Source organism: Bufo bufo, chromosome 4 (assembly GCF_905171765.1).
Source record: "Bufo bufo chromosome 4, aBufBuf1.1, whole genome shotgun sequence".
Taxonomy (NCBI): Eukaryota; Metazoa; Chordata; class Amphibia; order Anura; family Bufonidae; genus Bufo; species Bufo bufo.
Genome location: NC_053392.1, coordinates 419,529,939 through 419,602,027, shown reverse-complemented (window position 1 = coordinate 419,602,027; position 72,089 = coordinate 419,529,939). Strand labels below are relative to the sequence as shown.

Sequence of the window (72,089 nt, the reverse complement as noted above, 5' to 3'; positions counted from 1 at the left end):
ATACAAATTTCAACATTATTCTCTTGAATACTTTGAAAAATTCTTGTGGGATATCAATAGGAAGGGTTTGGAATAAGTCTAAAATCTTTGGGGGTATCATAATTTTGATTAGATTTATTCTTCTAAACCAATAAAGAGCAAGTGAGTCCCAATCTTTCATGTTTTCTTCTATACTTTTTAGTAAAGGGGTATAGTTTAGTTTAGAAGTCTGTTAATTCTAAGCATACGTTAATACCAATGTATTTAAATGCCTTTGGGGCCGGTTTTAATACACTTAGTTGCTTCACTTCCCCCATTCCAATGTACATAGGGAGACGTTAAAAATTTCTGATTTGTTCAGATTGATTTTAAAAACCAAGGCTTTATTGAAGGCATTAAATTCTCTTAACAATTCTGGCATTGAATTTAAAGGGTCTGAGATTGCAAATAATGTGTCGTCCGCATATGCAGCTATTTTGTGATTTTGTTTGGTGGGTTGTCAATCCCTTAATATTTTTATTGTTTCTAATTCTAGACAGAAATAGTTCCAGACACAGGACAAAGAGAAGGGGAGATAAGGGACAGCCCTTTCTCGTGCCATTATATGTGTTGAATGTATCTGATAAGAGGCCATTCACCTTAATCTGTGCTGCAGGCGAGGAGTATAAAGCCATCACTTTGTCAATGAACCATGCTGGAAAGGAAAAAAAATTCAAAACCGCTTTCAACTACAGGGTGGGCCATTTATATGGATACACCTTAATAAAATGGGAATGGTTGGTGATATTAACTTCCTGTTTGTGGCACATTAGCATATGTGAGGGGGGAAACTTTTCAAGATGGGTGGTGACCATGGCGGCCATTTTGAAGTCGGCCATTTTGAATCCAACTTTAGTTTTTTCAATAGGAAGAGGGTCATGTGACACATCAAACTTATTGGGAATTTCACAAGAAAACCAATGGTGTGCTTGGTTTTAACGTAACTTTATTCTTTCATGAGTTATTTACAAGTTTCTGACCACTTATAAAATGTGTTCAATGTGCTGCCCATTGTGTTGGATTGTCAATGCAACCCTCTTCTCCCACTCTTCACACACTGATAGCAACCCCGCAGGAGAAATGCTAGCACAGGCTTCCAGGATCCATAGTTTCAGGTGCTGCACATCTCGTATCTTCACAGCATAGACGATTGCCTTCCATGCCATCGGGTCCCCCCTACAGCCGCATGGGGACCCGATGGCACCGCCGCTCGCCGCATAAGGTAAAACTGCAAACCGCAGGTCTGAATTGACCTGCGGTTTGCGGCGATCGCCGATACGGGGGGTCACATAACCCCCCCCCCGGCGTTGTGACAGGATGCCCGCTGAATGATTTCAGCGGACATCCTGTTCCTATTAACCACCGCCGCAAGCTAGTTTTAAAGTTATGACGTACCGGTACGTCATGGGTCCTTAAGGACTCGGGAAACATGCCGTACGGGTACGTCATAAGTCCTTAAGGGGTTCAGGTGAAAAATGGCCCGGTACTTAAGGAGTTAAAAGCCCCTAGAACAAAGTGATGGGAGGAAAATACCTGTTTTCCCAGACCAAACCTGGTCCTAAAGGTGAAAAATGGCAGTGTCCTGAAGGGGTTAACAGACTTATGGGGGACACTGACATTTATTTATTTTGCTTTTTGCACTATTTCCACCTTAATCAGGACATCCAAAAGAGCCCCAATTGCAGGGAAAACAGCCGCCATGTGGGGGTATGGTACACAGGCAATAATGCTCAGGGTCTGTTAGCCTGTAGATCTCATATGATCCAGAGACGCCCAGCAATTACATGATTGTTGTGTCCTATAGAGGAAGTCCTGTCACAACGCCAGGGGGGGTCATGTGACCCCCCGTATCGGCGATCGCCGCAAACCGCAGGTCAATTCAGACCTGCGGTTTGCAGTTTTACCTTATGCGGCGAGCGGCGGTGCCATCGGGTCCCCATGCGGCTGTAGGGGGGACCCGATGGCATGGAAGGCAGCGCGATGCCTTCCGGTGATGAGCCTGTGAGATCCAGCCCCCTGGATCTCACAGGCCGGAATCTGTATGAGTAATACACACAGTATTACTCATACAGCCAATGCATTCCAATACAGAAGTATTGGAATGCATTGTAAAGGGGATTAGACCCCCAAAAGTTCAAAAGAAAGTTAAAAAAAAGTTGAAAAAATTAAGTTTTCACCCCAAAAAATTAAAAGTTTCAAGTAAAAATAATCAAAAACTTTATTTTCACCAAATAAAGTTAAAAAAATAGGTAAAAAATAGGGGGGGGGGGGGGGAGTATACATATTAGGTATCGCCGTGTCCGTATCGACCAGCTCTATAAACATATCACATGACCTAACCCCTCAGATGAACACCGTAAAAAACTGTGCTAAATAAACCATTTTTTGTCACCTTACATCACAAAAAGTACAACAGCAAGAGATCAAAAAGGCATTTGCCCACCAAAATAGTACCAATCTAACCGTCTAACCATCCCGCAAAAAATGAGCCCCTACCGGAGACAATCGCCCAAAAAAAAAAAAAAAAATATGGCTCAGAATATGGAGACACTAAAACATGATTTATTTATTTTTGTTTCAAAAATGATATTATTGTGTAAAACTTACATAAATAAAAAAAAGTATACATATTAGGTATCGCCGCGTCTATATCGACCGGCTCTATAAAAATATCACATGATCTAACCTGTCAGATGAATGTTGTAAAAAACAAAAAATAAAAACGGTGCCAAAACAGCTATTTCTTGTTACCTTGCCTCACAAAAAGTGTAATATAGAGCAACCAAAAATCATATGTACCCTAAACTAGTACCAACAATACTGCCACCCTATCCCATAGTTTCTAAAATGGGGTCACTTTTTTGGAGTTTCTGCATCAGGGGGGCTTCAAATGGGACATGGTGTCAAAAAACATCAGTCCAGCAAAACCTGCTTTCCAAAAACCGTATGGCATTCCTTTCCTTCTGCGCCCTGCCATGTGCCCGTACAGAGGCTTACGACCACATATGGGGTGTTTCTGTAAACTACAGAATCAGGGCCATAAATATTGCATTTGGTTTGGCTATTAACCCTTGCTTTGTAACTGGAAAAAAATTATTAAAATGGAAAATCTGCCAAAAAAGTGAAATTTTGAAATTGAATCTCTATTTTCCATTAATTCTTGTGGAACACCTAAAGGGTTAACGACGTTTTTAAAATCAGTTTTGAATACCTTGAGGGGTGTACAGTCGGGGCCAAAAGTTTTGAGAATGACACAAATATTAGTTTTCACAAAGTTTGCTGCTGAACTGCTTTTAGATCTTTGTTTCAGTTGTTTCTGTGATGTAGTGAAATATAATTACACGCACTTCATACGTTTCAAAGGCTTTTATCGACAATTACATGACATTTATGCAGAGAGTCAGTATTTGCAGTGTTGGCCCTTCTTTTTCAGGACCTCTGCAATTCGACTGGGCATGCTCTCAATCAACTTCTGGGCCAATTCCTGACTGATAGCAACCCATTCTTTCATAATCACTTCTTGGAGTTTGTCAGAATTAGTGGGTTTTTGTTTGTCCACCTGCCTCTTGAGGATTGACCACAAGTTCTCAATGGGATTAAGATCTGGGGAGTTTCCAGGCTATGGACCCAAAATGTCAACGTTTTGGTCCCCGAGCCACTTAGTTATCACTTTTGCCTTATGGCACGGTGCTCCATCGTGCTGGAAAATGCATTGTTCTTCACCAAACTGTTGTTGGAAGAAGTTGCTGTTGGAGGGTGTTTTGGTACCATTCTTTATTCATGGCTGTGTTTTTGGGCAAAATTGTGAGTGAGCCCACTCCCTTGGATGAGAATCAACCCCACACATGAATGGTCTCAGGATGCTTTACTGTTGGCATGACACAGGACTGATGGTAGCGCTCACCTTTTCTTCTCTGGACAAGCCTTTTTCCAGATGCCCCAAACAATCGGAAAGAGGCTTCATCGGAGAATATGACTTTGCCCCAGTCCTCAGTCTATTCACCAAACTTTCTGCAGAAGATCAATCTGTCCCTGATGTTTTTTTTTTGGAGAGAAGTGGCTTCTTTGCTGCCCTTCTTGACACCAGGCCATCTTCCAAAAGTCTTCGCCTCACTGTGCGTGCAGATGCGCTCACACTTGCCTGCTGCCATTCCTGAGCAAGCTCTGCACTGGTGGCACTCCGATCCGGCAGCTGAATCCTCTTTAGGAGACGATCCTGGCGCTTGCTGGACTTTCTTAAGCCTTCTTAACAAGAATTGAACCTCTTTCCTTGAAGTTCTTGATGATCCTATAAATTGTTGATTGAGGTGCAATCTTAGTAGCCACAATATCCTTGCCTGTGAAGCCATTTTTATGCAACGCAATGATGGCTGCACGCGTTTCTTTGCAGGTCACCATGGTTAACAATGGAAGAACAATGATTTCAAGCATCACCCTCCTTTTAACAGGTCAAGTCTGCCATTTTAACCCAATCAGCCTGACATAATGATCTCCAGCCTTGTGCTCATCAACATTCTCACCTGAGTTAACAAGACAATTACTGAAATGATCTCAGCAGGTCCTTTAATGACAGCAATGAAATGCAGTGGAAAGGTTTTTTTGGGATTAAGTAAATTTTTTATGGCAAAGAAGGACTATGCAATTCATCTGATCACTCTTCATAACATTCTGGAGTATGTGCAAATTGCTATTATAAAAACTTAAGCAGCACCTTTTCCAATTTCCAATATTTATGTAATTCTCAAAACTTTTGGCCACGACTGTAGTTTCTTAGATGGGGTCACTTTTATGGAGTTTCTACTCTATGGGTGCATCAGGGGGGCTTCAAATGGGACATGGTGTAAAGAAAAACAGTCCAGCAAAACCTGCCTTCCAAAAACCGTATGGCATTCCTTTCCTTCTGCGCCCTGCCGTGTGCCTGTACAGCAGTTTACGACCACATATGGGGTGTTTCTGTAAACTACAGAATCAGGGCCATAAATATTGAGTTTGGTTTGGCTGTTAATCCTTGCTTTGTAACTGGAAAAAAATTATTAAAATGGAAAATCTGCCAAAAAAGTGAAATTTTGAAATTGTATCTCTATTTTCCATTAAATCTTGTGGAACACCTAAAGGGTTAACAAAGTTTGTAAAATCAGTTTTGAATACCTTGAGGGGTGTAGTTTATAGAATGGGGTCAATTTTGGGTGGTTTCTATTATGCAAGCCTCGCAAAGTGACTTCAGACCTGAACTGGTCCCTAAAAATTGGGTTTTTGAAAACTTCTGAAAAATTTCAAGATTTGCTTCTAAACTTCTAAGCCTTGTAACATCCCCAAAAAATAAAATATCATTCCCAAAATGATCCAGACATGAAATAGACATATGGGGAATGTAAAGTAATAAGTATTTTTGGAGGTAATACATAGTAATATAGAAGTAGAGAAGTTGAAACTTGGAAATTTGCAATTTTTTTACAAATTTTTGGTGAATTTGGTATTTTTTTTATAAATAAAAATTTTGGACTTCATTTTACTAGTATCATGAAGTACAATATGTGACGAAAAGACAAACTCAGAATGGCCTGGATAAGTCAAAGCGTTTTAAAGTTATCAGCACTTAAAGTGACACTGGTCAAATTTGCAAAAAATGGCCAAGTCTTTAAGGTGAAGTAGGGCCTTAAGTCCTTAACCACCTCAGCTCCCCTAGCTTAAACACCCTTAATGACCAGGCCACTTTTTACACTTCTGCACTACACTATTTTCACCGTTTATTGCTCGGTCATGCAACTTACCACCCAAATGAATTTTACCTCCTTTTCTTCTCACTTATAGAGCTTTCATTTGGTGGTATTTCATTGCTGCTGACATTTTTACTTTTTTTGTTATTAATCGAAATGTAACGATTTTTTTGCAAAAAAATGTCATTTTTCACTTTCAGTTTTAAAATTTTGCAAAAAAAAAACGACATCCATATATAAATTTTTCTCGAAATTTATTGTTCTACATTTCTTTGATAAAAAAAAAAATGTTTGGGTAAAAGTTATAGCGATTACAAACTATTGTACAAAAATGTGAATTTCCGCTTTTTGAAGCAGCTCTGACTTTCTGAGCACCTGTCATGTTTCCTGAGGTTCTACAATGCCCAGACAGTAGAAAAACCCCACAAATGACCCCATTTCGGAAAGTAGACACCCTAAGGTATTCGCTGATGGGCATAGTGAGTTCATAGAACTTTTTATTTTTTGTCACAAGTTAGCGGAAAATGATGATTTTTTTTTTCTTACAAAGTCTCATATTCCACTAACTTGTGACAAAAAAGAAAAACTTCCATGAACTCACCATGCCCGTCACGAAATACCTTGGGGTGTCTTCTTTCCAAAATGGGGTCACTTGTGGGGTAGTTATACTGCCCTGGCATTCTAGGAGCCCTAATGTGTGGTAAGTAGTTTGAAATCAAAATGTGTAAAAAATGACCTGTGAAATCCGAAAGGTGCTCTTTGGAATGTGGGCCCCTTTGCCCACCTAGGCTGCAAAAAAGTGTCACACATCTGGTATTGCCGTACTCAGGAGAAGTTGGGCAATGTGTTTTGTGGTGTCATTTTACATATACCCATGCTGGGTGAGATAAATATCTTGGTCAAATGCCAACTTTGTATAAAAAAATGGGAAAAGTTGTCTTTTGCCAAGATATTTATCTCACCCAGCATGGGTATATGTAAAATGACACCCCAAAACACATTGCCCAACTTCTCCTGAGTACGGCAATACCACGTGTGCCACTTTTTTGCAGCCTAGATGCGCAAAGAGGCCCAAATTCCTTTTAGGGGGGTATTTTTAGACATTTGGATCCCAGACTTCTTCTTACGCTTTAGGGCCCCTAAAATGCCAGGGCAGTATAAATACCCCACATGTGACCCCATTTTGGAAAGAAGACACCCCAAGGTATTCAATGAGGGGCATGGCGAGTTCATAGAAATTTATTTTTTTGCCACAAGTTAGCGGAAATTGTTTTTTTTCTCACAAAGTCTCCCTTTCCGCTAACTTGGGACAAAAATTTCTATCTTTCATGAACTCAATATGCCCCTCAGCGAATACCTTGGGGTGTCTTCTTTCCGAAATGGGGTCATTTGTGGGGTGTTTGTACTGCCCTGACATTTGAGGGTCTTCGCAATCATTACATGTATGGCCAGCATTAGGAGTTCCTGCTATTCTCCTTATATTGAGCATACGGGTAATGAGATTTTTTTTTTTCGTTCAGCCTCTGGGCTGAAAGAAAAAAATGAATGGCACAGATTTCTTCATTCGCATCAATCAATGTGGATGAAAAAATCTCTGCCAAAAAAAAAAAAAAGGAGGGGAAAGGCGTCTGCCAGGACATAGGAGCTCCGCCCAACATCCATACCCACTTAGCCCGTATGCCCTGGCAAACCAGATTTCTCCATTCACATCAATCGATGTGAATGAATAAATCCTTGCCGGGATTTTTTATATTTTTTTTTTATATACAAAGTGTTTGCCAAAGTATATGAACACCGCCGCCTCCTCAGCTCATATGCCTCGGCAAACGTATCTTTTACTGCAGAGGAGAAATCTCGTCTTGCAGCGCCGCATACACCGACTTTTGTGTAATCTGACAGCAGCGCAATGCTTCTGTCAGAATGCACATCAGTGCTGCAGCTAGTCGATCGGTTGGTCCACCTGGAAGGTAAAAAAAACAAAACAAAAAAGAAAAAACCAGGCCGCAATGCAATAAATTTATTAATTTTCTAATAAAATTTGAACGGAACATATAAACTTTATTAAACTTTTTCAACTGAACGTTAACTTTTTTGCTTACCGGTGATTTTTTTTTTTTTTTACCTTTATAGGACAAACCTCTCCTTCCCCATGGGACAATGTGCAAAGCGCAAATCACCCAAAGATGTGGTGAAGTACATTATGCACTTTATCCCAGGTGAAAGGAAAGGTTTGCAGCAGCTGTGAGAGAAAGGGCCCTAATAGTCCTGTGTGCATGTCCTGTGAGATGCAATCCCTATGCTAAGTGTACCTGTGTGTGGTACTTCCGGAAACACTCCCCTAAGCATAGGGCAGGGTGGTCAGGGCAGTCAGGACAGAAATAGCGGGTGTCACGCATTATTCCACTCCTGCTACAGACACATCTTTTTCGGGGTGACGGTTGGGTTGAGGTACCAGCAACGACATTGGGGAAATGTCGCTCGTGTAGACGGCTCACTACACTGGTGGATGGGGCCACGGAACCTTCTGGATACAGGAGGTTCTCGATGATCTCTTCCTGAAATTTGAGGAAGGATCCTGTTCTCCCAGCCTTACTGTAGAGAACAAAACTATTATAGGCAGCCAATTGAATCAAATATACAGACACCTTCTGATACCAGCGTCTGGTGCGTCGGGAAACTAAATAAGGAGCCAACATCTTGTCATTGAAGTCCACCCCTCCCATGAGCGCATTATAGTCGTGGACTGAGAGGGGCTTTTCAATGACACGGGTTGCTTGTTCTATTTGTATTGTCGTGTCTGCGTGAATGGAGGAGAGCATGTAAACGTCACGCTTGTTTCTCCATTTCACAGCGAGCAGTTCTTGGTTACACAAGGCAGCCCTCTCCCCCCTTGCAAGACGGGTGGTAACGAGCCGTTGCAGGAAGCCCCGGCGACTAGGTCGCACGGTGCCACAGCAGCCAATCTGTTCTAGGAACAAATGCCTGAAGAGGGGCACACTTGTGTAAAAATTGTCCACATAAAGATGGTACCCCTTGCCAAATAAGGGTGACACCAAGTCCCAGACTGTCTTCCCACTGCTCCCCAGGTAGTCAGGGCAACCGACCGGCTCCAGGGTCTGATCTTTTCTCTCATAGATCCGAAATTTGTGGGTATAGCCTGTGGCCCTTTCACAGAGCTTATACAATTTGACCCCATACTGGGCGCGCTTGCTCTTGGATGTATTGTTTGAAGCCACGGCGCCCGGTAAAATGTATAAGGGACTCGTTTATGCAGATGTTTTGCTCAGGGGTATACAACTCTGCAAATTTCTGGTTGAAGTGGTCTATGAGGGGTCGAATTTTGTGGAGTCGGTCAAAAGCTGGGTGGCCTCTGGCACGGGAGGTGGTGTCGCTAAAGTGCAGGAAACGCAGGATGGTCTCAAAACGTGTCCTGGACATAGCAGCAGCGAACATGGGCATGTGATTAATCGGGTTCGTGGACCAATATGACCGCAATTCATGCTTTTTGGTTAGACCCATGTTCAGGAGAAGGCCCAGAAAAATTTTAATTTCGGAAACTTGGACTTGTTTCCACCGGAAAGGTTGAGCATAAAAGTTTCCCGGGTTGGCGGATATAAATTGAGTGGCATACCAATTTGTTTCTGCCACGACTAAGTCCAAGAGCTCCGCAGTCAAGAACAGCTCAAAAAATCCCAGTGCCGAACCGATCTGAGCTGTCTCAACCCGAACTCCAGACTGGGCGGTGAAAGGGGGAACTACAGGTGCGGCTGAAATTGGGGACTGCCAATCAGGGTTTGCCAGCACCTCAGGGACTCTAGGGGCTCTACGGGCCTGTCTGTGCGGTGGCTGCGACGGGATAACTATTGCACGTGCCACCGTACCAGCTTCAACTGCCCTTCTGGTGCTCGCCACTTCACCATGTTGTACGGCAGTGCTGGTACTAGGTCCAGGATGGGCTGCGCTGCTGGTGTATGCCTCACCACATAATCAGACAGCGCCAGCCCCACTCTGCTGCCCTTGAAACGGATCCTGCACAACCTGTGGTCTAGCGACACGGGGCCGGGTACGCCTGCTGCTATCAGGGACCTCAACCTCCTCGTCCGAACTTTGGTTCAGACTGCCACTGCTTTCTACAGGTTCATATTCTGACTCACTAGATTCGTCAGATGAGGGTTCCCATTCCTCATCCGACTGGGTCAGAATCCTGTAGGCCTCTTCAGAAGAATACCCCCTGTTTGACATTTGGACTACTAAATTTAGGGGTATTCCCTGAGACTACCCAAGAAAAAAAGCAAGCCTGTCTTACAAATGGGAGGCTAGCGAAGTACCGGAGGCCGCTGCGATTGATAAAAAATATCAAAACTGATTTTATTTATCGCCGTAGCGCTTGTAAAGTGATTGTGCAGTGTTAAAAAAAAAATAAATGTTGTCACTGCGGTGGGGCGGACATGGGTGAACGCACGTGTGGGCGACCGATCAGGGCTGATCGGGCAAACACTGCGTTTTGGGTGGAGGGCGAGCTAAGGTGACACTAATACAATTATAGATCTGACTGTGATTAGTTTTGATCACTTACAGATACTATAAAAGTACAAATGCTGATTAGCGATACGCTAATCAGCGAATAAGTGACTGCGGTGCGGTGGGCTGGGCGCTAACCGACGCTAACTACCTAACCAAGGGACCTAAACTATCCTAAAACTATCAGTCAATTCCAGTGAAAAAAAAAAGTGACAGTTTACACTGATCACTTTTTTCCCTTTCACTAGGTGATTGGGGGCGATCAAGGGGTTAATTGGGGTGATGGGGGTGATCTGGGGCCAAGTGTGGTGTTGGTGGGTACTCACAGTGATGTCTGCTCCTCTGCTGGAACCAACCGACGAAAAGGACCAGCAGAGGAGCAGAGAAGCCATTTAACACCTTATATTTATAAATATAAAGGTGTTATATGGCTTGTGATTCGATTTTTTACAAAAAATAAGCAACCTGCCAGCGACGATCAATGGCTGGCAGGTTGCTGACAAAATACTCCTTGAACTTTTGCCGGCCCGCGATGCGCATGCGCGGGCCGGCTCTGACCGAAATCTCACGTCTCGCGAGATGACGCACGGATGCGTCCAGGAGGAATGAATCGACCACCTCCAGGACGCATCCATGCGTTAGGCGGTCGGGAGGTGGTTAAGGCCCCTTGCAGACGAGCGTGTCCGGATAAGGTCCAGATGCGTTGCAGTAGGTACACAATTGCAGTCAGTTTTGACTGCGATTGCGTTCCGTTGTTCAGTTTTATCGCGCAGGTGCAATGTGTTTTGCACGCGCGTAATAAAAAACTGAATGTGGTACCCAGACCCGAACTTCTTCACAGAATTTCAGGTTTGGGTTAGGTGTTGTGTAGATTGTATTATTTCCCCTTATAACATGGTTATAAGGGAAAATAATAGCATTCTGAATATAGAATGCATAGTACAATAGGGCTGGAGGGGTTAAATTTTTTTTTAAAAATAATATAACTCACCTTAATCCACTTGATCGCACAGCCGGCATCTCTTCTGTCTTTTTTGAGGAATAGGACCTTAGATGACATCACTGCGCTCATCACATGATCTTTTACCATGGTGATGGATCATCTGACGGACCATGTGATGAGCGCAGTGATGTCATCAAAGGTCCTTTTCCTGTGCACAGCAAAGAAGCCGGGCTGCGCGATCAAGTGGATTAAGGTGAGTTATATATATTTTTTTAACCCCTCCAGCCCCATGTTATAAGGGAAAATAATAATGATCGGGTCCCCATCCCGATTGTCTTCTAGCAACCGTGCGTGAAAAATCGCACCGCATCCGCACTTGCTCGCGGATACTTGCGATTTTCACGCAGCCCCATTCACTTCTATGGAACCTGCGTTGCGTGGAAATATAGAACATGCTGCGATTTTCACACAACGCACAAGTGATGCGTGAAAATCACCGCTCATGTGCACAGCCCTATAGAAATTAATGGGTCCGGATTCAGTGCGGGTGCAATGCGTTCACCTCAGGCATTGCACCCTCGTGAAAATCTCGCCTGTGTGAAAGAGGCCTAAGGACCAGACTGATTTTTGCAAATCTGACGTGTCATTTTATGTGGTGATAACTTTAAAATGCTTTTACTTATCCAAGTCATTCTGAGAATGTTTTCTCGTCACATATTGTACTTCATGACAGTGGTAAATATGAGTCAAAATTTCAATTTCTTTGCTTTTAAAACAGATAGTGATAGCTCCTAAAATATTTATTACTTTACATTTCCCATATGTTTACTTCATGTTTGGATCATTTTGTAAATGAAATTTTCTTTTTTTTTGGGACGTTAGAAGGCTTAGAAATTTAGAAGCAAATCTTGAAATGTTTCCGAAAATTTCCAAAACACACTTATTTAGGACCAGTACAGGTCTGAAGTCACTTTGGGAGGCATACATAATAGAAACCACCCATAAATTGCCCCATTTTAGAAACTACACCCCTTAAGGTATTCAAAACTGATTTTTACTAACTTTCTTAAAGGAAAATGTAGATGAAAATTCAGAATGACTTTTTTGGCATATTTTCCATTTTAATCATTTTTTTTCTTTAACGCATCGAGGGTTAACAGCCAAATAAAACTCAATATTTATTGCCCCGATTCTGTAGTTTACAGAAACACCCCATATGTGGTCGTAAACCGCTGTACTGGCACACGGCAGGGCACAGAAGGAAAGAAATGCCACATGGTTTTTGGAAGGCAGATTTCACTGAGATGATTTTAATTTGAAGACCCCCTGATGCACCCCTAGAGTAGAAACTCCAAAAAGTGACCCCATTTTGGAAAATATACCCCTCACGGTATTCAAAACAGATTTTACAAACTTTGTTAACCCTTTAGGTGTTCCACAAGAATTAAAGCAAAATGTAGATGAAATTTCAGAATTTTATTTTTTTGGCAGATTTTAAATTTTAATCCATTTTTTCCAGTAACAAAGCAAGGGTTAACAGCCAAACAAAACTCAATATTTATTACCCTTAGGCTACATGCACACGACCGTTGTTTTGGTCCGCATCCGAGACGGAGATTTTACAGCTCGGATGTGGACCCATTCACTTCAATGGGGCCGCAAAAGATGCGGACAGTTGCTCCGTTCTGTGGTCCGCAAAAAAAATATAACCTGTCCTCATCTTGTCCGCTTTGCGGACAAGAATAGGCAGCTATATTAATGGCTGTCTGTGCCGTTCCGCAAATTGCGTAACGCACACTGACGCCATCCGTGTTTTGCGGACCACAAAACACACAGCGGTCGTGTGCATATAGCCTTATTCTGTTGTTTACAGAAACACCCCATATGTGGTCGTTAACTGCTGTACGGGCACACGGCAGGGCGCAGAAGGAAAGGAACGCCATATCGTTTTTGGAGGGCAGATTTCACTGGGACAATTTTAACTTGCCATATCACATTTGAAGACCCCCTGATGCACCCCTAGAGTAGAAACTCCAAAAAAAAAATGACCCCATTTAGGAAACTACGGGATTAGCTGTTTTGGTAGTTTTATTTTTTGTTATTTACAATGTTCATCTGACAGGTTAGATCATGTTGTATTTTTATAGAGCAGGTTGTTACGGACACGACAATACCAAATATGACTACTTTTTTGGGTTGTTTGTTTCAGTTTTACATAATAAAGGGTTTTTGAAAAAATATTTTTTTTGTGTCTCCATATTCTGAAAGATATATATATATATATATATTTTTTTTTTTGGGGGGGACGGTTGTCTTATGTAGGGGCTTATTTTTTTCGGTATGAGATGACGGTTTGATTGGTACTATTTTGGGGTGCGTATCACTTGGTATTCCACTTTGTGCCATAACGGCTACCATATAATTCAGCGAGTGTAGGTTCCACATGCATGCTGGGCCTGCTTTAATTTCTGTCATTTTTGGTGGGGTCGATGCAAAAATAAATAAAGTAAAAATATAATACAAATAAAAACACCTTCTTCCAACCAAAATTTCCACTATTATCGCCCATTCATGCAACACTCTACATATGATACATCAAAATGACAGACACAAAATAGGGAACCCAATTTAATAATTTATTTTGGTGTCAGTTTAATAAAGTTACAAATGATAAACCACTGCATGCGCTAAGTCACGAAAAAGTGCCTGGTCATTAAAAAGGACCTGTCACTAGGGTTGTCACAATACCAAAATTTTGATTCGATTTCGATACCAGAAAAAAGTATTGCAATACTCGATACCATTCAATACCACACAAAAAAATCAAAAAATCTCAAAAAAAGCCGCCAGCATTCCGCATTTTATGGAACGTCCGGCCCATAATCGAACAGTCCAATCCTATTTTTTGGGGGGACAAGGTGACTGAAAAAAGGTGAATCGTTATAAAAAAAAATTCTGTTTCAGCGTTCACTGCATAGGAGATTTTTTAAATACTTTATTTAGTTTGGACTTTTCAGACGTGGTGATATGTAATGAGGGGAGGGGACCCTGCGGCCACTGCCACCAATTATTTGTAACTGGGGTGGGGGGGGGGGGGGCACACAGCGCCACCAATGAAGATAATTAACGTTTAATACAGATACAGGAGGCGGGAGCTGGTGACGAATCACATAGCCGGCCCCCGACTATGACAGAGAGCTTTGATCAGCGGCAGTTAACACCTCAGGTGCTGTATCTGAGGGGTTAACCCCTTAAGCACACAGCCCTATTTCACCTTAAGGACCAGGCCATTTTTTGCTAATCTGACCAGTGTCACTTTAAGTGCTGATAACTTTAAAACGCTTTTACTTACCCAGGCCGTTCTGAGATTGTTTTTTCATCACATATTGTACTTCATGACACTGGTAATATTGGGTCAAAAAAGTTAATTTTTTTGCATTAAAAAAATAACAAATTTACCAAACATTTGGAAAAATTAGCAAATTTTAAAGTTTTAGTTTCTCTACTTCTGTAATACATAGTAATACCCCCAAAAATTGTGATGACTTTACATTCCCCATATGTCTACTTCATGTTTGTATCATTTTGGGAATGATATTTTATTTTTTGGGGATGTTACATAGCTTAGAAGCAAATTTTAAAAATTTTCAGAAATTTTCCAAATCCCACTTTTTATGGACCAGTTCAGGTCTGGTGTCACTTTGTGAGGCTTACATAATAGAAACCATTCAAAAATGACCCCATTCTAGAAACTACACCCCTCAAGGTATTCAAAACTGATTTTACAAACTTTGTTAACCCTTTAGGTCTTCCACAAGACTTCATGGCAAATGGACATAAAATTTAAGAATTTCGATTTTTTTGAAAATTTTCCAATATAATCAATTTTTTCCAGGAAAAAAGCAAGGGTTAACTGCCAAACAAAACTCAATATGGGTTGCCCTGATTCTGTAGTTTGCAGAAACACCCCATATGTGGTCGTAAACTACTGTTTGGCCAAACGGGAGGACATAGAACGAGGGGAACGCCATATGGGTTTTGGAAGGCAGATTTTGCAGGACTGGTTTTGTTTATACCATGTCCCATTTCAAGCCCCCCGTTGCACCCCTAGAATAGAAATTCCAAAAAATTGACTCCATCTAAGAAAGTACACCCCTCAAGGTATTCAAAACTGGGTTTACAAACTTTGTTAACCCTTTAGGTGTTCCACAAGAGTTAATGGCAGATGGAGAAACAATTTTGGAATTTCTATTTTTTGGAAAATTTTCCATTTTAACCCTTACTTTATTACTGGAAAAAATGGGTTAACAGCCAAACAAAACTCAATATGGGTCGCCCTGATTCTGTAGTTTGCAGAAACACCCCATATGTGGTCGTAAACTACTATTTGGCTAAACGGCAGGACATAGAGGAAGGGGAACGCCATATGGTTTTTGGAAGACAGATTTTGCTGGACTGGTTTATTTACACCATGTACCCTTTCAAGCCCCGATGCACCCCTAGAGTAGAAACTCCATAAAAGTGACCCCATCTAGGTTACTACGGGATAAGGTGGTTGTTGTTTTGGGACTATTTTAGGGGTAAATATGATTTTTGGTTGCTCTATATTACACTTTTTTGAGGCAAGGTAACAAAAAATTTAAATTCTAAAATTGTTTCTACATTTGCTATTTAGTTTTGTGGAACATTTAAAGGGTTAACAAAGTTTGTAAAGTAACTTTTGAATACCTTGAGGGGTGTCGTTTCTTAGATGGGGTAACTTTTTTGGAGTTTCTAGTCTAGGCTACATCAGGGGGGGCTTCAAATGGGACATGGTGTAAAAAAAAACAGTCCATCAAAATCTGCCTTCCAGAAACCATATGGCATTCCCTTCGTTCTATGCCCTGCCGTGTGGCTATATAGCCATTTACGACCACATATGGGGTGTTTCTGCAAACTACAGAATCAGGGCAATAAATATTTAGTTTTGTTTGGCTGTTAACCCTTGCTTTATTACCGGAAAAAAAGGATTCAAATGGAAATGTTGCCCAAAAATTTGTGTTTTGGCACAGTTTTTATTTTATATTTTTAACGCTGTTCATCCGAGGGGTTTGGTCAAATGTTATTTTTATAGGGCAGATTCTGACGGACGCGGCGATACCTAATATGTCTACATTTTAAAATTTATTTAGATTTTACACTATATTATCATTTTAGGAACCAAAAAAAATTATTTTAGTATCTCCATAGCCTGGCAGCTACAGTTTTTTTTTTTTAGTTGGGCGACTATCTAATGTAGGGGCTCATTTTTTGCGGGATGAGATGCCGGTTTTATTGGCACTAATTGGGGGTGCATATAACATTTTGATCGCTCGCTATTACACTTTTTGTGATGTTAGGTGACCAAAAATTGCTTCTTTTTTTTTAACACTGTTCATCTGGGGGAGGGGGCGTTGGGTTAAATGTTATTTTTATAGAGAAGATTTTTTACGGACGCGGCGATGCCCAATATGTATGGCTCTCAGACTTTGGAGACACTAAGCAGGCATCCTCAAACTGCGGGCGTCCAGATGTTGGAAAACTACAATTCCCACAATGCCCTGCTGATGGCTGTAGGTTGTCTGGGCATGCTGGGAGTTATAGTTTTACAACACCTGTAGGGCTGCAGTTTGAGGTTGCCTGCACTAAAACTAATATTTTTGGTAAAAAAAAAAAATTTCCGTGACTCCAAAGTCTGAGAGCCATAGTTTTTTATGTTCTCTAGGGGACTATTGGGGATTATAAAAATTTTGTACTCCATGGAAGTGTGATACTCCCTGAAGCAATTGATAACGCAGAGGCCCGGATGATCGGGTCACGTGTCACATTGAGAGGTGGTGTCCTTCCGTATCCCCCTCTTGTGACACACTCTGCATCTTTTTTAGGTTCGTCCCTTCTTTCCTATATGCAGGACCACACCTGGAAAATGTTGGCCAGGGATGATCCGGGCACCTCCAATTCCCAAGTGGCGGGGGGTGGGGGTCTAGGGTCTCAAAGCAAAAAAACAATAAGTTTAGATAAAAGGTTTTTTTTTTTTTTCCTAACTAACTTTTCCCTTCTATCCCTGCCTAACGGTGCCTCTCCCTCACTGACCCTAACCTACCTGGAGGGTGATGGGTGCCGATGGAGGGGGATCTCAGGAGCCTGGTGAGGACGGTGCTGCAGGGTACAGGTGCTGAACAGGAAAAGAAGGGGAGAGAGGAGCGCTGGAAGTTTGAATCTCGCGCCTCTCTCCCTGCACCAATCAGCACCCTGGACAGCAGGCATCAGCACCACCTCTCCAAATGTTCGTACTGTGATTGGTGGTGTGTAATCACACCACCGATCACAGTCTTTTTCCGGTTCATCGGGTCACCGGAGACCCGAATGGACCGGAAACACAGCAAACCGCAGGTCTGAATTGACCTGCGGTTTTCTGCGATCACCAATAAGGGGGGAGGGGGGTGCGGGATCACATGACCCCCCCCCCCCCGGCGTTGACAGTATGCCCGCTGAATGATTTCAGCGGTCATCCTGTTCAGATTAACCCCCGCGGCGCCGCATTCGCGTTTTAAAGCCATGACGTACCGGTACGTCATGTGTTCTTAAGGACTCGGGAAACATGCCGTACCGGTACGTCATGTGTCCGTAAGGGGTTAACTGACGCCGATCACAGCTCCGTCATAGGCCAGGTGCCGGCTATGTGATTCTGCACCGGCACCCGCCTCCTGTATCTGTATTAAACGTTAATTATCTTCATTGGTGGCGCAGTGGCCACAGTCCTTCCCCTCTCATTGGTGGCAGCAGCGGCACAGGGGGGAGCCTAGTATCATTAAAAGGCAAATCCCAGTATCGAAACGATACCGGTACAAAAGGATCGATTATTCAATACCCGGTGCAACCCTACCTGTCACCTCTCCTGACATGCCTGTTTTATTAGCTAAATGCATTCCCCATGTAATAACATTTCTGGAGCATCTATTCTTATAGCTATATGGTGTGCCATTCCATTATTATTTCAACTAGAAGTTATGAATAAATTGCTAGCAGTCTGCAGTAAGGGTACAGAGGGGTGGTAACCAGTTAAGGGGGTGTCCCTGCACAGCCTGACAATGGCAGCACTGATTGGATAGAATGAGTCTGTGCAGGTACACCCCCCAAAACTTGTTACCACCCCTCTGCAGACTGCTAGCAATTCATTCATAACTTCTATAAGAAGTGATAAAGGTTTGCACACCATATAGCCATAAGAATAGATGCTCCAGAATTGTCCTTACATGGGGAATGCATGAGAGGTAAAAGGTCCTCTTTAAAGGGATTGTAACAAAAAAAGCCACAAATAAGCTGGTGAAAAACTGTTGTTTTTTTTTGTTATAATGGAAAATAATTACATTCTGTGTTAAAGAATGCTAAGTGAAAATGGTTAAAAAAACAAACAAAAAAACTTACCTCATCCACTTGATCACACAGCCGGGATCCTCTTCTTTGTTCTTCTTGAAGGACCTGCAAAATGACCTTTTGCAGGTCCTTCAAAAAGAAGAAGAAAGAAGAGGATCCCGGCTGTGTGATCAAGTGGATGAGGTGAGTAATGTTTTTATTATTTTTTAACCCTTAAAGAGGACCTTTCACTATTTTAAAAAATCTAAACTAAGTATACAGACATGTAGAGCGGCGCCCAGGGATCCCCCTGCACTTACTGTTATCCCCGGGCGCCGCTCCGTTCGCCCGGTATAGCCTCCGGTATCTTCACATGTTAGGCTCCACCCAGGGGAACCTGCCGGCGTCTCCTTCTCCCAGACTGTAGCGCTGGCCATTTGCAGCGCTCAGCTCACAGCCTGAGAGAAAAAAAAACCCTCTCAGGCTATGAGCTGAGCGCTGCGATTGGCCAGCGCTACAGCATGGGAGAAAGATGCCGACAGGTTCCCCTGGGTGGAGCCTAACATGTGAAGATACCGGAGGCTATACCGGGCGAACGGAGCGGCGCCGGGGGATAACAGTAAGTGCAGGGGGATCCCTGGGCGCCACTCTCCATGTCTGTACACTTAGCTTAGATTTTTTAATCTAGTGAAAAGTCCTCTTTAAGTGACATTTCACTTTGCATTCTGTATTAAAAGAATGTTACTATTTTCCATTATAACCATGTTATAATGGAAAATAATAAAATCTACAGAATACCTAACCCAAACTTCAGTGAAGAAGTCAGGGTTCAGGTCTGGGTACCACATTCAGTTTTTTCTTACGCGCGTGCAAAACGCATTGCATCAGAACGCAATCGCAGACAAAACTGACTGCATCCAGCCCCCGCCCATGTGAAAGAGGTCTAAGGGATAGATACATCAATGTCACTGCATCTGGAAAGTATTGATATTTGTGCCAGAATTTACGGCACACTTGCTGCTCCAAATACACAATTTTGTTTCATTCATGATGTGCTAAACATAAGTATTTTTTATTTTTTTTTAGACAAGATCAAGATTTGCTGGTGGCAGATCGTGCTGTCTAATAGAGATCTGCCTCCGGGAAACCACTGCCCATCACGGGGACGAGCGATGGCATAGCAACAAGCAAATGCTTCCCTCCCAAGAATCACCTGTGTGATCAGGGTGTCTAATAAACCCTTTAGATTGTGAGCCCCACTGGGGACGGCATTTGTTTCTCATGTTTTGCTGCAAACATGACACCGATTCAACAAACGGTTAAAATAAAAACACAAAATAAAAGCCACCAAATTGGAATTGCCAGTAGGAGAAGAACGCATTTGTGCATTCTGCATGTCACATTTCCTACACACGCTCAGCTAGAATCTGGACAAAAAAAAAAAAAATGCAAAAGTGCTGAAAAAATGCCACTAAAAAACTATGCTTTTATGCAGCCTCATTGCACGTGTGGTTTACTGGGATTTGTAATGTTGTTCTGTGTATATACAGACACATAATATGGTGTATAGGCCCAGAAATAAGTGAACAGAAGGGTAACTGGAAGAAACTCCAGCCCACAGCGCTGGCTTTGATCTGTTGAGCCTCGTGTCCCAATGGCTGTAACATGATCCACGCGGAGAGCAGGATACTTAGTTAGCTTTTCTGGAAATTCCCAAGGACATATCCAAATGCAGAGCAAGTCAGCGATATGTCTGCAGCACAAGGGTAAAGAGGGAGCGTTTCCTCCTTCCGCCGAAGCTACCAATCCGGTTGTTCCACATCTCAGATAATGTCCTCTTTGTTCCTCATTACTACGCTGCATGCCTCTCGCTATATTTATACACAGGGGCACATGGTGAAAAATACCCGGATGTCGGCTGTGAACAGAAGCACCCCCTCACACCCGCCAGCCATTAGCACACATGCACAGCTGTCTTAGCCTGTTACACACGTCATATACAGTACTCAGGAAAGCCGCAGACACACATGGGCTTTAATAGACGGCGAACAGTCTTAGCGCCATGATAGCCGCGCCCTGCAACGTCTGAAGAAACGTACTAGGCCCGTACAATAACTTAGTCAGCTGAAAGTAAATGCCCTTGCAACAGCAGACACGATTTACGACCAGACTGACTTATTGGCGCACGATCCGAAACAGGCTAGGTTACAGAAAGTTCTTAGTAGAGGGAGCTATATTAGGACGGCGCAATGACGCAGCACTGATATTCTCTTTCTCCTTGGAATGTCAGGCTAAGCTGCCCAGCACTACAGACACGCCGCGCACGCGCACTAGAAGGCCCTCCAGCGCTGGCGCAGAGCCAGCCCCTCCCTCTTCCCTTCCTGCTGCTCTGTCCTCCCGCTCACGTAAACAGTCGCTGCCTTATCATTCTGTACATGGAAGGCCTTTCAAGGGGAAAAACTGGGAGAGCTGAGGTTCAGTGAGAAGTTTAACCCTTAACAGGCGCTCAGCTGCGAAATGGTAGTGAATTGAAGGAGCCTGCACTCTTCAGGTGTACAGTACTAACTGATTGATTTAAAGAGCCCCTGTAAGGCTGGGTTCACATCACGTTTTTTCCCATCCATTTAAAGCTACTTTCACACTCGTGTTTGTTGCGGATCCGTCATGGATCTGCACAAACGCTTCCGTTCAGATAATACAACCGCATGCACCTGTTCAGAACGGATCCGTTTGTATTATCTGTAACACCATCAGTCAATGGGGGACGGATCCATGTTTTATTGTGTCAGTGAAGACGGATCTGTCCCCATTGACTTACATTGTAAGTCAGGACGGATCCGTTTGCCTCCGCATCGTCATATCGTACCTGCATGTACAGATATCATTATTATTATTATTTTATGCACTTATATAGCGCTACTATAGTCTGCAGTGCTTTACAGACATTATACAACTGTCCCCAATGGGCTCACAATCTAAGGTCCCTATCAGTATGTCTTTGGAGATATTTATCTCCCTTACTACAAACCAATGAAAGGTCCTCTTTAACCACCCCAGGACCGCCGTACGCAGGATTGCGTCATGGCGGCGGCCCTGTTATTCCTCCTGGACGCGCTGGCGCGTCATCTCGCGAGAGGCGAGATTTCCTGTGAGCACACAGGAGCGCGCGTTCACAGGAACCAGAGGTAAACGAGTGGATCTGCAGCCTGCCAGCGGCGATCATTCGCTGGCAAGCTGTAGATTCGATTTTTTTAACCCTAAAAAGGTATATTAGACATTGTTTTGATAACAGCGTCTAATATACCTGCTACCTGGTCCTCTGGTGGTCCCCTTTGCTTGGATCGACCACCAGAGGACACAGGCAGCTCTGTAAAGTAGCACCAAACACCACTACACTACACCCCCCCCGTCACTTATTAACCCCTGATCACCCCATATAGACTCCCTGATCACCCCCCTGTCATTGATCACCCCCTGTAAGGCTCCATTCAGACGTCCATATGTGTTTTGCGGATCCGCAAAACACATACGGACGTCTGAATGGAGCCTTACAGGGGGGTGATCAGGGAGTCTATATGGGGTGATCACCCCCCTGTCATTGATCACCCCCCTGTAAGGCTCCATTCAGACGTTCGTATGTGTTTTGCGGATCCACGGATCCGCAAAACACGGACACTGCGGATCCGCAAAACACGGACACCGGCAATGTGCTTTCTGCATTTTGCGGATCCGCACATTGCCAGAACTATATAGAAAATGCCTTTTCTTGTCCGCGATTGCGGACAAGAAAAGGACATGTTCTATAGGCTCTGCAAAAAACGCAGTGTCCGACCGATCAGGCCTGATCTTGTGCGCACACGTGCGTTCAGTCCGCCCCACCGCAGTGACAGAAATAATATTTTTCTGATCACTGCAAAAACACTGTAAAATCGCTGCGGAGCTATAAAAAGATCACTTTTGAGGGGCATGGCGAGTTCATAGAAGATTTTTTATTTTTTTTGGCACAAGTTAGCAGAAATAGATTTTTGTTTTTTCTTACAAAGTCTCATATTCCACTAATTTGTGACAAAAAATAAAATCTCACATGAACTCACCATACCCCTCACGGAATCCAAATGCGTAAAATTTTTTAGACATTTATATTCCAGACTTCTTCTCACGCTTTAGGGCCCCTAAAATGCCAGGGCAGTACAAAACTGTAACCCCATTTCGGAAAGAAGACACCCCAAGGTATTCGCTGAGGGGCATATTGAGTCCATGAAAGATTGAACTTTTTGTCACAAGTTAGCGGAAAGGGAGACTTTGTGAGAAAAAATAAATAAAATCAATTTCCGCTAACTTGTGCCAAAAAAAGAAAAACTTCTATGAACTCGCCATGCCCCTCACGGAATACCTTGGTGTGTCTTCTTTGCAAAATGGGGTCACTTGTGGGGTATTTATACTGCCCTGGCATTTTAGGGGCGCTAAAGCGTGAGAAGAAGTCTGGAATCCAAATTTCTAAAAATGTGCCCTCCTAAAAGGAATTTGGGCCCCTTTGCGCACCCAGGCTGCAAAAAAGTGTAACACATGTGGTATCGCCGTACTCCGGAGAAGTTGGGCAATGTGTTTTGGGGTGTCTTTTTACATATACCCATGCTGGGTGAGAGAAATATCTCTCTAAAATGACAACTTTGTATAAAAAAATGGGAAAAGTTGACTTTTAGAGAGATATTTCTCTCATCCAGCATGGGTATATGTAAAAATACACCCCAAAACACATTGCCCTACTTCTTCTGAGTACGGCGATACCACATGTGTGACACTTTTTTGCAGCCTAGGTGCTCAAAGGAGCCCAAATTCTAAAGAGCACCTTTAGGATTTCACAGGGCATTTTTTAGGCATTTTGATTCCAGACTTCTTCTCACGCTTTAGGTCCTCTAAAATGCCAGGGCAGTACAAACACCCCACATGTGACCCCATTTCGGAAAGAAGACACCCCAAGGTATTCGCTGAGGGGCATATTGAGTCCATGAAAGATTGAACTTTTTGTCACAAGTTAGCGGAAAGGGAGACTTTGTGAGAAAAAATAAATAAAATCTATTTCCGCTAACTTGTGCCAAAAAAAGAAAAACTTCTATGAACTCGCCATGCCCCTCACGGAATACCTTGGTGTGTCTTCTTTCCAAAATGGGGTCACTTGTGGGGTATTTATACTGCCCTGGCATTTTAGGGGCGCTAAAGCGTGAGAAGAAGTCTGGAATCCAAATGTCTAAAAATGCCCTCCTAAAAGGAATTTCGGCCCCTTTGCGCAACCAGGCTGCAAAAAAGTGTAACACATGTGGTATCGCCGTACTCAGGAGAAGTTGGGCAATGTGTTTTGGGGTGTCTTTTTACATATACCCATGCTGGGTGAGAGAAATATCTCTCTAAAATGACAACTTTGTATAAAAAAATGGGAAAAGTTGACTTTTAGAGAGATATTTCTCTCACCCAGCATGGGTATATGTAAAAATACACCCCAAAACACATTGCCCTACTTCTTCTGAGTACGGCGATACCACATGTGTGACACTTTTTTGCAGCCTAGGTGCCCAAAGGAGCCCAAATTCTAAAGAGCACCTTTAGGATTTCACAGGGAATTTTTTAGGCATTTGGATTCCAGACTTCTTCTCACGCTTTAGGTCCTCTAAAATGCCAGGGCAGTACAAACACCCCACATGTGACCCCATTTCGGAAAGAAGACACCCCAAGGTATTCGCTGAGGGGCATATTGAGTCCATGAAAGATTGAACTTTTTGTCACAAGTTAGCGGAAAGGGAGACTTTGTGAGAAAAAATAAATAAAATCTATTTCCGCTAACTTGTGCCAAAAAAAGAAAAACTTCTAGGAACTCGCCATGCCCCTCACGGAATACCTTGGTGTGTCTTCTTTCCAAAATGGGGTCACATGTGGGGTATTTATACTGCCCTGGCATTTTAGGGGCGCTAAAGCGTGAGAAGAAGTCTGGAATCCAAATGTCTAAAAATGCCCTCCTAAAAGGAATTTCGGCCCCTTTGCGCACCCAGGCTGCAAAAAAGTGTAACACATGTGGTATCGCCGTACTCAGGAGAAGTTGGGCAATGTGTTTTGGGGTGTCTTTTTACATATACCCATGCTGGGTGAGAGAAATATCTCTCTAAAATGACAACTTTGTATAAAAAAATGGGAAAAGTTGACTTTTAGAGAGATATTTCTCTCACCCAGCATGGGTATATGTAAAAATACACCCCAAAACACATTGCCCTATTTCTTCTGAGTACGGCGATACCACATGTGTGACACTTTTTTGCAGCCTAGGTGCCCAAAGGAGCCAAAATTCTAAAGAGCACCTTTTGGATTTCACAGGGAATTTTTTAGGCATTTGGATTCCAGACTTCTTCTCACGCTTTAGGTCCTCTAAAATGCCAGGGCAGTATAAATACCCGACAAGTGACCCCATTTTAGAAAGAAGACACCCCAAGGTATTTTGTGATGGGCATAGTGAGTTCATGGAAGTTTTTATTTTTTGTCACAAGTTAGTGGAATATGAGACTTTGTAAGAAAAAAAAAAAAATCATAATTTTCCGCTAAGGCCTCTTTCACACTTGCGTTGTTGGGATCCGGCATGCACTTCCGTTGCCGGAGGTGCCTGCCGGATCCGTAACAACGCAAGTGTACTGAAAGCATTTGAAGACGGAACCGTCTTCCAAATGCTTTCAGTGTTACTATGGCACCCAGGACGCTATTAAAGTCCTGGTTGCCATAGTAGTAGTGGGGAGCGGGGGAGCGGTATACTTACAGTCCGTGCGGCTCCCCGGGCGCTCCAGAATGACGTCAGAGCGCCCCATGCGCATGGATGACGTGATCCATGTGATCACGTGATCCATGCGCTTGGGGCGCCCTGACGTCACTCTGGAGTGCCCGGGGAGCCGCACGGACGGTAAGTATGCTGCTCCCCTGCTCCCCGCTACACTTACCATGGCTGTCAGGACTTTAGCGTCCCGGCAGCCATGGTAACTATTCAGAAAAAGTTAAATGTCGGATGCGGCAATGCGCCGAAACGACGTTTAGCTTAAGGCCGGATCCGGATCAATGCCTTTCAATGGGCATTAATTCCGGATCCGGCCATGCGGCAAGTCTTCAGGATTTTTGGCCGGAGCAAAAAGCGCAGCATGCTGCGGTATTTTCTCCGGCCAAAAAACGTTCCGTACCGGAACTGAAGACATCCTGATGCATCCTGAACGGATTACTCTCCATTCAGAATGCATTAGGATAATCCTGATCAGTATTCTTCCGGCATAGAGTCCCGACGACGGAACTCTATGCCGGAAGACAATAACGCAAGTGTGAAAGAGCCCTTACTTGTGACAAAAAATAAAAACTTCTATGAACTCACTATACCCATCAGCGAATACCGGGTGTCTACTTTCCGAAATGGGGTCATTTGTGGGGTGTTTTTACTGTCTGGGCATTGTAGAACCTCAGGAAACATGACAGGTGCTCAGAAAGTCAGAGCTGCTTCAAAATGTGGAAATTCACATTTTTGTACCATAGTTTGTAAATGCTATAACTTTTACCCAAACCAATAAATATACACTTATTGCATTTTTTTTTATCAAAGACATGTAGAACAATAAATTTAGATATTTTTTTTATATAGAAATGTAGTTTTATTTGAAAAATTTTATAACCGAAAGTGAAAAATGTAATTTTTTTGCAAAAATTTCGGTAAATTTCGATTAATATCAAAAAAAGTAAAAATGTCAGCAGCAATGAAATACCACCAAATCAAAGCTCTATTAGTGAGAAGAAAAGGAGGTAAAATTCATTTAGGTGGTACGTTGTATGACCGAGCAATAAACTGTGAAAGTAGTGTAGTGCAGAATTGTAAAAAGTGGTCTGGTCATTAAGGGGGTTTAAGCTAGGGGAGCTGAGGTGGTTAAGGATGGGGTTCTTTTTTTAACGTATACAAAAAAACATATACAGGTGAAATTTCAAAAAATTAGAATATCGTACAAAGTTCATTTATTTCAGTAATGCAACTTAAAAGGTGAAACTAACATATGAGATAGACTCATTACATGCAAAGCGAGATATTACAAGCTTTTATTTGTTATAATTTGGATGAATATGGCTGACAGCTTATGAAAACCCCAAAATCACAATCACAGGTACCCTTTGCTCAGGGGGTATGGATTAATTAGCTGACTAGAGTGAGAGTGTGACACTTTGAGTCTAGAATATTGAACCTTTTCCCAAAATTCAAATTTTAAGCTGCCTTAAAGCGAACCTTTCACCTCATTTTCACTTTATAAACTAGCAACAGTACCTTATAGATCATCTTCAGTGTGTTCTTATACATCCTTGTGCCGCTTTCATGCGCTGTATCTGCCTGAAAAAATCGTCTTATAAAGTTATCATTTCCTGCTCCAACAGTCACGCTAGAAGTCAAGGGGGTAGCCCTTCCCTCACCTCTGGCTGTACCTCCCCTGCCCTAACCCCGCCTCTATGCACTGTAATTGACAGCCGGCTCAGTCGCCGGGACCGCGCTTGTCAAGGCTGCGCATGCGCCGTCCTCCTCATTCACGGACTCCGCGCGAAAGACGGGATCGAGCGGCGAATGAGGAGGACGGCGCATGCGCAGCCTTGACAAGCGCGGTCCCGGCGACTGAGCCGGCTGTCAATTACAGTGCATAGAGGCGGGGTTAGGGCAGGGGAGGAACAGCCAGAGGTGAGGGAAGGGCTACCCCCTTGACTTCTAGCGTGACTGTTGGAGCAGGAAATGATAACTTTATAAGGCTACTTTCACACCTGCGTTCGGGTGTCCGCTCGTGAGCTCCGTTTGAAGGGGCTCACAAGCGGCCCCGAACGCAGCCGTCCAGCCCTAATGCATTCTCAGTGGAGGCGGATCCGCTCAGAATGCATCAGTCTGCCAGCGTTCAGCCTCCGCTCAGCGAGCGGACACCTGAACGCTGCTTGCAGCGTTCGGGTGTCCGCCTGGCCGTGCGGAGGCAAGCGGATCCGTCCAGACTTACAATGTAAGTCAATGGGGACGGATCCGTTTGAAGATGACACCATATGGCTCAATCTTCAAACGGATCCGCCCCCATTGACTTTAAATGTAAAGTCTGGACGGATCCGCTCAGGCTACTTTCACACTTAGAAATTTTTCTAAGTTATAATGCAGACGGATCCGTTCTGAACGGATGCAAACGTCTGCATTATAGGAGCGGATCCGTCTGATGAAACATCAGAGGGACCCGCTCCGAACGCTAGTGTGAAAGTAGCCTAAGACGATTTTTTCAGGCAGATACAGCGCATGAAAGCGGCACAAGGATGTATAAGAACACACTGAAGATGATCTATAAGGTACTGTTGCTAGTTTATAAAGTGAAAATGAGGTGAAAGGTTCGCTTTAATGCAACTCCTTTTAATTTGCATTACTGAAATAAATGGACCTTTGTACGATATTCTAATTTTTTGAGTTTCACCTGTACATGGTATCTGTTTACCAGAGTTCCATTGTAAAAATAAAATATACACTTTTTTTTACAAGAATGTGGTGTGCTGCGTTTTTATATCCTTTTTTTTCTAACATATACCTCAAATGGAGGCATAAAACATGATGTCTCAGACTGATGCCATACAGTTCCATTGGTAAAAACTAAATAAAAAATATATACTTTTTTTACTGGATTGTGCAAGATACAAGAACATAATCTGCTGTGTTTTTGTATCCTTTTTTCCCCAAACAAATACTTCAAATGAAGGCATAAAACGTGACGTGAACCCACCCTGATTGTTTTTAAAAAAGCGTGTGTTTCTGCCACTAAGAAACCGCATGTGGCACACTCATTGGTGGTACAGAGGCCTATTTTCCTGTAATAAATGCCTATCCTATAGCTTGTAAGGGCTCATGCACACGACTGTATGTATATTGAGGTCCGCAAAAAATACGGATGACATCCATGTGCATTCCGTATTTTGCGGAACGGAACAGCTGGCCCTTCACAGAACAGTACTATCTTTGTCCGTAATGCGGACAATAATAGGACATGTTCTATTTTTTGGCGGAACGTACATACGGAAACGGAATGCACACGGAGCAACTTCCATTTTTTTTGCGGACCCAATGAAGTGAATGGTTCCGCATATGGTCCGCAAATAAAACCCGGAACGGACACGGAGAAAAAAATATGTTTGTGTGCATGAGCCCTAAGGCTAGTTTCACACTAGCGGCAAGGAACTCCGGCACGCTGTTTCGGCGGGTGAACAGCCTGTCGGATCCGTGCTGCCGCTAGTGCACACGTTCCCCTAGACTACCGCTCCGGCGCCATTGACTATAATGGGGCGGGCCAGAGTTCCGGCGGCAGCAAGGCAAACATGCCAAGAGGTGGCCGGAATAAAACTATGAATAGCGGCAGCACAGATCCGACAGGCTGTTCACCCGCCGGAGTTCCTTGCCGCTAGTGTGAAACTAGCCTTAGGGCTCATTCACACGGCTGTTGCCGTAGTGCGGCCCGCAAATCCGGAGATACAGAAGCACAGCGGAGTGCTTCCGTGGGTTACGTTCCGTGTGTCCGCACTGCAAAAAGATAGAACTTGCTCTTTTTGCGGAACGGATGGATCACAGACCTCATTCAAGTGAATGGGGTCGCGATCCGCATGCGGCAGCCCCACGGCCGGCGCCCGTGCATTGCGGACCACAATTTGCGGTCCACAGCACGGGCACGGAGGGTCAACGGTCATGTGAACAAGCCCTTAGGCCACTTTCACACTAGCGAGAATTCCGCGCGGGTGCAATGCGTGATGCGAACGGATTGAGCCCGGACAGAATCCGGACCCACTCATTTAAATAGGTCTGTGTACATGAGCGGTGGTTTTTATGGATCACTTTTGCGTTGCGTGAAAATCGCAGCATGTTCTATATTCTGTGATTTTCACACAACGCTGGCCCCATAGAAGTGAATGGGATGCGTGAAAATCGCATCCGCAAGCAAGTGTGGATGCGATTTCTACAGATGGTTGCTAAGAGATGTTGTTTGTAAACATTCTGTTTCTTATCACATGTGTGCAAAACGCAGTAAATCGCATTGCACCCGCGCAATAAAAACAACACGATCGCAAACAAAACTGAATGGCTTTGTTTGCAAAATCGCGCAGTTTTAACTGAACGCATCCGCAACGCGTCCGGACATAATCCGGACACGCTCGTCTGCAAGGGGCCTTAGTCAGCATCTTGTTTGTCTGTTTCCTGTATGCACTGGGAGAGTTCCCAGTGCATCTATTAAGTGGACCAATAAAAAGGGTTACAAATAAAAAAGGACACTGCATGGAATATTTTATTTACCAGATGCCTTTGCATGGAATAGCGCAGTGGGCATTGACTGGAACAATACTTATAATTATAATTACTGTCCCATGTCATCAGACATGAATGTGTACTGCAGGGAAATACAGTTCATGCTACACTCAGTCATATCTAATTAAAGGGGTTGTCCAGCTTCACTAAGGATTCTTTCACACGGGCGTCATGTTTTTAGCCCGGATAAGAAAATGTGCGATTTTTTTCGCGCGAGTGCAAAACATTTTAATAAGTTTGGCATGCGCGTGAGAAAAATCGGCATGTTTGGTACCCAAACCCGAACTTCTTCAGAGAAGTTCGGGTTAGGTGTTATAAGGGAAAATAATAGCATTCTTAATACAGAATGCATAGTACAATAGGGCTGGAGGGGTTAAAAAATAATTTAACTCACCTTAATCCACTTGTTCGCGCAGCCCGGCTTCTCTTCTGCCTTCATCTGTGAGGAAAAGGACCTGTGGTGACGTCATTGCGCTCATCACATGGTCCATCACCATGGTGATGGATCATGTGATGAGCACAGTGACATCACCACAAGTCTTTTTCCTCACAGATTAAGGCAGAAGAGAAACCGGGCTGCCTTAATGAATTATTTTTTAACCCCTCCAGCCCTATTGTACTATGCATTCTGTTTTAGGAATGCTATTATTTTCCCTTATCACAGCCCCATAGAAATGAATGGGTCCGGATTCAGTGCGGGTGCAATGTGCTCACCTCACGCATTGCACCCGCGCGGAAAACTCGCCCGTGTGAAAGGGGCCTAAGTGATGGCCTACCCTAAGGCCGTATTCACACAGTATTCAGTCAGTGATGCAAATGTTTCCTTAAAGGGAGTCTTTCACGCCGATTGACCCTATTAACAGACTTATGTCCACGGCATCCCCCCTATTAAAACTGTTCTTACCATATGTTCCTTGCTATCATCGTTCCTCCAAAAAACACTTTTATTCCGTATGCAAATTACCCAAAAAAGGCCCCTGGGTCATTTTCATACCAATCCACTCCCCCTCCGCCGCTTCTGCCCGCCCATCCGCCGCGTCTGCCCGCCCTTGGTCTCTTCTCTATCCTTCCTCCTACACATGCTGTGATCACGGCAAGAACGTAAGTTAGGCCAGGGGCGGCACATGCTCACGGTAAACTGTGATGCCCCGGCCAGACTGTGGTCATTCAATGCGCACGCGCCGATATCGCGGTCATCGGCGCATGCGCGGGATTACGGACAGTAGGAGGAAGGATAGAGAAGAGACCAAGGGCGGCCAGACGCGGCGGATAGGCGGGCAGAAGCGGCGGAGGGAGAGTGGATTGGTATGAAAATGACCCAGGGGCCTGGGCGCCGGCCGCTTTAAGGCCGCCCCTGGGCACCTTCACAGCCTAATTTGCATACGGAATAAAAGTGTTTTTCGGAGGAACGATGATAGCAAGGAACATATGGTAAGAACTGTTTTAATAGGGGGGATGCCGTGGACTTAAAGGGGTTATCCGAGTTATGAAAAAAAATAATATAGCACTGAATATCTGATATATAACTGAGCTAAGCAAGTTTTATGCAAAAAAAAAATATATATTTCCTCATTTCCCTGGTTCTTTTCTGGCCCTTTGTTTACATGCAATAAAAACAATCTCTGCCCCTCCCCCTGCACTGCTAAGGGAGTGGATACAAGAGCTGCCCTGAGTGACATGTCTGCCCGCTGGGAGACTCTGCAGCATGTTGTATGTGTAAAACTACAAGTCCCAGCTGTATAATGACACTGCTAAGGCAGTGGATACAAGAGCTGCCCTGAGTGACATGTCTGCCTGCTGGGAGACTGCAGCATGTTGTATGTGTAGAACTACAAGTCCCAGCTGTATAATGACACTGCTAAGGGAGTGGATACAAGAGCTGTCCTGAGTGACATGTCTGCCTGCTGGGAGACTGCAGCATGTTGTATGTGTAGAACTACAAGTCCCTGCTGTATAATGACACTGCTAAGGGAGTGGATACAAGAGCTGCCCTGAGTGACATGTCTACCTGCTGGGAGACTCTGCAGCATGTTGTATGTGTAGAACTACAAGTCCCAGCTGTATAATGACACTGCTAAGGGAGTGGATACAAGAGCTGCCCTGAGTGACATGTCTGCCTGCTGGGAGACTCTGCAGCATGTTGTATGTGTAGAACTACAAGTCCCAGCTGTATAATGACACTGCTAAGGGATTGAATACAAGTACTGCCCTGAGTGACATGTCTGCCTGCTGGGAGACTCTGCAGCATGTTGTATGTTTAGGACTACAAGTCCCAGCTGTATAATGACACCGCTAAGGGAGTGAATACAAGAGCTGCCCTGAGTGACATGTCTGCCTGCTGGGAGACTCTGCAGCATGTTGTATGTGTAGAACTACAAGTCCCAGCTGTATAATGACACTGCTAAGGGAGTGGATACAAGAGCTGCCCTGAGTGACATGTCTGCCTGCTGGGAGACTCTGCAGCATGTTGTATGTGTAGAACTACAAGTCCAAACTGTACAATGACACTGCTAAGGGAGTGGATACAAGTGCTGCCCTGAGTGACATGTCTGCCTGCTGGGAGACTCTGCAGCATGTTGTATGTGTAGAACTACAAGTCCCAGCTGTATAATGACACTACTAAGGGAGTGAATACAAGAGCTGCCCTGAGTGACATGTCTGCCTACTAGGAGACTCTGCAGCTTGTTGTATGTGTAGGACTACAAGTCCCAGCTGTATAATGACACTGCTAAGGGAGTGGATACAAGAGCTGCCCTGAGTGCTGGGAGAAAACAGCAACTTGTAAGTGTAGAACTACAAGTTCCACTTATATAAGGACACTGCTAATACACACAGGATCTTCCCCCTACCTGTAAAGCTTTGCAGAACTTCTCTGTCAGCTCCTGTGCCCAGCATTTGTCTCCTCAATGCCTGTAGCTACACAGTAAACACTTCAGCCCTGAGTCTGTGCAGCTGAAGGGGTTAAGAATCCTAGCAGAGAGCAGAGTGAAGGAGGCGTGGCCAGCACAGTGACGTTTCGTTTACAGGCTTGTAAACGACCTTTATCAGAGCAGGGAGAGAAGCTGACATCACAGGTCATGTGACCCTCAGTGAAATCTGAGAAACCAGCCACTGGAGATAAAGTGAGTGAATTGGAAAGCTGTTACATTTGCCCAGTTAGGAACATAGAAAGAACAAAAAAAATAACTTGGATAACCCCTTTAAGTCTGTTAATAGGTTAATAGGGTCAATCGGCGTGAAAGACTCCCTTTAATACTTTATTTCTGTGTAGCCTCCACTCCTAGTTTTGTCTCACAATTACTGATGTGTGAATAGAGGGCTTATGCACAGAACATATTTTTGTCTCTATCTGATATACATTTTGTGCTGGCCGGATATGGACCCCAATGCAAGGGCAACGTCTGTGCGGTGGCCAGGACGGATCTCCGTGATCCGTCCGCACCACACAAAAAAAAGAACATGTTCTATTTTTTTGCAACGCGGAGGCACGGACAGAAACATCATGGAAGCACTCTGGAGTGCTTCCGTGGGGTTCTGATCCATGCTTCCATTCCGCATCTCCGTAATTGCGGACCCATTCAAGTGATGCAGAGTGCACACGGGCCAATGCCCGTGTATTGGGCACCCGCCGTATGCGGGCCGCAATACGGCCACGGGCACACCATGGCGGTGTGCATGAGCCCTAAGTGATCACTAGCTGACTGGCAGATGTCTGACACACCGCACCCCAGTGTAGCTCGAGAGATAAATCTGAACAGCTGATCAGCATGGATGCAGGGAGGGAGCTTGTTACTATACTGCTCTCAATGCAAGAGTCAGAAATAACTTCCATCTGGGCAGTTTACCCCCAAAGATACTCCTGTCAATAGTGACAGCAACATTTGTAGAAAGAGGGAACTCCCTCTGATCGGCACCCTGACAAATGCATTCACAGGGTGCTGAGTACTCTGTATGGCAGGCCTCTGACAGGATGTGTTAAGAGTGTGTTCAGAATGACTAAGCACTGTAATACAGGCGTATTAAAGTGCTTATTCAAGCGATCAAAAGATTGCAGGCTCAAGCCCCCTAAGGGGACTAAAAAAGTGTAAAGACTTCAATACAGCTTTTATAATTAATAAAAAACATTTAAAAAGTTTTTCCAATATATATATATATATATATATATATATATACACACATATACACACACACACACACACAGTGGTCCCTCAGGATACAATATTTTGAACATACAATGGTCTTTTCTGACCCATCAGAAGCTGAAACCAGACTCAACATACAGTGGATGGATGAGCTCCTCCATTTGATGTCGGAGTAGGGTGGCTCCATTTTTACTTTTCTGGTACACTGTGTTCTATATAGGATCTTGAAGAAGCCCCTGTCCTCATCCTAGAAAGTGGTTTATAGCTTTCAGCAGCTATTCCTGACTTTCATATGTAAGGACTTGCTTTATCTCTCTTATTTTTCTGCAGTCTTCATTTTCTCTTATCTTATAATGATATTTTGGGCCTTTGGAACCAATTACTGGTTTTCCATAGTTATAGACTCAAGGTACAATGGTTTCAACATGCAATGGCCGTGCCAGAACCATTTATACTGTAACTTGAGGGACCACTGTATGTATGTATGTGATGCCAATGAGGGTTAAAAAATAAAAAAATAATTAACTCACCTCCTCCAATTGATCGCGTAGCAGCTGGTCTCCTGTTCTTTCTTCAGGACCTGTCAAAGGACCTGTGGTGACATCACTGTGCTCATCACATGATCCATCACCATGGTAATGGACCATGTGATGAGCTCAGTGACGTCACCACAGGTCCTGAAGAAAGAACAGGAGACCGGCTGCTACGCGATCAATTGGAGGTGAGTTAATTATTTTTTTAACCCTTATTGGCACTGCCCCACCAATGTTTATTATACTGGGGTTTTGGGGGGGGGAGGGGCGCACTGCGCCACCAATGCTTATTATACTGGGGTGTTGGGGGGGGCGCACTGCGCCTCCAATGTTTATTATACTGGGGTGTTGGGGGGCGCACTGCGCCACCAATGAAGATAACTGACCTGTTAATACAGGAGGCGGGTGCCGGAATCAAATAGCCGGCACCCGACCTCTATGACAGGGAACTGCGATCAGCGGCAGTTAACCCCTCAGGTACCGCAAGGGTTAACTGCCGCTGATCGCAGCTCCCTGTCATAGAGGTCGGGTGCCGGCTATTTGATTCTGGCACCCGCCTCCTGTATTTGTATTAACAGGTCAGTTATCTTCATTTGTGGTGCAGTGGCCACAGCCCCTCCCCTCCTCCTCCCGTCTCTCTTCTTATTGGCGGCAGCAGCACAGGGGGAGGGAGAGACTTCTTCTCCACTGCGCTGCTGAGAAGAACATCGGCGGAGGGGCAGAGAACTATAATCTACTGTGCCCCGCCGCTGTATTCAACTGCAGAGCGGCGGGTCTAGTCGCAAATGGCGACAAGCCTAAAAAGTCGTCGCCATTTGTAAATTCTAAGTCGCATTGGCGTCCGTCCTCCGTTTTCCACTGACAAGAATAGGACAGGTTGTATTTTTTTGACGGACTGGAATCACGGACGCAGAGAAAAAATGGAGGACTATCAGTTTTTTTTCACAGCTCCATAGAAATGAATGGGACCTCCGCTAAACTGTGAAAAATGACGGAACGGACGCAGATGCACACAACGGTCGTGTGCATGAGGCCTTATAACGTAGTATTAGTACATTTTCTATACTGAGTATAGCACTATCATATTTACTTTATTATTTGTGTTTGCAGAGTGTTGTTGCATTGTTTAAAATGTATGCGACCCGCAAAAAATGCAGATGTGGATTAAAAAAAATATGTTTGTGTGCATGAGTCCTTATAGGGAACAAGCATTACTACAAACACTCATTCACAATAATAGGCCTATATAAATGTGCTGGCGATCATTATCTTTCAGGCAGCTGATTGTGCTGTGTGAACAGTGATCTGCTGCCCAGAAGCAATAAATCTGGATGAAAAGCCCAGTGCCCATCAGAGGTTATATGTTTGTAGGGGAGAATAAGCCAGTACCAGGATACCATGGCAGCATGCTGTACCCAGGGCCGCTGATAGAAATCATGGGGCCCCGTACAGCATACATGACGGGGCCCCCTTCAGCTCCACCCCCTGATCCCTCCTTCAGCCACACCCCTGGCCCCGCCCTTGGCCCCTCCCCAGACGCCGCCTTCTGTAAGCCCTGTAAGGCTTCATTCAGACGTCCGGATGCGTTTTGCGGATCCGATCCATCTATCAGTGGATCCGTAAAAATCATGCGGACGTCTGAATGGAGCTTTACAGGGGGTTGATCAATGACAGGGGGGTAATCAATGACAGGGGGGAGATCAGGGAGTCTATATGGGGTGATCACCACAGTCATTGATCACGCCCCTGTAAGGCTTCATTCAGACGTCCGGATGCGTTTTGCGGATCCGATCCATCTATCAGTGGATCCGTAAAAATCATGCGGACATCTGAATGGAGCTTTACAGGGGGGTGATCAATGACAGGGGGGTAATCAATGACAGGGGGGTAATCAATGACAGGGGGGTGATCAGGGAGTCTATATGGGGTGATCACCACAGTCATTGATCACGCCCCTGTAAGGCTTCATTCAGACGTCCGGATGCGTTTTGCGGATCCGATCCATCTATCAGTGGATCCGTAAAAATCATGCGGACGTCTGAATGGAGCTTTACAGGGGGTTGATCAATGACAGGGGGGTAATCAATGACAGGGGGGTGATCAGGGAGTCTATATGGGGTGATCACCACAGTCATTGATCACGCCCCTGTAAGGCTTCATTCAGACGTCCGGATGCGTTTTGCGGATCCGATCCATCTATCAGTGGATCCGTAAAAATCATGCGGACGTCTGAATGGAGCTTTACAGGGGGTTGATCAATGACAGGGGGGTAATCAATGACAGGGGGGTGATCAGGGAGTCTATATGGGCTGATCACCACAGTCTTTGATCACGCCCCTGTAAGGCTTCATTCAGACGTCCGGATGCGTTTTGCGGATCCGATCCATCTATCAGTGGATCCGTAAAAATCATGCGGACATCTGAATGGAGCTTTACAGGGGGGTGATCAATGACAGGGGGGTAATCAATGACAGGGGGGTGATCAGGGAGTCTATATGGGGTGATCAGGGGCTAATAAGGGGTTAATAAGTGACGGGGGGGGGGGGGGGGTGTAGTGTAGTGGTGCTACTTTACTGAGCTACCTGTGTCCTCTGGTGGTCGATCCAAACAAAGGGGACCACCAGAGGACCAGGTAGCAGGTATATTAGACGCTGTTATCAAAACAGCGTCTAATATACCTGTTAGGGGTTAAAAAAAACACATCTCCAGCCTGCCAGCGAACGATCGCCGCTGGCAGGCTGGAGATCAACTCTCTTACCTTCCGTTCCTGTGTGCGCGCGTTCACAGGAAATCCCGGCTCACGCGAGATGACGCGTATATGCGTCGCTGAGCGCAGGGCTGCCACCTCCGGAACGCGAATCTGCGTACAGCGGTCCGGAGGTGGTTTGGTTATGTCGAGGCTGCCCGGGCCCCCCTGCCAGCCGGGCCCGGTACAACTGGGCCAGCTGTACTGGCCTATCAGCGGCCCTGGCTGTACCATCTACTCACTGCGGGGCCACAGGGCCCCTACTGCCCCCAGCTCTGAGGCCTTATCCAGCTTTGTGGATTAGGCTACTTTCACACTGGTGTTTTGGTTTCCGTTTCAGGGCTCTCACAAGCGGTCCAAAACGGATCAGTTTTGCCCTAATGCATTCTGAATGGATAAGGATCCGTTCAGAATGCATCAGTTTGCCTCCGTTCACCTCTGGAGGCGGACACCAAAACGCTGCTTGCAGCGTTTTGGTGTCCGCCTGACGATGTGGAGGCAAATGGATCCGTCCTGACACACAATGCAAGTCAACGGAGACGGATCCGTTTTCACTGACACAATAGAAAATGGATCTGTCCCCCATTGACTTTCAATGGTGTTCAAGAAGGATCCGTTTTGGCAACGTTAAAGATAATACAAACGGATCTGTTCTGAACGGATGCATGCGGTTGTATTGGTCCAAATCCGTCTGTGCAGATCCATGATGGATCCGCACCAAACGCGAGTGTGAAAAGTAGCCTTACTATAATGTCCTCGTCTATACAGTAACGTGCACCATTTGGAGCCAGTGATGTCTGATGGTGTGATATACAGGGACAGGAGATCTTCCTTCCAGCTCATACGTGACATGGCGGAGAGCTAGTGAAAAGGAGCAAGTCACAGTAATGTCCTGTGGGAGAGGGCGGGCCCTGCCCCTATGTGCGGAGCCCAGGCATTTCAGGAAAGATTTGGCTTTCCTCAAAGCATTTCACTAATTATTAACCACTTCCACTATCCATTTCTATTGAGAGGACTGAGAGCACCCTTAATGCTCACCCAGGAACACGTGCCCGCCACAGACTGCACGAGCGAGCCGCACTCTTCACATACACATGTAACATGGCCGCCAGCAGCATTTCATACACTTCAAATGAACAGCCTCCCCCAAGCAATATTGTGGGAAGATCACATATCTGTCCCTAATTATACGAAAGAGAAAATGTGCTTGCATCACAGGCACAAAGTCCGCGCCGCCCTCCCCCAGCAGAGCATAGTAACTGAGTCAGTGGATCTCCTGCAGCAGCTCTTGTTTGTTGTCTTGGCAGCAGTTCAAAGAATGAGGGGGAGGGAGAGCAGGCGAGGAAGCGTGGGCGTGCAAGCCGTGTGACAGTTACTGCGCCTGCGCACAGAGGAGGCGGTGGCGGCTGGACTGGGACTGTCGAAGAATCAAGTAAATAGAGAACTTGGAATCACAACGGTTAGCTCGGCCGTGACGTCACCGGCTTCAACAGGGAGTCTGTGACGAGAGGCGGGAAGGCGTTGTGCGGAAAGAACTGCCGCTAGAAACGAGCTGCGGGCAACTGTTGGATGCCATAAGTGCGAAAAGTCGGCACATATCGATGTCGTGCCAGGACTAGCCCGGCTTGGAACAGGAAGGGGTTAAGGCCAGAGTTGTTGTGAGCTTTTGGCAGTCTAGAGAGGGGGGCTCCTCTGGTGACTGAGGCCGCAGCCAATCACTTGCCTCCTTCCCTTCCCCCCTCTCATCTCCCTCCTCCCCCTCCCAGGAGCGGTGCAGCTGAGGAAGGCGAGAGAAGGAGCACTTCACAGAGAATATTTCTCCTCCTCCTCCTTATCCCGGGCGTAGTGTGCATGTCAGAAGCCGGACTTCGCTTTAGCCAAGGCGGAGGGCGCCGCCGCCCAGCTCCCCGAGGCTGAGTACCCCCCCCCCCCCCCCACTTGCTGCACCCCTGGAACACGCTCAGCTCCGAGGCGGGGAGTGCACGTTCTCACTGGATTTGAGCGGCTTGATCTTTATTGCTATGTCATCCGCCACGGTGGCCGCCTCCCGGAGACAGTCGTGTTACCTGTGTGACCTGCCCCGCATGCCATGGGCCATGATCTGGGACTTCACGGAGCCCGTGTGCAGGGGCTGTGTCAATTACGAAGGCGCCGATCGCATAGAGTTTGTTATCGAGACGGCCCGACACCTGAAGAGGGCCCACGGCTTCCAGGATGGCCGGTCCCCGGGGCCGCCGACCTCCTCCTCTTCCTCTACTGCGTCGTCTGTTAAGCCGCAGCTTACCGCCAAGGAGATGGCGCAGATTGGACACACGGTGGGGGGCCCAGAAGGCATCTCGCGGGCCTCTCAGCAGCCCCCTCCACCGCAGTGCCTAGACCGCTACCCACTGGTCTCTGAAAGGCCGCCGCCCCGCCTAGGCTCGGATTATGGCGTTGGGCGGCAAGTCAATGGGATCCTTCTCCCTAACGGTTTTCCCAAGCCCGACGAGCCGCCTGAGCTCAACCGCCAGAGCCCCAACCCGCGCAGGACTAGCGCCGTGCCCTCTCTGGGTGCCCTGATGAACGGATCACCTATGGGCGGACGGGCTCCTCCTTTAGGGATCTCGGCCTCCTTGGTAGCTGCCGCCACCACTTCTGCTGATATGGGCAGCAAGCGGCCGGGCTCTGTATCCAGCAGCGAGCACGATGCCAAGGAGAAACACCGGGCTGATAGCTACTCTGATCTGGGAGACAACCACAAGGGGAGGGCAGAGGAATGGATCAACAAGCCGAAGACGGTCAGGGACACGCTGATGGCCATGCAGCACAATCACTCTCCATTTGACGCCAAATTCAAGAAGGATCCGGGCGCAGGGAGAGTTCTGGGCTTTGATACCAGCAACCCGGCTTCGAAATCTGGTATGAGCCTTCTCACCATATGCGTGGCCGTCGTCGTACTGGTGTAGCTGGGTAAATGGCGCTGAGGGGGAGGGCAAGGATCATGGCTGCAATGTGTTATTGTGCTGATGCAGCAGTTCCGAGTGGAACTTGTGGATTAGCAGTGCTGTGAGTGGTTGCTATCCCTGGGCACTAGACATGGCTGGCGGCCCCCCCCCAACAAATTACACGGGTGGGTGATGCCACACTGGCCCTCGGTAAAGGTGCGATGGGCGTGGCTTGTGGTGACTAACCTGTCATGGCACAAGTGCTTTTGCATATAGTAAGCTGGTGTAGTTACCTGCAAGAAGCTGCTCTGAGTTAATGTCCTCTGCTTTATGCTTCTGTTTACTCATTTAGGAGCCATAGAATGAAGTCTCTGTTTTTGCGCCTGTCATACAGTCCATAGTGGCAGTTGGCACTGCCAGCAACTGCAGACTTGGCAATTTCCATCACTGTGTTTTGGTGCTTTTTTAGCTGTAGGCGGCCTGAGTGCAGGTATTGGAGGGCTTGTATTGTATATGATATCAGGATTTGCTGAATACAATCGGGCATAGGCATGAAGTATTTATCTGCAGACCGTTGGCAAATGCCGTTGAATGTGATGGCCATACACGTAAGATTAAAAGTGGATGCTGCTCAAAAATAGGCTGGACCAAAGATGGCTGTTATGTCTAGCCAGCTTGGGGCCCATTGTGGTGGCGTGTCCTGTAGAAGGGCCGGAATAACAGAGTGAAGACTACATCATAACTTTTTTAGTTGATACAAGCTACGTAATCCTTTCTGAGGGCTTTTCTTTCGTTATGTAGTTTTATTTCGCCCACCTCTCCCTAGTCTGTAATCTTGTTGTGCTACCCACTTTTCCCCTTCTAACATCTCTTTATGGCTGTTGTTTAGAACAGGGATGCCCAACCTGCGGCCCTCCAGCTGTTGCAAAACTACAACTCCCATCATCCCTGCACTGCCTACACCTATTTCTGCAACAGCTGGAGGTCCGCAGCTTGAGCACCCATGGTTTAGAACAATTACTCAGTAAAGGAAAAAGCACTGCCCTAAATGCCTTGTGATAAGGTGACTGAAGCTTATGAAAGATGTTTAGCTAGAAGCTGTCGTAGCTGCTGCCATAGGCAGGCATATATTGTATCTGTTTGGCTTCCCGTGTAGCATCCCAGAAGGCGACTGAATGACTGGCACGAGCCTTGGTGACATTCTAAATGTAAAGCTGTGTTCACACTTTGTCATGATTTATAACAGAAACTGCAATACCTTGCATTGTCTGAGTTACAGAGGTATCCATCCTTATGCTGGGTCAAGTAGTGCTGCACGCGGCAGTGTCCATGCCATTAAATATGATGGAGTCCCATGTGACTGTAGCCTTGCATAGTGGTAGTAATTGGAAACCAGTGGAGTTCTGGATTTTACCTTTAGGCGTGACTGGAAAATGCTTTATGTAACAGTTCTACATTAATAAAACAAAGTACTGAGAGTGAATTCATGCAGATTTTTATTGACCCTCATCCAAGTAATTGCTGGTAATGATGAAGTAATTCAGCACTATTTCCTTCTTTCTGCTTAGCCTGCAGTAGGCCATATGGTATGGGGTTGCCCAGATAGGGATCAGTCATTTTCCAATTTAAACACATTAGTGGCAGTTATAATTGGCCAGGCCAGCCCTGGAAACAGAGATGGTTAAGGAGCCCTGCAATGTAAATAAAATAAAAAAAAAAACAAGAATGCTTCCCAGAAAAAAAAGTTTTAAAATATAAAAAAATGGACTGCAAGGGGTTATAAATAATTAAAGCCAACTAGACCTTGCCAATCTGCTGTCATATAAAACGGTGGTCCTACCACCACCTCCTTCTTGGTGTTGGCTCAACATACCAGAAATGCTGAGCATGGTCCCCACAGCCAGTCACTGACCTTTGTGGTGACTCAGGAATTGGCTAAGCACGCCGTTTTTTTTTCTGGCGACTTGAGCCGGTCAAGTGTCAGGACAGCAGCAGATCAGTGAGGTTGGTTGTGGTTTACTATTTACTCAAACCTGACTAAGAGTCAGACCTCCCAAGATCGGATATTGAACTATCCATTTCTTCCTCTTTCTCAGCACTGGGTATCCCACCATCCTGTGTTGTCTCACACAGGACAACTGGTGATACTGCAGAGAGCATGTAATTTAATAGTAAGTGTACTAAAATAAGGTCTGTTATTTTCCACATAGTCTATGTATATTTTCCACCTTGTTGCATGTTGTATACTTTTGACATAGAATGGTTGTTGGGGCCTTGTATTACATATAACATGGCAGAGCACGAAATAGCGTGAAATTTGAAACTTATGTACTTGATTACTGAATAAATTGAAGCTTGTTTGGTTGTTTGGGGATGTTTTGAGTGGTAGTCCCTTTTACCCAATAGTTCTGATACTGTTGCAGGGGTAGTGTTTGGCATTTTTGGAGTCCTGTTAGCCATTCATTAGAGGACCATGCCCTGGGCATCCAGTACTTTACAAACAGGGATAGTTTTGTGACAATTTGGGGGGGGGTTAAATCACCATTACAGCCATAATTAATGGGGGTTTCTGAGCTTATATAAAATAGTGCTGAAATGTCTTCTCAATAGTTTTTGCCACCATGTATTAGGAGTAGTTTCTATTATGTGGTCAGCTGTGTGCAGCACAGTTTTCATGTTAGTGCTTTCTGTGGGCAAGATTAGCAATGTAAAGAACTACAGTTCACATGATTTCTCTCCCCTTCCACAGATATTGCCTCCATTTTTTTAGGTTTCTGCATGCAAGATGTAAGGTAGTGTAGTAAGTACTTTGTCTTCCCAGACCATACATGCTCTGGTGCTAACTCTGCATCTGCTGCTAGAAGTTCAGACGCACCACTTCCAGAGACTGGGAGGGATGAATAGACTTAGTAAGCTGAGAAGAGGAAAATGTGTGACTGCATGTACTTTAGGGCTCATGCACCCAAACATATTTTTTGTCCTCATCTGATCTGCATTTTGTGCATGTCAGAGGCAGCCTCTTTCACTTCAATGGGGCCGCCAAAGATGCGGACAGCACACCATGGTACAGTCCGGATCCGTGTGTCTGTTCCGCTGCACCTGCAAAAAAATAGAACACGTCCTATTCCTGTCTCCATTATGGACAAGAATAGGACTGTTCTATTATGGGTCAGAAGTTCTGTTCTGCAAAATGTGGAAGGCACCTGGATGGTATCAGTGTTTTGTAACTACAGCCGTGTGCATGAGCCCTTAGTTTGGGGAGGAGGGGATAATACCACATGTTCGGAGTACAAGAATTCACACAAGCAGGAAATAAAGACCAGGAGCGTGGCCACATGACTGCATGGGAGACTTGCTTACAGAGGGGGTGATTTATCAAAGTGGTGTAAAGGAAAACTGGCTTAGTTGCCCATAGCAACCAATCAATTACATCTTCTCGTTTCCAAAAGAGTTCTGAAAAATGAGAGGTAGAATCTGGTTGCTATGGGCAACTAAGCTAGTTTTCCTTTACACCCATTTTGATATATCTCCCCCAGTATGTTAGTAAAGGCCCTTTTGCACTGGCTGAGTATTGTCTAGATAATCTATAACTAGCTTTTGTAGGAACACTAGTTCACATTTTTCTGCCGACGTTAAAACTGCTTCTGATTTATTAGGTAATATGATTGTGCGGTCTAAACATCATTCTGCTGCCAGAAAACAATGATTCTTTATGGGGATGACAGATGACTTTAGCAATCGCTCCTCCCCATACTATGGCGGAGATTGCTGCATGTAAATACAGCGGTCTCCTTCACTGTCAAGCAACAGATTTAGGCTACTTTCACACTGCCGTTTTGGTTATCTTTGTGAGATCCGTTTCAGGGCTCTCGCAAGCGGTCCAAAACGGATCAGTTTTGCCCTGATGCATTTTGAATAGATAAGGATCCGCTCAGAATGCATCAGTTTGGCTCCATTCCGCTTTGGAGGCGGACACCAAAACGCTGCTTGCAGCATTTTGGTGTCTGTCTGACGAAACTGAACCAAACTGATCCTTACACACTATATAAGTCAATTGGGACGGATCCGTTTTCACTGGCACAATAGAAAAGTGATCCGTCCCCCATTGACTTTCAATTGTGTTCAAGACCGATCTGAAAGTAGCCTTACCAAGAATTCTTCCTTCCCAACAGTCATTTGCCATATCTGGCAGTGTAAAGGGGCCTTAAATGGTTTTTCTCACTTTAGCACATGGCATTTATCATGTAGAGAAAGTTAATACAGGGCACTTACTAATGTATTGTGATTGTCCATATTGCTTCCTTTGTTGACTTGATTTATTTTTCCATCACGTATACTGCTCCTATCCAGTGGGTTACGACCACCCTGAAATCAAGCAGCAGTGGCCATCCTTGTGCACCATAGGAAGAGGCATCGGCCTCTCTGGTGGCTGGGGCTGCGGGAGTGCACCTAGGCTGGTGATTTTTATAAAATCTGTTCTTCTATCCTGTTGTAGAAAGATCGTTAGTCTATTACTCGCCAGTCTTTATAATTTTAAAGAGAAACTGCTGGTTAATCGAGCAGATCAATCTAAAATAGTTTTCTGGGAGAAGACTTAGTAAAACTTGTCACTTATACATTTTAAGGGCCATATTACACAGGCAGATGGAGCAGACTATTGTCGGGAGGGAAGTGTTCCCTTCCGTCAATCACCAGCTTGCTAGAGGAGAAGACTGCTACATGTAATAGCAGCAATCTCCTCAGTATAGGGATGAGTAATCGCTAATGCGTCGCTCGTCCCTATACTGTATCACTGTTTGCCAGCAGCAGAGCGCCATACAAACCAGAATTTTTTAACATATTAAAAGATCCCGATAAACAAGAGGTTGCTAGTTTATCGGGTAATTGGCGGCAGCAAGAGACTGCCAGATTGCTCTTGGCGATTATATTGTTGATAATCTGCCTGTGTAAGGGCCCCTTTCACACGGGCATTGTGGGAAAATGTGCGGGTGCGTTGTGGGAACACGTGCGATTGCAAAACATTGTAATGCGTTTTGCACTCGCGTGAGAAAAATTGCGCATGTTTGGAACCCGAACTTCTTCACAGAAGTTCGGGCTTCGGATCGGTGTTCTGTAGATTGTATTATTTTCCCTTATATCATGGTTATAAGGGAAAATAATAGCATTCTGAATACAGAATGCATAGTAAAATAGCGCTGGAGGGGTTAAAAAAATAATAATTTAACTCACCTTAGTCCAGTTGATCGCGCAGCCCGGCTTCTCGTCTGTCTCCTTTGCTGAACAGGACCTGTGGTGAGCATTCATTGCAGGAATAGGACCTGTGGTGACGTCACTCCGGTAATCACATGATCCATCACCATGGTAAAAGATCATGTGATGACCGTAGTGACGTCACCACAGGTACTATTCAGCAAAGGAGACAGACGAGAAGCCGGCCTGCGCGATCAAGTGGATTAAGGTGAGTTAAATTTTATTTATTTTTTTAACCCCTCCAGCGCTATTTTACTATGCATTCTGTATTCAGAATGCTATTATTTTCCCTTATAACCATGTTATAAGGGAAAATAATAATGATCGGGTCTCCATCCCGATCGTCTCTTAGCAACCGTGTGTGAAAATCGCACCGCATCCGCACTTGCTTGCGCATGCTTGCGATTTTCACGCGACCCCATTCATTTCTATGGGGCCTGCGTTACGTGAAAAATGCACAAAGAGGAGCATGCTGCGATTTTCACGCAACGCACAAGTGATGCGTGAAAATCACCGCTCATGTGAACAGCCCCATAGAAATGAATGGGTCGGTATTCAGTGCGGGTGCAATGCGTTCAACTCGCGCATCGCATCCGCGTGGAATACTCGCCCGTGTGAAAGGGGCCTAAGAGGGCTCTGCTCCTTCTGATTTCATAGTTCACCTGGCAGGTGTTATAAGTGATAGCATAGAGATAGTTGCCAGTAACTGATAGCTGTACACAGGGAGGTGTCGTCAGTGATTGATAGCATTCTCTGTGTGTGTATACAGAGAAAGGTGACAGTCACTGACATCTCCCAAACAATGAAATCAGAAATAGCAGCGATTTTAAATGTATAAATTCCACATTTCACTGAATTCCCCCCCCCCCCCCCCACACACACACACAAAATAATATATCAATCTGTTCAGCTTCTTGTACTTTATAACATGGTGCCTGCATATTACACTGCATTTAGTAGTGACAGGTCCTCTTTAAAGAGGATCTGTCACCAGCGACCTCCCTATCCAAATATTTGCTTAGATATTAAAGGGCACAGATAGCAGGATCAACCCTATTAACACACTCGTACTGCCAGGTAGGGTTGATTCTGTTGATTAAAATTATACCTGTTTTGTAAAAATCGATTGTGCTGTTCCTGAGAATATTTTATCCAGAGAATATTTTATCCAAATGGGATGATGTACACAGAGGGGCTAAGTCCTGCCCATTGGTGCACTGGATCCCTCATTTTGCATAAAGTATAAGTCGTCTTATTCTCAGGAACGACATAAGCATAATTCTAAGCAGGATCAACCCTACTAGGCAATATGCCTAGTTTATTAGTTGATCCTGCTGACAGGTGTGCTCAAGTTTATCAAAGCTCTGAATTGTGATTAGTCGTAGAGCTGTCTTCATGGGACATGATCAGGATTACAGTTGAGCGAAGTGAGCTTCGGATGCTTCATCCAAAGTCGCTTTGTTCAAAACTTCGAAATAATACTGTACGGAGATCCATCTCTGTATAGAGTGTGGGCTCCGATAAGCCGAAGTAAGTTATTCAATGAAGTCACGTGCGACTTAATGAATCAGGATGAGTTTTTAACCTGTTGGTAAGAAATAATGGTAAGATGATATAAAACTGTATTGAATTTTGTTCACATCACACTTTTGTCCCATGTTCAAAATATACATGTGACATACACTCACCTAAAGAATTATTAGGAACACCTGTTCTATTTCTCATTAATGCAATTATCTAGTCAACCAATCACATGGCAGTTGCTTCAATGCATTAAGGGGGTGGTCCTGGTCAAGACAATCTCCTGAACTCAAAAATGAATGTCAGAATGGGAAAGAAAGGTGATTTAAGCAATTTTGAGCGTGGCATGGTTGTTGGTGCCAGACGGACCGGTCTGAGTATTTCACAATCTGCTCAGTTACTGGGATTTTCACGCACAACCATTTCTAGGGTTTACAAAGAATGGTGTGAAAAGGGAAAAACATCCAGTATGCAGCAGTCCTGTAGGCAAAAATGCCTTGTGGATGCTAGAGGTCAGAGGAGAATGGGCCGACTGATTCAAGCTGATAGAAGAGCAACGTTGACTGAAATAACCACTCGTTACAACCGAGGTATGCAGCAAAGCATTTGTGAAGCCACAACATGCACAACCTTAAGGCGGATGGGCTACAACAGCAGAAGACCCCACCGGGTACCACTCATCTCCACTACAAATAGGAAAAAGAGGCTACAATTTGCACGAGCTCACCAAATTGGACTGTTGAAGACTGGAAAAATGTTGCCTAGTCAGATGAGTCTCGATTTCTGTTGAGACATTCAAATGGTAGAGTCCGAATTTGGCGTAAACAGAATGAGAACATGTATCCATCCTCTGATGGCTACTTCCAGCAGGATAATGCACCATGTCACAAAGCTCAAATCATTTCAAATTGGTTTCTTGAACATGACAATGAGTTCACTGTACTAAAATGGCCCCCACAGTCACCAGATCTCAACCCAATAGAGCATCTTTGGGATGTGGTGGAATGGGAGCTTCATGCCCTGGATGTGCATCCCTCAAATCTCCATCAACTGCAAGATGCTATCCTATCAATATGGGCCAACATTTCTAAAGAATGCTATCAGCACCTTGTTGAATCAATGCCACGTAGAATTAAGGCAGTTCTGAAGGCAAAAGGGGGTCCAACACCGTATTAGTATGGTGTTCCTAATAATTCTTTAGGTGAGTGTATGTTAAACTATGCAGGGATGAATGGTAGTCTCAGTACTTTTGACCATGCTAAGCTGTTGACAGCACTTGGTAGGGCTTGAGAAGTGAAGACCAGGCAAACTTTTTGTGATGCCTTTCTAATCAGCAGTAGTGTGAATGAGCCTTTAATTAGGCGGTTTCTCTTGGTTGGGGCTTCACTATGTAATGCTCCGTCACAGGCCCTTTGCTCTGGGTGCTGGCTGTACTTGTTTCCTGGTTAGGTGCTCCAGCTGTCACTCAAAGCAGAGAGGAGGGGTTGTGAAGTAGGTCAATGCAGAGATCACCTCACAGTGAGCACCACTGTGTTGGTCTCATGTTCATAACCACATTGGCGAGAAAAATGTTTTAATAAATGCAATTGAGCGTCTAGGAGCAGTGGGCTGTTGCCTTTATACCTAGAGGCTCTGCTCTCTCCACAGCTGATGCACAGTCTACCCTGACAGGGGCAGACAGTCAAAACATCAGCGCTCTTGGCCCTGTGAATCAAATTGCAGAGAGAGCAGAGCCTCTAGATGTAATGGCAACTCCCCCGTTACTCCTAGAGGTTCATTTGCATATATGTAAACATCCTTTTTTTCCCCCCAGCAATGCACTTATGAACATGGGAGGAACACAGATGTCTTAAGCTGCCAAGTGCACATGTAACAGGTCAGCCAGTTTCATAGGTACTAATTTCTTAAAAATGCACTTCAAGGGGGTTAAAGAGGAAATGTAACTTCTCCTGAAATGTCTGTTTTTTAGTAACTACTTTCATGACCTTTGTAATAATATTGAGGCTTTTATTCTTATGACTTTTATATCTTTATTATTCTTGCTCGATGTTATGAATTTCTAGCAGTTTGGACTAAAGGCCCAGGTGGGTGTTACCAGCTGTTGGGTGTCCCTGCAGTCTGAGATTATCCAATCAGTTTAAAAGTTAAAGAGGACCTTTCACCAGAATAAAACCTCTAAACTGGCTATACAGACGTGTAGAGCGGCGCCCAGGGATCCCCCTGAACTTACTGTTATCCCCGGGCGCCGCTCCGTTCGCCTGGTATAGGCTCCGGTATCTTCATAGTTAGGCTCCACCCAGGGGAACCTGCCGGCGTCTTTCTCCTATGCTGTAGCGCTGAGCGCTGTGATTGGCCAGTGCTACAGCATAGGAGAAAGAGACGCTATCAGGTTCCCCTGGGTGGAGCCTAACTATGAAGATACCGGAGGCGATACCGGCGAACGGAGCGGCGCCCGGGGATAACAGTAAGTGCAGGGGGATCCCTGGGCGCCGCTCTACACGTCTGTATAGTCAGTTTAGAGGTTTTATTCTGGTGAAAGGTCCTCTTTAAGATGTCGCACTAAGAAACCAGAACACCAATCGCGGTGCTCCTGTCCTAACGAGAACACTCACTCGATCTAAAAGGGAAATGCGTATAAATATGGATAGGGCACTCAAAGAAGTCTGGGACCATGCACTGATACACAAAATATATTTATTTGTGCTAAAAATATTCAGCAATCAATAAAATGATAAGACAGCAGCATACTACATATAGTTATAGTATACCACTTCTAAAAACATCTACTACATTAACAGTGATTTGATATCAGCAGGGTAAGGCAGTGAATACATACAGTAGAAATGGCAGCAAATTTCGATCTAAAAAATAAGTCAAATAGAGGCAATCCCGATGGTGGTGGCTCGATTATAAAGACCAAACGGGATGTCAAAAATTCGACCTGAGAAACTTCGACCTAAAGAATAATCAGCCCAAAATATACGGAGGTAGCAAAATGTCCACTACTAATAATCGATGAAATAACTCCAACGTTCTTTACTTAATTCTATCAAAGCCAATCTGTCCTTGAACATAGATGAAAGTTCGTATCGTTATGTAGCCACACCTGAATAAAGCGACGTCCTGCTAAAACAGGATAGGTAGCGGCGTCCCGCTATTGAACAACTTGCAAGCAATTATTTACCTCTAAATCGACTTCTTTCAAAAGCAGACTTTGCCAGACCTTGGGATATTTTCGCTCCCTGTATCGTACCTGCGTTGTTGTAGCACTCTAGTATTGGGAGTTTCTTATAGATAAAGACCATGCTGACTGACTCTTATTCAACACGTGGGCCAATGATATATCGAGCCCTCTGTTTGTTTGTCGTCAAATTGCGTTGGTAACATTCAACGGTATTGGATCCCACTCTTCTGGTCAATGGCAGTCGATAGTAGGTAAAAATCTCTGAACATAAATAGCAGGGGATGTGGCACCAGACGCGTTTCGGGGTACTTTCATTCACCCCTTCCTCAGTGGTAGACATCCCCCCCCCTTTTGAAATTCCTCTTTTATACTGGTATTGTTGTGTAATTCATGGTCTCATTGGTTAATAATCGAGCGTCAGATCCGGTTTGCAAAGTATATCTATTCACAGATTGGTATAGAACAGGGCTTGACAAATTTCCTTGGAATCTAGGAGCCAGGCAAAGCCGCGTCAAAGTCCCCAGTAGATGCCCACATAGTGCTCCCCCCCACTTCTCCATAGAGCCCCCCCCAATAATGCTGTATACCATGTTACATATGCAGTGTACATGTGCTGTATACCATGTTACATATGCAGTGTACATGAGCTGTATAGTATGGTATATGCAGTATACAGGACCATGATATATGTACAGTATATAGGACTATGACATTCAGTGTTCGTGCTGTATACTATGATCTGTATACAGTGTACATGTGCTGTTTACTATGTTACATACGCAGTATACAGGACCATGATTATATGTACAGTATATAGGACTATGACATACAGTGTACATGTGCTGACACCTCAGGCTCCTTCCTCACTTGGATGAGAGTAGTAGTAATTTGCACTGGGGGCAGGTAGTTACCTGCAGGTGAACCTGAGAGCCACGAGGGCACATGTCAGCACTATGGCCTCGCACAGCATGTCAGGACCAAAAATGGCAAATCTTCATACTTTGGCAGTTAGCTAAATGTATATAATTACATACGTTTGTTCGTAATGAATACATGCATCGTCTGTGAAAAAAACGCACCTATGCATGTTGCGTTATTGATGCGGCATATGTGTGGTTTTTCTTTTTTTATGTCTAAAATAGCAAGACACCACATATACCACTAGTAAAATAAACAAAATCGTAGAATATTAATAAAACAACATTACATTGTGCACAATATTATTCGATTGCACTCAATAAATGAAGGGTACGATAGAAGTCAATAAAATGCAATGTAAAATGTGATTTAAAAATACGGTATAGATCAATATAAGAATCAATAAAAAATAGAAAAAAATAATAAAAATGCAAATAAATATAAAAATACTGTGGAGGGTTGTAGGAGAGGTGGGAACCTATCTGAAGGAGAAACTGGGCCAAGTAGAAACAAAAGTCCGGTTAGTCATCAACAGATTGGTGCCCACTCTAAACTCATAAAAATACAAAAAGCTCAAATTCAGCGTTAAAGGCCTTTGGGTAACAGGGTATCAAGTTCGAAAATCCTCTTAGTCTCAAGCCTGGACATCTTTTCAATATGATTTCCACCCCTCCACTCTTTATCCACTTTGTCTATTGCTAGAAATCTCATTCCCGAGGGCTCCTGATCGTGACTAATTTTAAAATGATGGTTTTGAGAACCATTCACTATCCTTTTTTTATATTATTATTAATATGCTCTGAAATCTGTTTTCAGGGATCTTTTAGTCCTCCCTACATATTGGCGTTTGCACGGACATTCTATAACATAAATCACATTCTCAGAGCTACATGTCAGGCAATCTTTAAATTGTATGGCGATAGTTATTGGTAGTTGATATTAGTTCATTCGTTCTATTTTGGAAGGACGTAGTCTTACAGTTGCCACAATTTCCACACCTAAAGAAGCCCTGCAGGCCCATCCAACTGGAAATGGCAAGTTCCTTATTTAAAGGGATTCTGTCACCTGCTTTTACCATTTTAAGCTGGTACCATCGCTATGTTGACTAAAGTACCTTATTTCCAGCAGTCGTCTTTTTACTTATTTTTGTTTTGTAGTTTTGATATAAAAGCGATTTTTATGTTATGCTAATTAGGGTCCAAGGTGCCCAGAGGGGCGTTTTTTTTCACTCTCCGGAGCCCAGTGACGCCCCCCTGCAGTGCCCAAGAACGCCTCCTGATCATCAAATAACCTCCCACAGCCCCGGCAAACTGTTCTGCCCCCTCCCCACGTCAGTCTACCTTATAGAAATGCCCCGTCCTTCTTCCTGTCTGCGGCCAGAAAACTCGCGCAGGCGCAGTACTGCCAGCGGCCTGTGCGATCATCAACCTCCTGAGGGCAACAGCCTCAAAAGTCTCACTGGGCATGCGCCGAGCCCAGTGATGTGACCTGAGCGCTGTTGCCCTCAGGATGTTGATGATCGCGCAGGCGGTACTGCGCCTGCGCGAGTTTTCTGGCCGCAGACAGGAAGGACGGGGCATTTCTATAAGGTAGACTGACGTGGGGAGGGGGCGGAACCGTTTGCCGGGGCTGCGGGAGGTTATTTGATGATCAGGAGAAGTTCTTGGGCACTGCAGGGGGGGCGTCACTGGGCTCCGGAGAGTGAAAAAAACGCCCCTCTGGGCACCTTGGACCCTAATTAGCATAACATAAAAATCGCTTTTATATCAAAACGAAAATAAGTAAAAAGACTGCTGGAAATAAGGTACTTTAGTCAACATAGCGATGGTGCCAGCTTAAAGGGACACTGACAGGGCCAATAAGCATATTGAGGTATATATATGGCAGTACAGGTCTTATAATGGGTATTACAATCATCTAAGTATCCCCCCTGTCCACCTTATACATACAGTAAACTTAACTTTTATAACCTGCTCCAACGGTCTTCAATCTGCCCAAGGGGCGGCGTTTCACCTCTCTTGCGCCCAGCCAGCCTCCCCCAACTGCCGCTTTGAAGCGCCACCCAGCTCATGAATATTCAGTTTGCTGGGCGGCTTCTGCGGTCCCCGCTCTGAAGCGCTGCGCTTAACAGTGCCCTGCGCATGCGCCGGATCTTGTGAAGTCGGGGACAGTAAGCGCCGCCCAGCGAAGTGAATATTGATGAGCTGGGCGGCGCTTACTGTACCAGACTTCACAAGATCCGGCGCATGCGCCGGGCACTGTTAAGCGCAGCGCTTCAGAGCGGGGACTGCAGAAGCCGCCCAGCAAACTGAATATTCATGAGCTGGGCGGCGCTTCAAAGCGGCAGTTGGGGGAGGCTGGCTGGGCGCAAGAGAGGTGAAACGCCGCCCCTTGGGCAGATTGAAGACCGTTGGAGCAGGTTATAAAAGTTAAGTTTACTGTATGTATAAGGTGGACAGGGGGGATACTTAGATGATTGTAATACCCATTATAAGACCTGTACTGCCATATATATACCTCAATATGCTTATTGGCCCTGTCAGTGTCCCTTTAAAATGGTAAAAGCAGGTGACAGAATCCCTTTAAAGCGAACCTATCACCAGTACCTTATAGATTATCCTCATTCTGTTTCAATGCATTCTTGTGCCGCTTTCCTGGGATGTATATTCATGAAAAAAAAACGACTTATAAAGTCCTCGTCTCCAGCTCCTGTAGTCACGCTAGAAGTCAAGGGGGTAGCCCTTCCCTCACTCCGGGCTGTAACTCCTCTGCCCTAACCCCTCCTCTAAGTAGTGTAACTGACACCCGGCTCAGTCGCCGGGACTGCGCTTGTACAGGCGGCGCATGCGCAGTCTGCCTCAGTAGCAGCGCGATCCCGTCTATCGCGCGGACTCGCGCGCCTGAGTAACAGAAGACAGGCAGGCATCTGGGACGGACGGCGCATGCGTGATTCAGTTACGGGATCGCGCTGCTACTGTACAAGCGTGGTCCCGGCGACTGAGCTGAGTGTCAGTTACACTACTTAGAGGAGGGGTTAGGGCAGGGGAGTTACAGCCCGGAGTGAGGGAAGGGCTACCCCCTTGACTTCTAGCGTGACTACAGGAGCTGGAGACGAGGACTTTATAAGTCGTTTTTTTTCATGAATATACATCCCAGGAAAGCGGCACAAGGATGCATTGAAACAGAATGAGGATAATCTATAAGGTACTGGTGATAGGTTCGCTTTAAATGATTTTTGACTGTTGGTGCCACTTTCAAACCCAAATTGGAGGTCTTTGAGAAAGTAATTTTAGTGTGCCTAGCATCTTGTCTTTTTGTAATAGATACCAATTTTTTTTATTGATTCTTATACTGATCTATACCGTATTTTTAAATCACATTTTACATTGCATTTTATTGACTTCTATCGTACCCTTCATTTATTGAGTGCAATCAAATAATATTGTGCCCAATATAATGTTTTATTAATATTCTACGATTTTGTTTATTTTACTAATGGTATATGTGGTATCTTGCTATTTTTAGACATAAAAAAAGAAAAACGTACATATGGCGCATCAATAACGCAACATGCATAGGTGCGTTTTTTTCACAGACGATACATGTATTCATTACGAACAAACGTATGTAATTATATACATTTAGCTAACTGCCAAAGTATGAAGATTTGCCATTTTTATTTCTATGTATGTTTTTGGGCATTAGAGATGAATTAACAGACAGATGTGTTCTATACCAATCTGAGTGAATAGATATACCTTGCAAACCGGATCCGACGCTCGATAATTAACCAATGAGACTTTGAATTACGCAACAATACCAGTATAAAAGAGGAATTTCAAAGGGTGGACTGTCTACCACTGAGGAAGGGGTGAATGAAAGTACCCCGAAACGCGTCTGGTGCCACATCCCCTGCTATTTATGTTCAGAGATTTTTACCTACTATCGACTGCCATTGACCAGAAGCGTGGGATCCAATACCGTTGAATGTTACCAACGCGATTTGACGACAGAGGGCTCGATATATCATTGGCCCACGTGTCGAATAAGAGTCCGTCAGCGTGGTCTTTATCTATAACAAACTCCCAATACTAGAGTGCTACAACAACGCAGGCACGATACAGGGAGCGAAAATATCCCAAGGTCTGGCAAAGTCTGCTTTTGAAAGAAGTCGATTTAGAGGTAAATAATAATTGCTTGCAAGTTGTTCAGTAGCGGGACGCCGCTACCTATCCTGTTTTAGAGGGACGCCGCTTTATTTAGGTGTGGCTACATAACGATACGAACTTTCATCTATGTTCAAGGACAGATTGGCTTTGATAGAATTAAGTAAAGAACGTTGGAGTTATTTCATTGATTATTAGTAGTGGACATTTTGCTACCTCCGTATATTTTTGGCTGATTTATTCTTTAGGTCGAAGTTTCTCAGGTCGAATTTTTGACATCCCGTTTGGTCTTTATAATCGAGCCACCACCATCGGGATTGCCTCTATTCAACTTATTTTTTAGATCGAAATTTGCTGCTATTTCTACTGTATGTATTCACTGCCTTACCCTGCTGATATCAATCACTGTTAATGTAGTAGATGGTTTTTAGAAGTGGTATACTATAACTATATGTAGTATGCTGCTGTCTTTTATCATTTTATTAATTGCTGAATATTTTTAGCACAAATAAATATATTTCCTGTATCAGTGCATGGTCCCAGACTTCTTTGAGTGCCCTATCCATATTTATACGCATTATCCAATCAGTGCTGTCTGTGTCAGACTGTGCACTAGGGTTGTTGCGGGTATCGAAATTTTGATGCCTAATTTGATACAATACCGGGATTTCCATTTTTTCGATACTGGGCTGCGCAGTCTAGTATCACAGAACATGAGCGCGCTGCTGTGAGCACGCTCATGTTCCCTCAGCAGCACAGGGGAGAAGGAAGCAGTCTCTCCCTCCCCCTGTGCCGCTGCCACCAATGAACGGAGAGAGGGGCGGGCGCACTGCGCCACCAATGATAGGACTTTTCCTGGGTCCAGACTTTAAGTAGCAGGCTACACAGACCAGCGCCCAGAGATGTCCCAGCACTTACTATTATTTCTGGGCGCCGCTCCGTTCGCCTGCTGTGCCCCATTTCTGTCTCCTGCTCCATATGCTAATTACTATCGGAGTAATGGGGAGGAGACATCAGCTTCTCTAGTGGGTGTTCCTTCTCCCTGCGTTGCGCTGCGATTGGACAGCGCTACAACCAGGGAGAAGGAACGCCCACTAGAGAAGCTGTTGTCTCCTTCCCATTGCTCCGATAGTAATTAGCATATAGAGCAGGAGACAGTAATGGGGCACAGCGGTCAAACGGAGCGGCGCCCAAAAATAAGTAGTGCTGGGACATCTCTGGGCGCTGGTCTGTGTAGCCTGCTACTTAAAGTCCGGACCTAGGTGCACAAGTTGGTCGTTAACACATAATACAGGAGACAGGTGCCGGCACCCTGCCTCTGACAGGGAGCTGCAGTTAACGGCACCTGAGGGGTTAACTGCTGCTGATCTGCTGCCAGTACCCACCTCCTGTATTAAGGGTCAATTATCATTGGTGGCGCAGTGGTTCCCCAGCCCCCCCACCACATTAAAATCATTGGTGGCACAGTGCGCCCGCCCCTCTCAACCCCCCAGTATTAAACTCATTGGTGGCAGTGGCCACAGGGTCCCTTCGTCTTCATTGGTGGCAGTGGCAGCTTCTTATCGGAGCCCCAGCTGTGTAATCCTGGGGCTCCGATCAGTTACAGCCAAGACACTACTGAAGCCCTGGCTGCCATAGTCGGCTCCCTGCTGCTGTGTGCACAGGGCAGCAGGGAGAGTGTAAGATCCTAATCACCCTAATAGAGATCTATCAGGGTGAATAGGACATGGAAACAAAATCACTGTAGAATTGCAGTGGCCAATATGGCGGAACCGCTCAGACCCCAAACACTGTAGCGTGTTTCTCATTGGGCGAGCAGTCCCATCGCATGTGGACCGCAGCAAACGACCATCCCGAGCAATTAATGCGTACAAAGGAGGACGCCAGCGCGGTCCACATGCACCACAAAAGCATCCTGCACAGGCAGAGCATTGTGCGGATGAAAATACAATTATATAAATCACTGAAGAAAATGCACCAAAAGGATATGTCACTGACTAAACTAGCTGGTCATACAAGCAGATATTAAAAGCTGAGACTTCCGCCAATATGTTCCTGTCAGGAAGATATCGGAGCCCATCATTGCACCACGTCACGGTCACTCAGCATGGCAAAGGGTCCTACCACTACGCTAACTGTGGTGTGAACACGGTCTGAAGGCGATGTAATCCAGCTCACAGCCCAGCCTGCACACAAATGCCTAGCAGGACAGCCAGTGCAATGTGAACAAAGCAGGACTGTGAGCCCCACCCATATCAGACCATGTGATGAAGGATTCCAGGTGCAAAGGAATGTTCAATTGCCAGATGAAGGCACATTCAAGACATATAAAACAAAATCACTGTAGAATTGCAGTGGCCAATATGGCGGAACCGCTCAGACCCCAAACACTGTAGCGTGTTTCTCATTGGGCGAGCAGTCCCATCGCATGTGAACCACAGAAATATCGTGGCAGATATGGAGGAGCTGCTCAAACCCCAAACACTGTAGCGTGTTTCTCATTGGGGGAGCAGTCCCACCGCATGTGGACCGCAGCAAACGACCATCCCGAGCAATTAATGCGTACAAAGGAGGACGCCAGCGCGGTCCACATGCACCACAAAAGCATCCTGCACAGGCAGAGCATTGTGCGGATGAAAATACAATTATATAAATCACTGAAGAAAATGCACCAAAAGGATATGTCACTGACTAAACTAGCTGGTCATACAAGCAGATATTAAAAGCTGAGACTTCCGCCAATATCTGCTTGTATGACCAGCTAGTTTAGTCAGTGACATATCCTTTTGGTGCATTTTCTTCAGTGATTTGAATAGGACATGGGATTAAAAGGTTCTAGCCCCTAAGGGGGGGGAAATAGTTATTCATTTCTTTAAGTATAAATCACCCCCTTTCCCAATTTCACATATGTGTGTTTATTTATTGTTTATATATTTTATATCGCCACATCAGAAAATTCCAAACTATTAAAGGGATTCTGTCACCAGGATTTCACTTACTGAGCTGTTAACATGACCACATCAGTCTTCACGATTTATATTACAATCTACTAGTATTACTGCGCTGTCTTGTAATTTGTCTATAAAATTGCTTTTATTAATATGCAAATTACCTAAATAAGGAGCCCAAGGGGCTGTCCCTCTGTCCGTTGGAGCCCAGCCGCACCCCTTCTCCTTGAGCCCAGCACCGCCCCACTGCTAATTTATTCACTCCTCATGCCTGGTGCGCTGTAATCTTTAACATGCGCTGTGGATAGATCGGTCAGCGCCCGCGTGGTGTCCTGGCATCGGCCTCGCAGAACAAATTGCGCAAGCGCTGACTGGTCTTTCCACGGCGCATGTGCAAGATTACGGCGCACCAGGCATATGAGGTCGCAATGAGGAGTGAATAAATAAGCAGTGGGGCGGCTGGGCTCCAACGGACAGAGGGACAGCTCCTTATTTAGGTAATATGCATACCGGTATTAATAAAAGCGATTTTATAGACAAATTAGAAGACACAGGGCAGTAATACTAGTATATTGTAATATAAATCGTGAAGACTGATGTGGTCATGTTAACAGCTCAGTAAGTGAAATCCTGGTGACAGAATCCCTTTAAAATATAAAAAAAAAATCTATGCAGTGAATGCTGGAACAGAAAAAATGCGCGATTCGCCATTTAAAAAAAATGCGGAATGCACGTGGCTTTTCTAATCAAAAATTTGGTATCGCATCAACTCTACTGTGCACACTCTCCCAACTCTTAACAGCCACCTCAACCTTTTGTTGGACAGCATACTGACCCAATCACTTATGGGGCAATGAATATGGCTGTATTTTCTTGCACATCTATGTGGTCATTTGGCTGATTATCGGTCCTATTCTGTTCCATATGATAGACGATAGTCATTTCTGTTGAGTGAGAAAAAAGTGAAATGCACAATTAAGGCATCCATATTTTGTGGATCTGTTAAAAACATACATGCTGTAAACTGGTTTTCTTAACAGTGACTGTATTTGAGTGTTGATCACATGTAGGGTTTTCACGATACCAAAATTTTGATTTGATTTTGATATAAAAAGTATTGCGATACTCAATACCACGAGAAAATTATTCACTGCATAGGAGATATTTTTTAATATTTTAATAGTTCTGACTTTTTTGGGCATGGTGATAAGTAATATGTTTATTCGGAGCCCCTCAATTTCACTGCCGCCAATTAATATTCTGAGGAGGAGGGGGACCCTGTGGCCACTGCCACAATGAATATAATACTGGTGGGGAATATAATACTAAGGGGGTTATCTTCACTAAGGTGATGCTTAGGGACCATTGTTGCATTTAGTCTGAAATTAAAGCCTGATGAAGTTTTTGAAAAGATGGGGGAAGGAAATGGATGATCTCCTGGAACATTGATCTGTGACATATTGCTTGAGAGGTTGGGCACTTGGTTCCTGTTAACTTTCTTTACTGTAAGGCTTGTTTCACACTAGCTGGCTGTATTCTTCGCAATTATTGTATCTGCCTTTCCTCACCGCTGCCTATTGACTATAATGGGACTAATGTTGGAAACAGGCTGGTTCCATTATATAGTCAATGGGGCCTGGTGCTCCTCTGGCCCTTTTAGTCTATGCTGGGTACAATAAACTCTGATAGGATGTTCCTCTGCCGGACAGTTTTAACTCCAGTTTGAAACTAGCTTAACCTTGCTACATAAGGCCTCTTGCACACGAAGGTTCTGTGCCCGTGGCCGTATTGCAGCCCGCATGCTGCAGGTCCGCAATACACGGGCAATGGCCCGTTTGCACTCCGCATCACAAATGCGGACCCGTTTACTTGAATGGGTCCACCATCACGGAGAAGCGGAACGGAAGCACGGATCGGAAGCACTACGGAGTGCTTGCGTGGGGTTTCTATCCGTGCCTCCGCACCACAAAAAAATAGAACTTGATCACGGACCCATTCAAGTTGAATGGGTCTCGATTCGTCCCGGCCGCCGCACGGACGTTGTCCGTGCATTGAGGATCGCAAATTGCGGTCCCCAATGCACGGAACGGATGCACAACGTTCGTGTGCAAGAAGCCTAACTTGGATTATCAGTTTCCAAGTCCCAACTGCATAAATGTTGTTTTCCTGCACTGATATAGAATGATGGAAATATCAAGAGATGGATGGTGATGGATTTTTTCTACACATTTAGGGAAGGATTCTAATTGACAGATTTTGCCTGTATAAAGATGGAGGATCCACCATTTGTAATAGTCGATGGTCACATCTTACCTACTCCTTCTTTGTATAATGATCTCTGTGCAGATTGCAGACCATACCTAGAAAACTGTCCCATAGAAGGGAAGAGTCCCTTTTAAATGTGTTGTGTATATGGCCCATGGGGCTGCTGTGAAGCATATCTCTGAATGCCATTAACAGCTCGGGCTACATGGCTACCCGCATATTCTTGTTTAAGAAATCGAAACCTACAATCAGAGTACAGCATAGAAGAAAAAAAGAATGTCACTATATGGTTTAACTGGCAGAAAAAAATTGCAGGTGACAGTCCCTTTAAATTCTTGCTTTTTTGTGTTCTGTTGATTTACTCGTCTAAATAAGGTTGGAAGTGTCAGTGGTCTATTCTGAAGTGAGTAAGAGATTACTAAAAAGCCAGTCGGCATAAAAGGAATCTGCTTAATCCTTAGGTTTCCAGCGGGGAAGGTCTTTAAACATCGTGCCTGCACACGCAGTTGCGATAGCCAGCGGGTCTCTGCTGTTTCAAAAAGCAGAGGTCCAAAGTTGAGTTCTGTTTAAAGTTTTAAGTGGTTTTCTTAACTACCGAAGTTATTCAACGAAGTCACGTGCGATTTCGCAAATAACTAACTTCTGCACATCGGAGCCCATACATTTTAATACTGTACGGCGACTGATCTCTGTACAGTATTAATCTAACGTTTTGAACGAAGCGACTTCGGATGTAGCATCCGAAGCTTGATTCGCTCAACCGATAATCCCTTTGATGTAGTAAATGGCTGAATAGAATACAAATCCTATGAGCAGCCATTTTCCTAAAGATTTCAATAACACTCTTTGAGGATGTTTTTAGAGGACGCTTGTATGTTACATATGCCACATATGTTTGATGAAAAGCTCAATGCAGAAACCATGCAGATTGCAAATGAAGTGCTAACTCGTTGCTGCTTGTTAATGGCTGCACTGTTTGCCTAAAACTGCACGGCTAATCACAAACCACAACAAGTTAGCACTTTTTTCATTAGCAGACTGCATAGCAGCCGCTGCATGAATAAATGTGACTAGCTGTTTTGCAGATCCACTATATGTAAGTTGTGAAGTCTTTGCTGCTCTGCCATAAAGATAGACAAACTGCCACATCAATGTCAGCACTAACACATTTCAGACATTTACATTGTTAGATTTATCCCTTGTGACCCATGGCCAGGAAGTACAGCTCTATGCATAGTACGTTGCATGTACAAGATGACGTGAGGCTGAATGTTTTACTGATGCAGCTTAGCACTTGCTTAAAGGGGTGCTCCTGGAAAAGATAATGATGAGCTATCCTCAGGATCAGCTGTTTTGCTGTGCTCTGTTGAGCGCCTGGCAGCTTTCCAAGCACAGTGCTGTAGTACATCGTATAGTGGCAGTGCTTGGTATTGCAGCTCAGCCCCACTGACTCACTAGCCTAGGAAGAGGCTGTGGCGCTTACAATGCAGCATTATAATTTTTGTGCTCCACTGAGGCAATCTTCTTATCGCCACCAGTAACGCAAGACTTGTTTAGTCTCATGCCTGGGTTGTTACAGTTTCTACAGTTCAAAATCCGAACTCGGGTTCATTACTGACCGTGGTGCAAGCCACAAACCCAAGTTCAGATTCTGAAACGCCTATGTATGCGCAGAAAATAACTCTAATGGCACAGGCACGAGACTAAACAAGTCTAGCGTTGCTGGTGGCGATAAGATTGCCTCAGCGGAGCCCATACGTTGTAATGGTGTATGGAGCGCATATTATGAACGATATTTAAGAAGAAATCGGGGTCAGACAGAGCAGTCCAAACCGGTTTCGCTCAACACTAGTGACATGGCATCTGCAAGCTTAAAAACAAAAAAAAAAACAGAGAAAGCGTGCTCCTGGGGCTGCAACAGCTTTCTCTAGCTGGGATCAAGGAAGCCGGATTGTGTGTGTACGGCAGCCTGGATCCTCCTGAATGATTCGAAGCTGGAGCAGATAGGTTTCATAGTAACATGGTGTCATTCTCATAGACCTGTATTGGAGTCTGTGAGATAAGCAATCCCTAAAAAGAAGAAAGTGTTTATAAAAATTCAAATGACCCCCCACCTTCCCAAAAAAAAATTAAACATCATGGACACCACCACATGTGAAAATGTCCATGCTATTAAAATATAAAAATACTTATCCCGTACAGTGAAATGGGGGAAAAACAGTCAAAATAGCGATTTGCAATTTTTTTTGTTCACCTACAAAGTATTGAAAAAATATATTGAATAGAAAGTGATCAAAAAGTTGTACACACCCCAAAATGGTATCAATAAAAAGTATAGGTCGCCCTGCAAAAATGGAGCCCTCCCACATCTCATACACATAAATACAAAAAAGTTATGCCAGGATATGGTGATGCAAAGAAATTCATTTTTCAAGGTTTTGTTTTCAGTCTTAAAACACAAGAAAAACTATACAAATTTGGTATTGTAATCGAACTGACCCAGAGAATGAAAGTAACAGGTCTGTTTTACGACATACGGAACGCCGTAAAAACAAAACGCATAAAACTGTCTCACTCCATTTGGAACTATTTTTTTATATTGCATACCACTACAAGGTATGCAATATTAAATGGTGCCATTAGAAAATACAACTTGTCCTGCAAAGGGCTTGATTGAATAAAGGGTTCACTCATGTAGACAGCCTGCCTGTGGTCCCACCATGCCTGTTCTGCTGCCTGGCTTTCGCCATCCACAGAACCTCTGTGGCTTTAAGGACCACATGGTTAGGACCATTGCGGTTGTCTACTCACAGAAATATCAATACATATTGTTTCATATGCACTAACACATTATGTTCTCTCTCTTTCTTTTTTTTTTCTCTCCCCCCCCAATAGGTGCCCGTGCAGCACGAAAGAGAAAACCTTCTCCAGAGCCAGAAGGAGAAGGTGGTTCTGTTAAGATAAATGGTGATGGACAGTCATGGCTGCCAGCAGCTGATGGTCTTAAAATTTCTCCAATGACTAGTACTTCTTTCATATCTCCCCCTTCTACTGTCTCTCCTCATTCCAACCATACTACACCACCAGAAGCTGCACAAAATGGCCAGTCACCAATGGCTGCTTTAATATTGGTGGCAGATAATGCTGGTGGCAATCATGCTTCAAAGGATGCCAACCAGGTTCATTCTACAACTAGGCGAAACAGTAACAGTCCACCATCCCCTTCCTCTATGAACCAAAGAAGAATGGCTGCAAGGGATGTGCCAAGCCAACTTTCTAGTGGAGGAACATCATCTCATGCAGGAATGGAACAGGTGCACCCCCCAAGCATTCCTGATTCTTCCATACCAAACAGTATACCATTGTGCTGCACTCTTTGTCATGAGCGTCTGGAGGATACACACTTTGTACAGTGCCCTTCAGTACCTACTCACAAATTTTGTTTCCCATGTTCAAGGCAAAGTATTAAACAGCAAGGATCATCTGGAGAGGTGTATTGTCCAAGTGGGGAAAAATGCCCCCTAGTGGGATCAAATGTACCGTGGGCCTTCATGCAGGGAGAAATAGCTACAATTCTTGCTGGGGATGTAAAAGTGAAGAAGGAGAGAGACTCTTGACTTTTTTTTTTTCTTTGCTTCGTAGCCAACATATTCTCTCTTACTAAACTTCTTACAGTGGGGAGGCGTGTGTGTGAGAGATACATTGAAAATATATAATATATATATATATATATATACACACACAGGATAAATGTAGACTGGCTGTATACATGGCTGTATAATTTTTAATTTTTGAATACATTGTGTTTCTATTTTTGAAAACAAAGGTATGTACTGATCAGAAAAGGTATTCTTTGTTATTGTTCTTTGCAAGTATTTGTTCCTATCCAGTGACAGTTACTGTTCTTTGTAGGCTGTGACTTGAGATGCTTTTTAGAGCACTTGGAAAACAGAAATGCTTTTAGCTGTATTTGTATGCACTTGTTAAAAATGCCAAATACATTTTATGACATTGTTAATTGTCTCTGGTTACTCATTTTCTTTGAGATTAAGCTTTTTTTAATTGTAAAATTTATTGATGTAATTTGAACCACTGGGTGATGTTTATTAAAAAAAAATCTTGTTCACCAAAGCAATATTTTGAGTACGGCAATTATTTAGTTGAGCAATCCATATGGTATATAATCAAGCATAGTATATTGGAAGTTAACGTAAAGTTTTATGCCATAAATCTGGGTTTCTCAACTCCGGTCCTCGGGACCCACCTACCAGTCATGTTTTAAGGATTTCTTTAGTATTGAGCAGGTGATATAATTAGTGTCCATGCATCAGGACTTACCACAGGTATTTATTCTGTGGGATAGTCTCAAATCCTGACTGGTAGGTGGGTCCCGAGGACCGGAGTTGAGAAACCCTTCCATAAATGTTTGATAGGTGCGGGTCCTACCTCCTGGAGTGGTTTCTACACGTGTGGCTCTCTACTTTCATTTGTATGGGAGTTCAAAAATAGCTAAGTGTGGTATTTTGTGAAATCCTATAGAGAATGGAGAGAGCTGTGCAAGGACTACAACCTCTCCTTTTACGTGACTACAAGATGGGACCCCTTTCTCAAGATAGGCGTGGATCCCAGAGCTGGGACACTCTCCTATCGGATATTTATGGTATATACTGTGACTATGCCATCAGTGTCCACTTGGGAATATTCCTTTTTAATTTAAAGCTTTTACAACTTTAGTAAAGGGGATGTCTGTCTACTCAAGATGTTAAGCTACTTTCACACTAGCGTTGTTTGAATCCAGCATTCAATTCCGACACCGGAACTGCCCGCCAGATCCGGAAAAACGTGTGAAAACGGATTACTTTGATCACAATGAAAAAATGCATTGGAAAAAACAGATCCGCCATTTAACTTTTTTTTCACATTTTTCGGGTTTAACATGCAAAAGCCGGATCCGGTTTGACGGAACACACAGTGCCGGATCTGGCGTTAATGCAAGTCAATAGGAAAAAGGCCGGATCCGGCGTTCAGTCAAAGTGTTCAGGATTTTTGGCCGGAGGTAAAAATACAACAATCTACGGTTTTCTGAAAAGCCTGATCAGTCAAAAAGACTGAACTGAAGACATCCTGATGCATCCTGAACAGATTACTCTCCATTGAGAATGCATTAGGATAAAACTGATCAGTTCTTTTCCGGATTTGAGCCCCTAGGACGGAACTCGGCACCGGAAAAGAAAAACGCTAGTGTGAAAGTACCCTTAGTGAAGGAATTTGCAGTTGTCTGTATACATTACACTTTTGATACTAAAGTTTATGCTAAAGCAGTATATTGTGATTTGTTAAAGCATATTGATGTTGATTCAGTTTAATCCATAATACTACATATTAATTCTAAGTGGTAACTCCCCTGTGCAAATTGCAATTCTGTGTATGACATCTAACCTTATCAGGTCTGACTATTTGAAGATATTTTATTTATTTTAACCATTTTTTTAAATCAAATGCACTGTTCATTTTAGCCTTCACATGCACATTGCAGATTTGGTCAGGATTTTCCACAAGTATTTAAAAGCTAAGATCAGGAGTGTGGAAAGAAGCATAAGTCCTGGATTTGGATTACAAATACTGCAGATTTGGTCTGCAGTTTGCATTAGTATCTGTGAATATTGCTTTCTAGTGTAAACTTTAAACTTTGTTTGCAGATTCACTCTGGTGATCATCAGAAACGTTTGTTATGTAACCTACAGTCTGCCACACTTCTGTGCTTTTATGTTAAAAGGTCGGTTCCATGAACATCCAGGGGCTGTATCTGATATTTCATCTCTGCCTCATTCTAGATGGTCCTTGCAGTTCTTGGTGAAAAAAAGCCGATTTTCTCTCTGATATTACTCACCCAATAACATTCATAGCTTCATGGTGTAAAGTTAAAAGGAATCACATGGTCCCTCATTCCTAAAGAGTGCTCACCTGATTGTGTATATCTCGTAAAGGGAATGTGTCATCAGAAAATCAGCTATTGTTTAAATAATATTTTTATATTAAATATACTTTTATAGAATTTTTATTTTATTTTTTAAATTGTCATTGTCTATAGTTAAAACAAAAACCATAAATACTGCAGTTTTCACACTGGCCTCTAAGCCTAATACTACTTGGTCTGTACAGATCACTAGTTTACCTGCTTATCTGCCATTCTAATATTTCCTTTAAAGGCTATGTACACCTTCGGAGGCCAATTTAAAAAAAATATATATATATATTTTATTTTTATGATTTGCATTTTACTCATTTTGGGCTAAAAATCACTTTTTTAATTAGTCTTTATTAAAAGAATATTTAGCTGTTCTGTCAAACAGGTTAGCTGTTTGTCTAGCTGTGTGAATCATACTTTTTACTTTCCCTTTGTGACTGTCATCTAATAACCCTCATCTCTAATTTACCAATAGGTCATAAACAGTTTAAGCCACACTAAGAATTGAGCTATAGTGAGTGTTTATAATGTCAAAGAGCAGAGATGAGGCGCCAGTCAGGTGAGCTGACTGACGGAAAAGAGAAAATTTAGATCTTTCTACTAGAGCATCTCAGTCCAGTACAGAAAAAAGCTCCATATTTTTTATAAAGACAAATTGAAAAGTGGATTTAGCTCAAAATGAGTACAATGCAATAATAAAAAATATTGCATAGATAAGACTGGGTCTACCGTTCACAATAGCTTGTCAAAGCTTAAAGGGGTTCTGCACTTTCATTTAACTGATTATCCTCTGGATAGATCATCAGCTTCTGATCGCCTGGGGTCCGACACCCGGGACCCCCGCCGATCAGCTGTTTGAGAAGGCAGCGGCGCTCCAGCAGTGCCGCGGCCTTCTCACTGTTTACCGCCGGCCCACTGACGTCACGACTAGTATCAACTAGCCTGGGCGCGGCTAAGCTCTGTTCACTGGAATGGAGCTTAGCCGCGCCCACGCTAGTTGATACTAGTCGTGACGTCAGTGGGCCGGCAGTAAACAATGAGAAGGCCGCGGCGCTGCTGGAGTGCCGCTGCCTTCTGAAACAGCTGATCGGCGGGGGTCCCTGGTGTCGGACCCCCGCCAATCAGAAGCTGATCATCTATCCAGAGGATAGATCATCAGTTAAATGAAAGTGCAGAACCCTTTTAAGCTTCTCTTTTCTTTCCTTGTAGAATTATCTCTGCACAGGTCACAGAGCATGCCTAGAAAACTCTCCCACAGAAGTCAGTTAGGTCCTTTCCAGACCATTGTGTCTGTGGACCATGTGGTTGCTTTCTAAATGCTGTTAAGAACAGCTCAGACAAGAGGACAGCCCCCTCATAATCATGTTCAGTTAAGAGAACAAAAAAAATCTGCAATAACAAAATAAAAACAGATTGGGAAAAAAAAGGAGGTGTTACTATCTGGTTTTAACTGGCTGATAATATTTTTGGTGACACATTTCCTTTAAGGGGTAAACAACATATCGCTGTACATAATTTTGGGAGTTTTCTAGAAACATGTTTCTGTGGCGCTTCTAACGGTCCCTGAACCTATTCTCTGTGGGAATGAAAGGTTATGTATGCATTTGATGCATATCTACTACAATTTTCTATTTTGTTTGCTATCCGTTTCATTTTAACATGTCGTCATGATGTGTTGCCTTTTGTTTAGTCGCAGTAACTTCTTGTAACCACCTATGACTGTATGTTTTTCATAGTCGCCTTGTACTCCAAATGGCATTTGTATCCTATATCGGTACTTTTTTGGGCTCTGCTATACTGTGCCTCCACCATGGAGGATGCTTTTTTGTCTTCCTTCTCCAGTATTTTGAAAATTTAGTGTTAAATGATGAGAGATTATAGTGTAGGAATCCAAAAGTGAACAGTTCTAAAACATACATTTCTGCTGTATCAATGCTGTGGGTTTTCCAATTAATTTTCAATAAATCAATCAACCCTTCGCCAGACTTAACTGTTATTTACCTTTGTAAGGCTGAGTTCACACGGGCGTTGCGGGAAAAGGTGCGGGTGCGCTGCGGGAACATGCACGATTTTTCCTGTGCAAGTGCAAAACATTGTAATGCGTTTTGCACACGCGTGAGAAAAATCGGCATGTTTGGTACCCAAACCCGAACTACTTCACAGAAGTTCAGGCTTGGGATCGGTTTTCTGTAGATTGTATTTTCCCTTATGACATGGTTATAAGGGAAAATAATAGCATTCTGAATACAGAATGCATAGTACAATAGCGCTGGAGGGGTAAAAAAAATAATAATAATTTAACTCGCTTTAATCCACTTGATCACGCAGTCGGCATCTCTTCTGTCTTCATCTTTGCTGTGTGCAGGAAAAGGACCTGTGGTGACGTCACTCCGGTCATCACATGATCCATCACCATGGTAAAAGATCATGTGACGGACCATGTGATGACCGGAGTTACTTCACCACAGGTCCTTTTCCTGCACACAGCAAAGATGAAGACAGAAGAGATGCCGGCTGCGCGATCAAGTGGATTAAGGAGAGTTAAATTATTATTATTTTTTTTACCCCTCCAGCGCTATTGTACTATGCATTCTGTATTCAGAATGCTATTATTTTCCCTTAACCATGTTATAAGGGAAAATAATAATGATCAGGTCTCCATCCCGATCGTCTCCTAGCAACCGTGCGTGAAAATCGCACCGCATCCGCACTTGCTTGCGGATGTTTGTGATTTTCACGCAGCCCTATTGACTTCTATGGGGCCTGCGTTGCGTGGAAAACGCACAATATAGAGCATGCTGCGATTTTCACGCAATGCACAAGTGATGCGTGAAAATCACCGCTCGTGTGCACAGTACCATAGAAATGAATAGGTCCAGATTCAGTGCGGGTGCAATGCGTTCACATCACGCATTGCACCCGCGCGGAATACTCGCCCATGTGAACTCAGCCTAAGAATAGAGTGCAAAAAATGCATACAAATTACTATTACTCCGTACAGTATTAGAATGTATTGGCTCTGATGAGCCGAAGTTATTACTTTGCAAAGTCTCGCGAGACGTCAGATAACTTCAAAAATGTATTTGTACTGTAAAAAACAATTTCCTGAACTCGGGTTCGGTTCCAAGGTACCACTTGGAACTGAACCAGAGTTTGGGAAATGTTTTTTTACAGTATAAATCAATTTCTGAAGTTATTATGCAAAGTCTTGCAAGACTTTGCGAAGTAATAACTTCGGCTCGTCAGAGCCAATACATTCTAATACTGTACGTAGCGCTTGCTCTGTACAGTATTGAAACGAAGTTTTATGTGAATAGTCTTCGGATGTTTAATCCGAAGTCAATTCGCTCATTTCCTAGCTTATACATCAGTTGTTTTTTTTTGCCTTCCTCTGGATCAACTTGCAGAATAACGGGCTCAACTGGATGGACAGATGTCTTGTTCAGCTTTATAAACTGTGTGAGCTATAGATACAGCATAGGATGGGTATTCCAATTACTGATGGGAAATCTACTTCATTTTGGCGATTTAGTTTATTCTAATCTACAGGGTGGGCCATTTATATGGATACACCTTAATAAAATGGGAATGGTTGGTGATATTCACTTCCTGTTTGTGGCACATTAGTTTATGTGAAGGGGGAAACTTTTCAAGATGGGTGGTGACCATGGTGGCCATTTTGAAGTCGGCCATTTTGAATCCAACTTTTGTTTTTTCAATAGGAAGAGGGTCATGTGACACATCAAACTTATTGAGAATATCACAAGAAAAACAATGGTGTGCTTGGTTTTAACGTAACTTTATTCTTTCATGAGTTATTTACAAGTTTCTGACCACTTATAAAATGTGTTCAATGTGCTGCCCATTGTGTTGGATTGTCAATGCAACCCTCTTTTCCCACTCTTCACACACTGATAGCAACATCGCAGGAGAAATGCTAGCACAGGCTTCCAGTATCCGTAGTTTCAGGTGCTGCACATCTCGTATCTTCACAGCATAGACAATTGCCTTCAGATGACCCCAAAGATAAAAGTCTAAGGCGGTCAGATCGGGAGACTTTGGGGGCCATTCAACTGGCCCACGACGACCAATCCACTTTACAGGAAACTTCATCTAGCAATGCTCGGACCTGACACCCATAATGTGGTGGTGCACCATCTTGCTGGAAAAACTCAGGGAATGTGCCAGCTTCAGTGCATAAAGAGGGAAACACATCATCATGTATCAATTTCGCATATCCAGTGGCCTTGAGGTTTCCATTGATGAAGAATGGCCCCACTATCTTTGTACCCCATATACCACACCATACCATCAATTTTTTTTGTTCCAACAGTCTTTGAGGGATCTATCCAATGTGGGTTAGTGTCAGACCAATAGCGGTGGTTTTGTTTAACTTCACCATTCACATAAAAGTTTGCCTCATCAGTGAACAAAATCTTCTGCGTAAACTGAGGGTCCTGTTCCAATTTTTGTTTTGCCCATTCTGCAAATTTAGTGCGCCGATCTGGGTCATCCTTGTTGAGATGCTGGAGTTTGTAAGGGTGCCATTTGTGAGTAGCTAATATCTGCCGAAGGGATGTTTGACTAATGCCACTCTCCAATGACATGCAGCGAGTGCTACGCTGTGGGCTCTTGCTGAATGAAGCTGGGACAGCCACTGATGTTTCTTCATTAGAGACAGATTTCATGCGTCCACATTTTGGCAAATCCAACACTGAACCAGTTTCACGAAACTTAGCAAGCAGTTTGCTAACTGTAGCATGGGAGATGGGTGGTCTCGTAGGGTGTCTTGCATTGAAATCTGCTGCAATGACCCGGTTACTGCGTTCACCAGACATCAACACAATTTCTATCCGCTCCTCACGTGTTAACCTTGGCGCCATGTCAAAGAGAAACTTGTAAATAACTCATGAAAGAATAAAGTTACGTTAAAACCAAGCACACCATTGTTTTTCGTGTGAAATTCCCAATAAGTTTGATGTGTCACATGACCTTCCTATTGAAAAAACAAAAGTTGGATTCAAAATGGCCGCCATGGTCACCACCCATCTTGAAAAGTTTTCCCCCCTCACATATACTAATGTGCCACAAACAGGAAGTGAATATCACCAACCATTCCCATTTTATTAAGGTGTATCCATATAAATGGCCCACCCTGTAGTTCACTTGAAAGATTAGTTCAAAAGATCAGTTCATTTAGTTCATTATTTTTCCCTTTCATCTTTCACGACGGTACTTACGATGAGATTGACCCTGCTCCCACATGCTACGGACAGTAAGCAAATAAATGGGATCCTCCTCCAGCTCTACCTCTGTGTCTTCCTGTCCCTTCCAGGTGCAGAGAGGTTGCAAGCAGCACTGCAGCATTTGCTGTAGGTCCGGATCTATATGTGGGCAATGCAAGTCTGGCTAATACACTGGAACAAGAGCCTACCATTTGGAGGATATCGCAGTATGTACTGGTTACCTCCTCCTTATCCTGACCTTCCTTTTGCGTTAGGGGGTGCATACTGAATAGACACTGAGGAAGTTCCTCCGGTCTCTGCAGCAGCCGCTGTTCTGATACGTTCAGCTATAGCATGTGACGTCACA

General features: G+C 44.2%; 1 protein-coding gene across 1 annotated transcript; it reads left to right on the top strand.

Annotated features, from left to right (window-relative positions):
• Positions 1 to 38,741: 38,741 nt before the first annotated feature.
• IRF2BP2 (interferon regulatory factor 2 binding protein 2) lies at positions 38,742 to 64,189 on the top strand. The gene is made up of 2 exons (XM_040429303.1): positions 38,742 to 40,251; positions 63,425 to 64,189. Exons 1-2 carry the CDS (start codon positions 39,375 to 39,377, stop codon positions 64,144 to 64,146), a joined length of 1,599 nt encoding a protein of 532 aa, XP_040285237.1. The 5' UTR covers positions 38,742 to 39,374; the 3' UTR covers positions 64,147 to 64,189.
• The last annotated feature ends 7,900 nt before the right edge of the window (positions 64,190 to 72,089 follow it).

Excerpts from the sequence above, each read along its gene's own strand:
- IRF2BP2 (XM_040429303.1), top strand. The coding sequence starts at position 39,375 with ATGTCATCCGCCACGGTGGCCGCCTCCCGGAGACAGTCGTGTTACCTG. Across the intron at positions 40,252-63,424 it reads CAACCCGGCTTCGAAATCTG|GTGCCCGTGCAGCACGAAAG; the intron begins GTATGAGCCTTC and ends CCCCCCCAATAG.